Genomic DNA, 72,089 nt, shown 5'->3' with positions numbered 1-72,089 from the left:
AGCTTATCTAGACTAACACTGTACTGGATTTTTTGGAGAAAGCCTAAGTACCACAGGTCAGTATTCAATTTTCAAATTTTGTACCAGTTATGGAGATATACAGGTTTATCTGTTAATGGTAGGGCTCAATCTCAGTGTAAGCTTAGGCTCTGGAGTAGTGAGTGTACTTAACACAGCTCTAAGGGGGTTATGAAGCACCCATTGTCCTTCTGATATCATTTATTTATTTTGCTCTATTGTTTTAATCATTCAAGTCATATTTTTTTCTTGGCAGTTTTTTCCTAGCTCTAGGTTTGAATGCAAAGATTCTCTTCTCAACAATAAGGAATAATATATCAAAAACATCACTTTAAGGGTCAAACATAGTTCTCCTGTCTTTCAACACTCTTACCCAAACTAAACTTTCTAATTAATAGCAACATCAATTGGTTCATTTACAATTCTTAGGACATTGTGCTCAATGATTCCAACATGTTTTTGACTTTATGCTGAGAATCACTAAAATAAGTCAGTTCCACATCAGTAGTACTGACAATCATCTTCCTAAATTAGGTGGCTACAATTATTTTCATAATCTCAGGAGATACCCAAAAGAATAGAAACATGTTGGAGAAAATGGTAGATATGAGGCTAATATTGAATTCAATAAACTTTAGGAGCAAAATTTACCATTTAAAATGTTTACTTTATAGTTATATTGCTCAGAGGTTATTTAGTCCAACATCCCTAAAGATAAATGAGATTCTAAACTATAAAATTCAGTTTGTAAAAGCCAAACCAATCAATTATTGGCAGAGCATCACTGTACTGAAGTCAGTTTAAATCAAAGTTTACTTATAAACAAAGCACTGCTTTGAGACTCTATTACTTAACTTCAAACATACAATTTAACATACTTTGTTTGAAAACTAATGTAGACAAGAACAAAATGATGGCACATGTAAAAATAATTTCTGGAAAGCATGTCAGAATTTGAAGTACTTGTGATCTTCTATGGCTAAAATTTATGAAACAAGGAAAATTTGAATACGTCCTTGTAACCAACTATACTTTTTAACAAATTTATTTTGTAGGAAAATTTTACAATTGCTTTTCAACAGAAAAATACAATTTCTTTCCTGCCACCATTTATTTTACTGTATCAATAGAAATGGAGCAAGTTTCTGTATCTACTTTTTTCCATGAAACCAACATTTGAAAATACCTACCATCATGTTTCTATTTACCTTATGTAAACAAATTTTTCAAAAGCTCCTTGTACAATATTTCATCCAGTATTAATATGAATTTATAGTTGATGGCGCTAAACTCCATGGTAAAAAAATAAATATATGTTTTGCTATTTTATCTGTATGTCCAGAATTCAGTAACTATTAAGCAATAAAATGCTTAATAAATGAATGAATTAATTTACCCAGTAAACACTAAATGGAGATGTATTTCCTAGTATGTTACAATGCTAGTCAAAGCACCACCAATCCTAGACCCACTCATTCTTTACTTCAGATTTTTTCCCTAGTAGCTTCAACAATAAAAAGACAATTGGGCTGTAGAGAAGCAGATATAGCCAGGCAAGATGGTCTTTCAAATTTGGGTGGCATGTGAATTTGGAAATTGAACTTGATTGTGAAGAATAGGTTGTAGCTTAGATGAGGAACAACATGATTCCTATTGATATTTTGATTTTGTCTCTCACTTCAAGCACTGGATTTCATGAGGTAGTAAAATGCTATTTATTCAATGAATAGCAAATCTGATGCATTGTATCATGCAGTAGGTAAGGAAAAATCATTGCAAGCGGATGTGGAAAGTAAAAGATATTTTGGTTTCCTATTGCTGCTCTGATTGCCACAGACTTAGGGGCTTTGAAGCAACTTTCACTGAAAATGTTCATATAAACTGTTTCCAGACATACTTGAAGGAGATGGCATTTATATGGGTGAGACAGACTAGAAGATCCATGCAAAGCCGCATATGCAGTGTTTCCTGTTATCTATTACCAACGTTAAATTATAAAAGTTAGGACATCTGGTGGAAAACGTTCTTTTGTGGAACTGATCTAAATGATTACCATAACATGTTATTTTAATGATTTTGTTAGTTGTTAAAATATGCCCTTTGAAACAATAAGTATGATGTCATTCCTTTTTTTGGCCACATGTCAATACGGAAAGTTGCTATCCTAACCACTTAGCTATCAGCATGCAGAGAAAGTATGATTTCCCTATTTAAAAAATGTGTTTACCTTTATTTAAATTCATGTGATTTAATGGAATATTTGTATAGCATAATATATACAAATCTGTATGTGCATTGTGGGGACATCTGGAAATGAGAATGCAGTGATTCTTATCCCAAGGGATTAATTTTACAAATAACCAGCATATCCACTAATAATAGTCAATTCTTTCTTTCTGCTAAAAAAATAGTAAAAATAAAAACCTGTAGTTACTATCAGGACTACTTTAGCTAGCACATAGCTTGCTGTAGGGCTAATGTTATTTGTCTCATTTTTAGAGCAATGATTCATGTTAACCAAATTTAAATTAAGAATTACCTACTCTATTCAAATATCTAATCACACCAATTTCAGGAGATTCCTGAAGGGTGTTTTCTGGAATCAATGGGAAAATGTCTATTATAAAATTAGAATTATGCTGTATTTTATATGGAAAGTTTATTCTAACAGATTAGTACCTGCTATGAAGTATTATATCTTTAGGATTCTAATATCATTAACTCATTCTGAAGTATTTCTTATCCTAGTAAATGTTGAGTAATAAAGTTTCATATTCTTTTAAGTATGTAAAATGTGTTCCTTTAAGCATTTAAAATTTGCCTTTATTTCCTGCATTTAAATCAGGCTTAACACCAATTATTAAAATACTATAAGTATTTAATAAAATACTGCAAGTATTTATTGTTATTTCTGTGTAGAAGTATATAAACTTGCTTCAAAAGAAAATAGTGATATTTAAAATAAAATTCCCATTTAAAACATCGAAACAGACAATCAGTTCTTCTGCATGCTGCTGTTGTCTCTCTGGAGGCTGCAGGCTTAAATGACACTGATTATACCTGTTACACAAATACATTATTCATGAAATTGGTGGTAGAGCATCTTCAAACAGCCTGTCATTTTCCATTACATTCCATCAAAGAACCATATGCTGCTCTTGTAGCGTATTAATATTGAAGCATACATAACACACGTGGAAAGGCATATAGAGGCATCATAGGCTTTCTGATGAGCTTTTAAAATACATATGTAACCTTTTAAACAACTTAAACTACTTTGGCTAACAAACTTTCAAAAAGGAGGTGATGGGTAGCCATCATCTATTGGACTTAAGGTGTAATGTGAAAGCTTTCTTGACCTTTCTCCTTATTTATCAAATAGGGTTAAAAAAGTAATTGTGCATATGAGATGCAGAGAGTGTACATATCCTATCAGTGTCAAAACAATGATATTCAATGAGTACTAATTGCACGAGATAGCTATCTGGTCTGCAGACAGGTAAGAACAGAGGCATAAAGAAATTCAAGGCGGTGAATGGTGCTTCACAATTATAAAAACCTGAGCACATTTATTTTGGAGCATTCGTCATTTTACAAATTATATTTCTTTTCCACAATTTAGGATGTTGGTTGATAGACCTCACAGTTATTAATGTAAGGAATCTTTCCAGCTCTAAGAAGACTGACACGTTTTTAAACCTAACACCATTTAGCCACACTGGAGACTTTCTTCTGGCTTGTCAAAGCCATGTGCCATAGGGTGATAATATTTAGTTCTATGTTCTTATTACTCTGAAATATGATACTACATTTTTATCAGTGGGAAACACAGTCAGAATGGGTTTTGATTATTATAATAGAAGACTTCTTTCTCCTCACCCCTCTTTTGATGATCAGTCAACAATGGCTGCAAAGAATTCATATGCTGCTGACCCTCTAACTAAGCACATTAAAGATTCACTGCTTTTAAGATTAAGGAAAATAGTCAATGCCTTTAGACGTGCAATATCCTTTATTACTTATCTCAATGCTGCATTTTGGGATTTTTTTCTTATCATTACTTTTGGAAGCAGGAATGACTATAATCTCACCATGTGGAAAACAAAATCTAAAAATAAACGAATTCCTTTAGAGTGACAACGTGGGAAGAAGATTTGTCTAATAATCTGGAGCTCAGTGAGTCTGTTATGAGTTAATAGGTTAATATCAGAGGATAAGTATTTGATGTTGGTGAGAACACTTGGATTTTGAGCTTAAGACCAGCCTGACTTCTAATGGGAAAGTATTTCTGAAATAAGTAAATTTGAAAATTAGAAGACAATAATCAAATTGCATCTATATGCAAATCTATCTGTATGAACCACTGATATTTACCGGGATAGAGGTTTATCCTGAGGCTGCCATAGGAGGCAATGGATTCTGTTTCTCGATATTGCAGTCGGTCCCAAAGAATCATTATATATTGAACGGTGTGTTTTCTTTTTCATGATGATTTGAAAGCTATTAAACTCACACAAAGTGCCAAAAGGTAAGAAGGTCATAACTAGAGGGCAGACTGTATATATATAAAATGCATTATAAATACATATATAAAACATATTATGTATATGTTTAATACATGTAATTGAATATATATATTTATTCACAAAGCATATCCTTTTCTGAAAATAGACAAAGCAGTAATAGGCCTCAACTTACTTTAAAAGGCAAGTATAAAACCTTTATCCCATGAGTATATATGCATAGAAATATATATAACATACTTGCCTTACAAGTTTTAGAGATTTGCAATTACTGTGCTTGCAATTGCTGTTTACTGATCAATCTTGTCACTTCAACTTCAAAAATTGTTCTTAGCAAGTCCAACTTAGTATCTGAGATTAACTGGCCTATATTTTATAGGTAAGTCTATGTATCAATTGGATATTTAGAAAGATAGTAATCAGTGTTAAGTTTTCTTCCATTTCTGGACTTAGAATTGAGTCATCAAATCTATGAACACCATAACAAGTAACATTTAACATCATTTTATAGTGTAATTAATTAGTACTTGATATTATGATTAGTATGCTTTCAAGCTAACAATAAAATTTCTCAAAATACAAAGTCCAAAAATTTCATAAGCAATTTAACAAAGTTTGCATTGCACAAAAGATGATTGCAATTAAAACACTTTTCAGTCATCTTTCACTTAAGTTTCAGTTTTTACTTCTGATCTCTACATTTGGTCACAGCCCTTGATAGTTTTTCCTCTCAAAGGCTGATTGGTACATTGTTCATACGTCTGTTTTATATAAGGCAGCCTGCTTCTGATATGTGTCAAAATAGTTATTTGTTCCTGGAATTTGAATCTTGGTAGCTTTTCTTCTGGTTATGATGGCTCCCATGAATTTTGATGGCCAGTGGCAACCTACCAGCCTCTCTGCCTTTTTGACCCAGTGTATACTCAACAGTTATGTCCTGAGAAGGAGCATCAAAGTTGCCTAGGTCACAGTCTTAGGGTGTCTTTTCAGGATACTAGTTTCATGATGAACATTTTTATATTCCCATATACTTGTGTCTGCAGTAACTTGTGTTTCTTTTCCTGCTTTCTGTTACTGCCATTAATTAATTGATCTCCATTAATTTACCTTATCATTGACTTTTGAATATTAAGATAAGCTTGCATTCTTAGTATAAGTTCTACTTGGTCATGGCATATTGTTTTGTATTGTATTTTTTTAAAAATGATATTTACTTTTGGGTGTTTTCCTCTCAAATTTGATAAGATTTACCAGAAAAACCATCTGGTTTTTCAATTTGTGTCAGACTTCAATAAATGTTGGGTTATTTACATTCATTTCATATACTCTCAGGCTCTTTATGAAAAGATAGCAAACATAAAATTCCCCGTAACAATTTTAAGATCTCTACTTGAGTGGAATGTTGTCTACTCAGAGTTGTACAGCTACTTTCAGCCTCTAATTTCATAGAACTTAACGCTTACAGGAAATGAGTGTGGGCTACTCATTCAGCCCTCCCTCCTTGTAACATCCCTTCTCCCACCCCCCAGCCCAGCTAACTATTAATTTGGTTGTTGGAGGCTCTGTTTCCTAAAGTAGGACAAAGATGCACCTCACAATTTTGCTTAATTTTTTTTGATGTTTTTGTGGAGAGACAGTTTGAAGCTGCCCCAAACTGCCATTTTCCCTTAATTATTTCTTGACTTTAATTTCGATTACTCTCTCAAATTTCAGGGCTCAATGGCATTTAAAGTTATTTGACATTTGAATGCATCCTTATAGTAAATATTTGAGCAATGTACAGATATCTTCAATAAGTTAATGAAACTAAGCTTCTGTGAGATTGAGACTTGCTTGCAGAGACAGAACAGTTAATAATACCTCCTTTGTACCATGTGGTACAGTAGGAGATGTACATTGCTTCTTACACTTGAGGTGGATTTTAAAGTCAGAATTTCCATTATATAGTTTTAGTTCAGATTCCTCCCTGCTAAATTATATTTGCATAGTATTTGAGTTTTTAAATTATTTTCATGTGTAAGGATACTCTACAGTTGAGAACTAGTGTATACACGTATAAGATTACTAGGTCTAGATCACAAGGGTAAGACAAGAACTTGATGTTGTCTCACTTCTAAGCAAACACAGCTTTTACTCTACCACCATGACTTGAGACATACATGCAAGCATATAAACACACCCATCATTTACACTATTAACACGCTATCCAAAAGGTCTCCCCTTTATAACAAGATAATTTGTCCAAAAGATGCACATAATTTAGCAATAGATGACTAATTTTCACTGATTATTTTTTCAGAGAATTAGCCTAGGTCACCTGAATATTGAATTACTTTTAACAAGATGTAACAGTGTACAACCTCAGATATACTTGTTTCATTGTCTTTGCAGGGTATTCGATTCTAAGCCACAAAGCTTGATTTTGAGTTTGGTTTTGAAGTAGTAATACCTCAGCTAATAAAAGTGTCAGCTTCATGGTGGATAAAGTAGTGATGTACATGAAATGTAATAGTAGAAAGATGTTTCTTGGGCTTTTCATTATAAATATTATATAAATGTTGACCTCTACCCAGCCCCTTGGAGATTTAGGTGTCTGTTTGAATATCCCAGACAGATTTTGTCATGTCACTATATTCTCATATGTGCCTTTTGAAATTGTGCTCTTAAAAATGACACCATTTATGGAACCCATAAAGAATATGATTTCTCTGGAGTTTTAGGTGATTCTCGTGAAATATTGAAAAGCGTGCCATAATAAATATAAAAGTATTAGAACTTTCCTCCAGGCAGTTAGATGAGAGGCTTAAGTATTTACATATCCTATCAGCTGGCCCTTTAAGTAATTCCTAAAATATGTTATAAAAAGAAATCTATGAAAATTTTAATAATTAAATTGCATTCCAATAACTGTTTTCTATGTCAAGTTAAAATATTATAACATTAGGAAAAATATAGTATTTGATGAAGTTAAGCATTGAGTTATAGATTTGAAACAAGTCTCTGTCTTCCCTCCCCTCCATGCAAAAGGTACTATATTCCCTTTTACTCTAATATCATATTAAGGTCATAAATGTCATAAGTAGTAGAAAAGGGAGGGGTATAGAAATATTTCAAAACAAAAAGCTATTTGGGAATTCATTCCAGTTCAAAAAAGTGATACCGTTTCAAATGGTGTCACCCTTTTGGGGATATCAAGTGATAAGTAGCAGAAGCAACAACAGAGTAACCCATTCTTTGTGTAGCATTTTGGATATATTTCTTGGCATTTAGCATTCCATTTTTTCCCCTTTATTTCCTTAGCCTAATTCCCTAGTTTTCCAGTAAGTCCTATGAGGCACCCAGTCACAGGTTTATACATTCATTCTCTAGATTAGACTACATTTAAGACGACCTGACTAGTCAGAAGCCTGTTAAAAGTGAGGTTCAAGTAAACAGGAAAAATTTGGAGGCAGATCCTTGATCTAACTGGGGCTAGACAAGTACAAACCAGTTAACTACTGTAATATTGCACACAGGCCTAGCATGCAACAGTATGATGGCTAACTATGTTATTCCTTGTCACCACCTAGAATAAATTTTCAGTTGAAGGGAAAACTTTGAGGTCTGTCAAGAAAATACATGGTTGCAGGATGAGGTGGTTGAAAAGTCAAAGTAAGGAGGACATATTTAAATCCCTAAATCCATAACATAATAAACAGTCTGAACCATAAGGGATTCCTGTGACTGTTCTAAAAGAAACTTCATAACATTTGCAGAGCCATAATACTTTATGCAAACACCTGTATCATTTTGTTCCCTAAGGAAGCTGAAATGTAATTTGCAGCTTCATCAGATCTCCTCCGTGAAAATTTGGATATTTATCAGATAAGAGACCGAGAATTACAAGAGAAGTTTCAGGGACTTGGTATATTCCTAATTCCAAAGCCCTAATGATGTTTTATTGGCCACAAAAGGAGTCCTTTCTTCCTTGAAGGCCAACTCTGTTCTTGCCTTGAATGAATATGTGGTAATTAACCATGCAAATAGGTTCCTTGTAATGGAAAACTAGCTGCCATCCAGATAGCCATAGCCTACAGTCCTCTAGATTCTAGTTCTACAGATTCCTACAGATTTAGATCAAGTATCCTGAAGAGCCTTGTAGAACTCTTTCAGAGCTGCAGGGATTTGCTAATTTAAACTGCCAACAATCTAAAGAGCGGGGACTGAAAAAGAATTGAATGCTATTGAGATTGAATTATTCATCTGGTTTACTAGCTAGGTTAGATAACAAGTTGAAATGTCTAGCTCAAGATACTAGGACCAGTTTTATTATATTTTCCTAAAGTGATTATGCGTATGTGAGTCACATAACAATGCTAATAGAGTATCAAGAATTCTTTGATATACAATAAAGCAAATGATATCTTAATTTATGAGGGCAGAGTTCTGATTTAGATTTATCAAGAGCTACCCCTATGAGTATCCATGGATGCCAGCTATAGCTCAGGACCTCTGCTCAAATACACACATTGCAGGAACATAAATCTCTTTAAAATTAGTTGTTCAGCTGTTTTATTTTGGCCCAATACTAGGTGGTAATGTCATAATTTAATGGATACCCAATATTTCCATTGTAGTAAGAAGTGTTCCTTTATCACAGGCCAGATGGCAGTTTTTAGTTCTTTGCCATAGAGCAAATCAAGAAAATTCAGTGTCAGCATGGTGTCTGTTCATGACAATCAAGAAAAAATTCAAATGATAGTATACTGATGAAAGAATGGGTGGTATGTAGAAGATTTACTGACATGCCTCCTTTTAACATCATACACGGTAAATGATAGCAAAGTTCTGAGACCATACTGAAGCAGAATATACAAAAACTCATTGGTTAAAAAGACAATGACCAGTGTAAATAATTATATGCAAAAGGACAAAGAAACAGAAGAGAGAAAACAAAAGCCAGCAAATCCTCCAGCTAGCTTTAAAAACAAAAGTTAAAATTTGTGATGTGTCTATGATGCATAATTTTTCTACATGAAGTTTTCCCTATGTTTGCTATTAATAATTGCATGTGGATTTGTAATTAATTGTATCATTTAATACATGGGTTACAGAGACACATACTGGTGAAGAATGGATCTACTGGGAACCATTGACCGAAACCACCTTTCTTGGCCAGCCAGGCATGATAATAACTGCTTGCTTGAGTTCTTTCTCAACAGGAGGTCCCAATAAGGAACATGGAACTAACAAGCTACAAGGCAGGATAATTTGGGAGGGTCCAAAAGGAGGGAGAAGACACAAGCCCATGATATGTTCTGCCAACCTCCCAGAAACCTTCACACTGGATTCCATGTTATCTGGGAGATGCGCATTCAACATGAAAGGGCCCTGAATCAGATCGAATATGGGCACAAGAAAGATGATTGGGCACAGACAACCTGAAAACTCATCCCATTACCATTATGGTGAGCTGCAAGGCAGAGCAGTTCTCCTTGGGTCCCTTACCTTCTGCTCTCTGCCTGGGTGCCCCTTTCCAATAAAGTCTTTTTTTTTTTTCATGAAAATTTTATTCCCAAGATCCCTGAAAGTTAATTCTGTTTAGCATGTTCTCAAACTTCAGTCTTTTCAGACAGTGTAGCATTTACAAAAGGCTAAACATAGATATCAATGGAATAAAATACTATTCAGAATTAGGCACACATATATATGATCAGTTAGGTTTTAACAAAGGTTCCAGGCAATTCAATGGGTAAAAAGAACAGTCTTTTCAGTAAATGGTCCTGGAGCAATTGATCATCCATATGTAAAGGAAGAAAAAATAACCCACACACTTCAAACTTTACCTCAGACCACACAGAACAAAATAACTCAAAACATATCACAGACCTAAATAGGAAAGCTAATGCTATAAAACAGCACAGAAGAAAATTTAGGGGCTCGAGTTAGGCAAACATTTCTTAAGACAAAAATAGCAGGACTTAACCCTTTAAAATCTTTTTAAAATAATAAATGCAGTAAGTCTTTTGCTTTGTCAGCATGTATCTCCTTAGAAAATTCATTTCTGAGTGTCAGACAAGATCCCACTCAAGTGTTGAAAGGGGAAATTTTCAGCAGTTCAAGGAAAAGTTGAAAGAGGCAAAGCTTTTTTTTTTTTTATGTTTGAAGACAGATACGGAGATTAGTGTATGTTGATATTTGTAGCTACAGTTATGTATTGATTGGACAGTTTCGAATACTTAATATTGGAAATTTCTTATTACGTTTAAGGCCCTGTACCATGGTAAGCCTGAGCAAATGTTCCCATCTAGTGAGTTTAAAAGACATCTAGTCCTTGATGCTTGGGAATTTGTCACTGAAGATGTCTATTGGTATGAACCACTGTATTCCAGACACTAGACACATATGTAGCATATTCATGGGAAGTTACTAGAAGTCAAGGTGAATTAGCTAACAAAACATGAAATTCAGACCCAAAATATAAACATGAAATACCAAATTAACTTTACAGCAAGACAAGTATCTGCCTTGCATTAACAACACTTAGAAGCTGAACTTCACAAGTTGAACACACACCTCAGATAGAATAAAAAATGTCATAAACAAAAAAATCACCATCACCAAAACCAAACCATATCAAAAAACCAGACACACAAAAAACACATTTTACTATAAATAAAACAGATTCTATGGCTTGTTTTAAAAGAAAAACTCTGCTGTCAAATCCATTTCAAGTTTAAACAATTCAGTCTTGTTATCAGAGAGGTCAACTCAAAGAACTCATTCTGCCAGTTTTTAGACACCACCATGTCGATCACATGAAAGAATAAAAAATTTGCTTACCTCCATCCAGCAGGGACGGGATGTGGAGAGCAGTCCCTAGACTGTAGATTGGCTTACCTTTTGTGGTTCACTCTTACACGGTCATTCTCCCATGAAGCAACAAGGATTTTGTTCTGTATTCCAAGTACAAACGACCTGAAAAACCAGATTGAAAATAGTTTATTCATTTTTACTTGCAATTACAAAGTTTTTCCATTGAAACTAAATCCTGAAAAATGAGAACAAATTGTAGACCCAGTTTTGGGTCCTGTCTTATGGCATTCTTGTACTTTCCTCACCTAGCAAGTGCCTGCCTCATAACATAAACTCAATAATGCATGATATTCTGAAGTGAGGGTGACTTTGTACAACCTATAGAATACGTAAATCTGAGATACTCTGTATAGACATAGGATGTTTCTTTAAGCGTTGCTACCTTTTAAGCTGAAATATTTAAGATGTAAAATGCTGTTGTTTAAAAGTTCTATCATTTTATTCTATTGCTCATCTTGTAAGGGGTAACAAAAATGTTATTCAAATGACAGAAAATATTGTGTTTAGCCAAGTGCAATAGGTGTTTTTTATGTCTTAGGGGAAAAGGGATGTCATATCTGTATTCTAATGAAAATATTAATCAAAATTTCCCAGCTAAGGATTTGGTCAGAAAGTGGGTACTTTGTCACTTTAGTAAAAGAACAAGTCTATTCCATACACCATATAAAAGGGCTTACAAATTCAAATATATGTGAAGATGTATAAATTTCATATTCCTGTAGAAAATGTGGCAAGAATAGGTGATACAATATTTATGTCAATGGTATTTTTCCAGGAAAAAATATACTCTTTATTAAATGTTTTAAAATATAACTTCTTTATAGTTAATATCTCCATAGCCTTGCAAATTATTTTAATAATCAACTAATCAGTCACAAATGAAAACTGACAAATATTCAGTTAAATATGTATCAAAAGTATTAAGACATATTTACCTCATTTTTTTTAATCTCAAGAAAAACATTGTAAATAGTACCTGCAAGTCAGTGTACTTATGCTTTTCAAAAAAGTTGGCTGTTTGTATTTTAATCTCTAATTTAAAAAAGCATTCCAAATTATGTTAGGAGAAAAACATTTCCAAGCACAAAGTATATTGTACTATTTAGCAATTTATGCTATTATATACTCACATATTAATACTACTTGAGAGAATTTTAAGTTAGTATTTTGATCAAAATAGTAGAAAAAGCTGTCATCCTGTAGGTTGTTAGCACAATCAATTGCTAGAGAAAACTATTCTAGTACATCTTTTTCTTCTCTCTTGACTCTAATTTTACATTTTTTCTTTCCTAGATTTGGGTGGTTAACATCTTACTTGCTTGCTCTCATTTTTTATATATTAAGAAAAAAAAGCTGAGCTAACAGCACAGTCAAGGAAGAGAACTGACATCTTTATTTTATTTTATATTGAGGCCCTAAGTCATCCAACTGTGAAGGTCTCTTGTTATCACATGAGACAGTTTGTGTCAGGATTTAATTTGGTGTTTCTATTACTTCCCAATGAGAAAATCTCATCTGAAAAATCGAGAGATTTATTTGTTCACTTGCAGAATGGTATTTAACACTCATAGTCTGCCTTCTGGAATAGAATAATCTGCCTTTCCCATTGCATGAAAGGGGGACTTTCAGAACAGAGAAGCTGGAATGCTAACTCAGAACACAAGCATCTGATATAGAAAACCAGACAGACCACATCTAAAGGCTTTACCATATAACATATGAGCTCAACTCTTCGGCAAGTTTAAAATATGGCAGATAGTGCTTAAAGATTGCAGGTTAAGTTTATAGCTAGGACAAAGAACACTTGATATGGAGATTGGTTTTTATCTATTGGGCCATTCCTTTTGAAAGAATTTCAGGACTTCCTTGGTGATCCCGTAGTTAAGAGTGCACCTGTCCATGCAAAGGACATGAGTTTAACCTCTGGTCCAGGAAGATATCATATGCCACAGGGTGACTAAGCCCATGCACCACAGCTACTGAGCCCACAGTCTAGAGTTCAAGAGCGGCAGCCCTAGATCCTGTGCTCAGCAACAAGAGAAGCCACCGCGGTGAGAAGCCTCAGACAGCAACTAGAGAAAACCCGCATGCAGCAATAAAGACAGCTGTAAATAAATATATAGAACATCTTTAAAACAGAGACACCGTTTGTCTTGGCTTCAACTCAGCCCAAGATTTAAAAAGAGAAAGAAAACATTTCAATTAATAAACAAATGATTCTAAGAGGGAGAAACAAATACTCAGCTTTTATTAAAATGTGGTTTTTAGGATTATTTGCCCGTGTTTCCATCTAAACATTTTTTCTATATTTTAGCAAAGTTGGAAATAAATGCTTAGTTTTCTTTTCACTTTATATAGAAAAGGGTACACTTTGGATAATATAAAGAATGATTCTATTAAAAGCTATGTTTGCACCTACTCATAGCACAGTTGTAATAAAGGGATATGGAAACAAGATTAGAATACTTAGATTCATTGCAAGGGTCATGAGAGATAACAGCAAAGGCTTCGTACTGTCTTGATTAATATGCAGAATACAGGCTAGTGCTTGTCAAAGCTGCCCTCAAAGATAAATGCATTGCATCTGAATCAGTGATACACAGACTAATTGATCACACAGCCCTAAGTGACCATCTTATACAGGAAGATTAATGAATCATTGAGGCCCTGAGAATTAGCTACTGAACAAAATACATGATTCAATTCAGCTTCTCACTACAAATATGGCCTGGGTATTACAACTGGGCATTGAGAGCAACAGGATGCTAGAAACAGGTTCTCCATAGCAACCTGTACAGAACTTTCACCTTTGTTGATGTGGAATCAGATACCTCATAGAAAGATTGCAAGTTGGACAAACTAGACTCAAACTTACTACAAGAAAAGCATATTCCATATCATAATGGTCACTTAGAGGCTTATAATGGAGAAGGAAATGGCAATCCACTCCAGCACTCTTGCCTGGAGAGTCCCATGGACGGAGAAGCCTAGTAGGTTACAGTCCACGGGGTCACAGAGTCGGACACAACTGAGCAACTTCACCTCACCTCAGAGGCTTATAAACCCTGTATGAATATAACTATAGTTTGAAATATGTATAGACAGATCACAAACTGATAGAATCCTGGAAGGTGTTGATAAAACACCTGACTCATGTTACAGTTATAAGGAGTATTTTTAGTGGCTAAATTGTGTCCGACTCCATGGCCTGTAGCCCACCAGGCTCCTCTATACATGAGATTTAGCAAGAATACTAGAGTGGATTGTCATTTCTTTCTCCAGGGGATCGTCAAAGACCAGGGATTGAACCCGTGTCTCCTGCCCTGGCAGGAGGATTCTTTATCACTAAGCCAAGAGTACTGATGACCTAAATATTGAACATGAGGTCTTCCTAAGGCTACCAGAAAGTGTTTTAATTTTTTTATATTTTGAGACTGAAGAATATCAGGAAAAGTTAGATAAAAAACTTATTGTGTCAAGTAAATGACCAAATATTTATTCAAGGCCATATAAAAATGTATAGGAGGGCAAAAGCATTTCTTAGCTGGAAATAATTCTATAGTATAAAGCTGTTCAATCATTATTTTATTTGGTTTTATTTAAATTACAGAATAACTAAGTTAAAATAATGGATAATACCAGATAGCTTAAGATTCCATAGGCTACATGGTAGAGATGAACGTGTGTGTGTGTATGTGTGTACACTTTGCCATCTAGCTTTCATAAAGCTAAGAACAAGTATAAACATACATCCATACTCTTTGTGAGATACAACATATTTAATAGAATATGAGTGACTGAACTGAACTGAAACTTCGTTTATAACTGCCTAGAATCCTAGGTACTTGGTGAAGTCCTGTAGGTACATCTACAGACTGAGGGCATGATCAAATGCAATGTTATTAAGAATGTTATTAAAAATTTAAGAATGTTATTAAAAATTAATCTATATTGACATGATCTTCAGGGAAATGTAAATCAAAACCACAACAGACCATCACCTCACACCTGTTAGAATGTTTACATTCAATAAAACTAGAAACAAGACCTGGCGAGGGTCTGGAGAAAAGGGAACACTTGCGTACTGTTGTGGGGACTGCAAATTGGTGCAGCCACTATGGGAAACAATATGGGAAATCTATTCTCCTAATAATAGGACTGCCTTATAATCAGTAATCCACTTCTGGATATATTTATTCAAAGAACATAACTATACTAACTGGAAGATATACACACCCGCATTTTCACTGCAGCATTATTTACAATAGCTAAGACACGGAAGCAACCTGGTATCCACTGGTGGAAGAATGGATAAAGAAAATGTGGCATATATGTATAAATTGGATATTATTCAGCCATAAAAAAGGAAATCTTTGCAACAGTGCAGGTGGACCTTGAGGATACTGTGCTAATTCAGATGGAGAGAAATGCTGTAAGAGCTTGCCTTTATGCAGAATCATAAATAAGCAACAAACACATACAGAGAATAGACAGGGGTTGCCAGAGGCTAGGGAAAGGAGATGGGCCAAAGGGGTGAAGGTGATCAAAAGTTATAAACCTCCAGTTACAAGATAACCAAGTACAAGTCCAGGGGATGGTAGTGCACAGTGTAGTGACTATAGCTAATACTGCATTTTATATTTGAAATTTGCTGAACATACTTTAAATTTTATTCATTATAATTGGTTTATAATGTTAATTTCTGCTCTACAGAAAAGTGATTCGGTATATATATATATATACACACACACACATTATTTTCTTTTCCATTGAGACTTATCACATAATATTGAGTATTGTTCCCGGTGCTATACAGTAGAATCTGTTTTTCCATTCTATATATAATAATTTACATTTGTTAGCCCCAAACTCCCAATCCATCTCCCACCCTTCTCTGACTTATTCTGAGATTTAGCTTTGCATAATGAAAATCCATATTAAACTACTTTATCAATTGAGAGTGGTCTTTCTTCAAATAATTTATGCACAAAGAATAACCCATATCACTGTCCTTATGACTCCCCATACCCTTGCTGTTAAACAGCCACAAGACTGTTCTCTATGTGAGTCCCTTTCTCTTTTGAGAATAAGTTCATCTTTGTCACTTTAGATTCCGCATACAAGTGATATCATATAGTTTTATCTTACTGACTTCCTTCACTTATAATAGTAATCTCTAGGTCCATCATGTTGCTGTTAATTATTTCATTTATGACTGAGTAGTATTTCATTGTATACATGTATATCTTTATCTATTCATTTGTTGATGAACACTTAGTTTATTTCCATGTCTTGACAACTGTGAATAGTGCTGCTTTGAATCTAGGGGTGTGTGTACCTGTTTGAATTAGCTTTGTCCATATTTAAGTGGGATTCCTGGATCATATGGTAGTTCTATTTTTAATTTCTTTGGAGGAACTACCATACTGTTTCCATAGTGGTTGAACCGATTGACTTCCCCACCTATAATGTAGAAGAATTCCCTTTTCTCCACACCTGTTAAGAGTAGATTTTAAAAGCCTTCATCACACACACACACAATCTGGTACAGAAATGGATGTTTAGTGGACTTCATGCTGTGATCATTTCAAAATATATACAAATCAAATCTTGCTATTCACGTGAAACCAGTTTGGGATATAATTGACATAATACTGTCAAAAGTCTTCAAAGATTATTGGGAATTCAAATTACTAGCATTTTCCTAATTACTAGGGGCTTCCCAGATGGCACAGTGGTGAAGACTCTGCCTGCTGATGAAGGAGACTATTTGGGTTTGATTCCTGAGTTAGGAGGATTCTCAGGAGGAAGAAATGGCAACCCACCCCAGTATACCTGAGTGGAAAATTCCATGGACAAAGGAGCCTGACAGGCTACAGTCCATGGGGCTGCAGAGTCAGACATGACTGAGCACACACACACAACTAATTACCAGTGTTTTAAAATAAGAAATGCTGCTATTTCTTTTGTACCTAAAGCTATCACTGCTACTCTATTGATATTATCACAATAACAGCAGGGGTGTGGGGAGTCATAAGGACAGTGATATGGGTTATTCTTTGTGCATAAATTATTTGAAAAAAGACCACTCTCAATTGATAAAGTAGTTTAATATGGATTTTCATTATGTAAAGCTATATCTCAGAATAAACACTGGAATCAGAAGTATGGCTGCAGGACTTAACCTAAGATGACAAGTTTAAATTCCAAAACATAGTTTTAGTAGAAGTATATCACAAATGTTGCATGGGACATACTTAAAGTATTACTTGTTATTTAATTGAAATTCAATTTACCTGATATCTTGTGCTTTATTAAACAAGCCTGAAAAATTTTAACCATAATAAAAATACGAGATGAACTCTTTATTGTAGATACAGCAGCATCACTGCAAATATATTTTAGATTTTTTTTCTTCTTCCCTCTGAGTTGTTGTAAGATAGACTGGGACCTGGGACCCTTGACTGCAGTGCTTCCATCTGGACAAATGCTCACTTAAGGGACCAGCTCACACCCTCTTCCTCAGAGAGGGAGCAAAAGTCCCATTACTTGTTTTCGCTCCCTCATGCTGCAGGCAAGATAATAAAGCCTTGTCTAAATTCCTCCTCTGGCCTCTCAATTTCTATTGATTAAAGAGTCCAAGAACCCCAGATGGCAATAGTTACACAGAAATATGTGGACTCTTCAACTTAAAGAGACATATACAGAATTAAAACTAACCTGAAAGGGTTGCAGGATTGTAGGAATAGAAAGGAATCCTGCTAAAGCCGAGTTCCTCTACGGAGATTATGATTAACTTCTATCCCAAATAGTCTTCCCTTTCTTGTTGGAAACCTGCTTGCCTCAAGACTGAGGAGTATTAAAGAAAACAGGATTGAAACTGAGAAGAACCTTGTGGGGTCCTCCAAGATTCAAAAGCCTTCCCAGACCCCCATTTGTTTGTAGGAAAAAGGCTTCAGCTTACTCTGTCTTCCTTGAGTTCTACTGGGCAGTTTCAAACAATGACTCATTGGGTAAATGAGAATGTGGAAACAAAGACGCCGGCAAACAGTGCAGTGATAAAGCAGAGTCCTCCCTCCTCGAGATGCAAAGCAATTTATCTTAGAGTTTTTCTACAGGAAATAAGGCCCTCACCAATGTGGAGGTGAGGAACTGCATGCTGAACGCAGCTCCTGAAGCATTGCCCTGTTACCTCCCCACAAGCCAAGGAGAAGAAAAATCGCATACCCCCCAGACCTCATCCCAGATTTTGCCTTTAAAAACTGAAACCCACTGGGGAACTCACAAGCTGCCAGCTCCTCTTGCTTGACCCTTGCAATAAACCTGCTTCTGTTTAAAATTTGAAGTTTGTTTTCTTGGCCTCACCATGCTTTAGGCCTAAGAACTTCACAATACTAACAGCTGTAGAGTATGAGATGAAAGGGGACAACCTCCACTGGGAAAGCACCACTCCCAAGCCTTCAGTAACATAACCTGTGTATCACAGTCTCTTGTTACTACAAGAAAGAATGTAGTTCTTTTGCCTGTTCTCAGGAGCTAGTAGTTTGGAGTGGCCTGGAGAAATTGCTGCAAGACATCAGGAGGAGACCACAGAGCAGCTAGGGCCCGGCCTCTGGAATAAGAGGGGCCTGTAACATGCTATCCAAGAATATCAGAGCTTCAAAGAGGTACCTCAGAGAAAATGTAAGAAATTTAGGAAGAAACTTTAGAAGGCAAGTACTAAGAAGCTTCTCAATTTTAAAGATATGTTGGAGAAGGGAGAATTAATTAAACAGTCTATCATCTCTGTATTAGTTTGCTCTCGCCATTGTAACACATTATCATAAAATCAGAGGCTTGAAACAACACGAATTTTCTTACAGTTATAGAAACCAGAAGTCCAAACAGGTCTCGTGCTGAAACCATGGTGTTGGTGGGAATAGCTTCGCTCATGGAAGTCCCAGGGTAGAAACTGTTTACTTGCTTCCCTGGTTTCTAGAAACTGTGCATTCTTTATTAAAGAACCTCTTCACTTTCAAAAGCCAATGGCCACGGCAGGGCGAACTCCACTTCATGACGCTTCCCTCTCTCCTCTCCAGCAGCCCTCTTCCTCTTATAGACTCATTGGTTCCACCTGAACTTCCAATTAACTCTCTCCTTAGGAGAATGATTACATGGGGCTCACCTGGGTAGTCCATACTGTAGCTTTCTCTCTCATTCCTTTACAAGGAACCCTGTTCTACTTGGAAAATACAAGATAACCTTCCCATTTCAAGATTCATAATCACATCTGCAAAGTGTTTCCCACTTAAAAGAATGTATTCAAGGTTTCTGACGATTGGAAACTCAACATCTTTGAGAAGCTGTGGTTCTACCTACCATGTTTTCATCTGTAAAGATTTAAATCAAATAGCCCACACTAAACTCAGGCCAAAATCAAGTATTGAAAGAAAAATATATAGTATGTATGAGGAACTCTGAATTTCCCAAGTGGCTCAGTGGGTAAAGAATCTCCCAGCAATGCAGGAGTTGCAGGGAATGAGGGTTGGATCCCTGGGCTGGGAAGATCTCCTAGGGAAGGAAATGGCAACTCACTCCAGTATTTTTGCCTGGAGAATCCCATGGACAGAGGAGCCTGGCAGGCTACAGTTCATGGAGTCGCAAAGAGTTGGACACACTGAAGCAGCTGGGCACATGAGGAACTCTTCTAGTTTATAGATATTCAACTAATTTGAACATCACATTTCTTTAGATAAAGAAACTGAGGTTTCTAGAGGTTAGGAAACTTACTCAAAGTAACTCAGCTAGTAAGTCATAACTCACTACCCTCATGAATACCAGTTGAATGCTAAATTCTTCTGCCTCCAAATAATGTCAACATTGCACATGAACTACAGGTTTATCAGTGATAAGTTTATTCCCTAAACTAATTTTATGATAATAAAACTACCCTTATAAATGTGCTATTATACAACTAGCCATTCATCTCGAACAAGTAATGCACAAAAGATGTATCTCAGATTGCCTAGCATTCAATTAAAAGCAATGCCAAGAAACCTCAGTTTACCTGGGAACATATTTGATAATCATTAGTATGAATGATTTTGTGTGCTGACTGATTTCCTGGAGCAATTTCTAGGATTCGAGGTGGCTGCATGACTTATTTATTTGCTAATTTACTAAAGCATAGTTGATGTACAATATAGCTTAAGTGATAGGTATACAGTGCAGTGATTCACAACATTGCATGACTTTTGAGGGGTAGTTAACCGTGCCTTTTCCTTAGTTACACTGCCAGTCAAATACCTGGCAAAGATGATATTGCATCATGGGGTACCCAAAGATTTCACTGATAAAGTTCTCATTAGAATTTTCTTATTTGTACTGAATATGTGAATGTCCTCCTCTAAGGCAATCAACAATTTTTAAAGACATTGAAACAAGGCTTTCCCCTCATTTGTTCAACTAACTGAAGTTTCTAGAGATTTTGCTATAGAAATAGTAAGATAATTCATTAATTGCAGAGTAGTTACTAGCTACAAGACTTGAAACCATACCTTTTACAATTGTTAACTGTAACAGAGCATGAGATGGCTGGATGGCATCCCTGACTCAATGGACGTGAATCTGAGTGAACTCCAGGAGTTGGTGATGGACAGGGAGGCCTGGTGTGCTGCGATTCATGGGGTCGCAGAGTCAGACACGACTGAGCATCTGAACTGAACTGAATTGAAGACCTTAAGACTGTCACTTAGTGTCTTCATGCTCAATATTCTTATTTGTAAAATGATGCTAATGGGTGTATCTTTTAGCAATAAACCTATCTTCTAGTAATCATTACAATGAATTATATTTACAGATTGTTTACTCTTTTGCAATCATACATTTAAGCAGCTTACTAGTCCATTTATACATCATAGAAATGCTTGTAAATAAATGCTATTACTATTTTCATTTTAAGCATGAAGAAGCTGAAGCATTTTAGAAATACAGCTTTCTAATATCACTAGGCAATAAGTGATAAAGCCAAAATTCTAGCCAAGGAAATATGACTGAAAAATAGTAAAAAATCAATTTTGAGTTAGTGGTATCATTAGAATCACTCAAAAACTCTGTGCAAAAGTTTTGTAGTGTTCTGTTTTAATGTGTCCTGAGGTGCATGTTTGAAAACTACTATCTGCTATTTTTTTTTTACTTTTTAAAAATTTATTCATACTATGTGCTATTTGAAAGTCAGAGTAGGTTGTGAAATACAAGAGAAAGAGAATAGTAATAAAAGAGATCAGTTTTATTTGGCAATCATTATGTAAATTAATATATAATATAAATGAAAAATTGTAAATCCAAAAATCAATTATCAAACTTCCAATTTAAATATGTTCCAAAATGTAAATAATCTGAGAGCTTAGTGATGCATAAAATTCTAGAATATTTTACTGTATTATCTTTTTTGATTTGCTGAAAGCAGACAAGAGTGAAAATAAAATAAAACAAAGACTTTCAGAAGTAGGAACTTGAATCATCTATATGCTCTGATTTTTCTTTGTATGCAAAATATAAGAAAGTTTGTAAGCTGAGGTTTAACCAAACAGGAGAGATGTACGAAGTAATAGAGGATAATTAAACTTAGTAATTAAGCAACTTAATAGCTTAGGTCTTTTTATTTCATCATATATGCTTTTGATTCACTAAGTATCTGCCTGGAATACAGGATTCCTGGGTTCAGTCCCTGGGTCAGGAAGATCCCCTGGAGAAGGGAATGGCAACCCACTCCAGTATTCTTGTCTGGAGAATCCCGTGGACAGAGGAGCCTATGGGCTATAGTCCATTGGGCTGCAAAGGGTTGGACATGACTGAGCAACTAACATATACATTTTAAAGTAAAGCAATGATGAATATATGAAATATATTTAATGCCTGAAAAAGCAAAACTGAGTAGAAAGGGTGTTATTTTTTTTTTACCTGAGTAAAACTGAACCCTTACAGTGACAATAATATTGATTATATGAACCTTTATCAAATACCATTAAGTGTTAGGCTTTGGGCTGATTGTTTTATTGTGTTTAGTCATTTTATCTTCATGCAGTTCTATCACATAAATGGTGCTGTGAAAACCTGTTTCCTTATGTGGAAACTGAGATGTGTATAGGTTGTTCTTGCCCAAGATCACAAAATTAGAGAGTGGCAAAACCAGAATTTGTACCATAGCAATCTGGTTGCTTAATCACCACTCCTAACAATCCTGGTAGTATTCACAATTTATGCCACTCATTATGCTGCAATTTCTTCCCATTTCAACAGCAAAATAGAAATAATAATTTGAGAACCATTTCTCAACTCTTACTTTCCTGATTAACTGAGCACTGCTGGACCTAGCCAGATGCAGAGTCTCTGCCTGGATTCCACTATCATTGGCTCACTTGGGTTGGTGTGTTGATTCCTTTGTAGGCAACCTAGTAGAACTCTTGGCCGTTATAATGTATACTTCCTATTAGCTCTAAGTTACAGTGCTTACAACTTTTAACACTTTTGCAAATATCAGGATTTTTTAATTAAAAAACTAATGCCCAAGTATTTTGGCACTGTTGGACTAAGAGCAGACAAAATTGCTCGTACACTGAACTGGCTCTGCAAGCTTGCAAATCCTTTTGTATGAGAAATTATGACCTTTCTGGGGAATGACCTCAGTTTCCTGACCTATTCCATGGCTGCAGATTTTTTTGTTCTGAGATCAACATTTAAGAGCGTGATGTAATGCATTAGCATGCTTGAAAAATGATAGCACATTGCTCCTGTTGTCTTTCAGCAGGAACTTTGTACCTCCCATCCTTCTCTTCTCAATATTCAAGATGGAAGAGGGTATCTTCTACCAACAATATGAGAGTTCTTCAGTATATCCAATATCCTTAAGAGCATGTGTCTGACCTTCAAACATTAAAAGTATTTTCCCTTCATTTTTAAAATAAAAAAAAGTTTGTTTGGTGTCATATTTACTTAAATGTGGACATCATTTATTTGTCTTCATTACATATGTATTTTCACACTATAGAAACATTTCAACTGCAACAGACATTTTTTGCAGATAGCCAGTTATAGATATGTACTACTTTCTAGCTCCTCACAATTTTTCGCTTATCAATTTCCACAATTCTCACCTGGAAAGCACAGAAGGAAGCCAACTGTAAGACCTGTAGTCCCCAAGGGAACCATAGGCCCTGGGTCCACCTCAATCATGACAATGGGAAGTAACAAAAAAGGATGACTCCCCAAGAAAGCAACGCAGAATCTGCCAGTGTAGAGCTTACACTGCAGTCAGAGAAGGAGATGCTCTCAATCCCTATTGTGACTTGGTAACAGCCGCGTTCCAATGGTTCCTATTTTTTTTCCCCAATCTCCTTTTGTTCTGATACGATACAAGTTTTTACTTCAGATATACTATTTTTCTTCACTGTTGCGTCCTGGGCATTTTACAGTCAGATAACTTACCTTTGGAAAGACCCTGATACTGGGAAAGATTGAAGGCAGGAGGAGGAGAAGGGAATGACAGTTGGTGAGATGGTTGGTTGGCATTACTGACTTGATGGACATGAGTTTGAGCAAGCTCTGGGAGTTGGTGATCAACAGGGAAACTTGGCGTGCTGCAGGCCATGTGGGTGCAAAGAGCTGGATAAGAGTGAGCAACTGAACTGAACTTAGTGTATGAAGGATTCTATCAAATGATGTACATGTGTGTATGCTGATTTGTGTCTGACTCTTTGGGACGCCATGGACTGTCAGACTCCTCTGTCCATGGAATTTTCCAGGCAAGAAGACTGGAGCAGGTTGCCATTCCCTTCTCCTGGGGATCTTCCCCACCCAAGCATTGAACCCCAGGTCTCCTCTATTGCAGGCAGATTCTTTACCATCTGAACCACCAAGATTGTGTAGAAGTTTTCCAAATACTTTCTCCCAGTTCCTGTCTTGTTTTTTTTGTTCTCCAAACAGTGTCTTTTGAAGAATGACTGGTTCTAATTTCGATGGCATTTGATTTTTCAATATTTTATTAATAGTTTGTGAATTTTATATCTTTAGAAATCTGGGTCAGATCCAAAATCACTAAAATTTTCTTATTTAGTTCTAGAAGTGTTATAAATTTAGCTATATATTCAGGTACATAATCAATCATTCTGCAGATGTTGTAAGGTAGGGTTTGCGGTTTGTTTGCACATAGTTATCCTATTTCAACAGTTATTAAAATATTATTTCCCTTGAATCACTTTTGCATGTCTTTCAAATCTCAATTATCTATATGTTTCTAAGTCTGTTTCTAGATTCTCCATTCTGTTCCATTTAGCTATACATCTATCTTTATTGCCATAGTACACTACTGGTTGTGTAATAGAGCATAATTATTCTAACTTTATTTCCCTTTTTCAAAGTTATTTTATTAATATCTATTCTATTTTCTTTGCATTTCCATATAAATTTTAGAATGGCTTTGTCTGTTTCTGCATGCTATTTAGAGTCTGGCTCTCTTACCAGCAAGGTCAGTGGATAAGCTGGCGGGAGCTCATGCTGTTGATCCATTCATAGCCTTTACCTTGATACCATGACAGATGCATTCATAAGCTTGTTGTGTCTGCAGAGACTGACTGACATCAACTAGTTGAGTCTCTCTGCCTCCTTGGTTGTTTGGTATGTCTGCTGGTTTGGTGGCTCTTTTGTCTACAAAGTTGTCTGGATGCTATCTGGTGAGTGCTAACTTGGAAGAAAAGTCATGACCAACATAGACAGCATATTAAAAAGCAGAGACATTACTTTGCCAACAAAAGTCCATCTAGTCATGTCTATGGTTTTCCCAATAGTCATGTATGGATGTGAGAGTTGGACTATAAAGAAAGCTGAGCACTGAAGAATTGATGCTTTCGAACTCTGGTGTTGGAGAAGACTTGTGAGAGTTCCTTGGACTGCAAGGAGAACCAACCAGTCCATCCTAAAGGAAATCAGTACTGAATATTCATTGAAAGGACTGATGTTGAAGCTGAAACTCTAACACTTTGGCCACCAGATGCAAAGAACTGATTCATTTGAAAAGACCCTGATGCTGAGAAAGATTGAAGGCAGGATGAGAGGGGGATGACAGAGAATGAGATGGTTGGAAGGCATCACCGACTTGATGGACAAGAGTTTGAGTAAACTCCAGGAATTGGAGATGGTCAGGGAGGCCTGGCTTGGTGCAGTCCATGGGGTCACAAAGAGTCAGGCACGACTGAGTGACTGAACTGAACTTGCGATAAAAAGTTTCCCTTTATATGTCCACTCCCATTAAGTCTGCCCACATGAGTCCTTCCAAAACCTCCTTGTCCTCAGTCTCCAAGTTTCCCAGGCACTGTGTCTCCTTCTTAGGGCTGGAAGGTTGAGATGAGAATTTTTTTTCTTTACTTTGTGGATAATTTCTAGGAATGTTCATGACTATTGTAACTCTACTGATGCCACAGATCTTTGAAACATCATACATACAGTTTATTGGCTGTGATCTGAGCTGTTTGTGTCCTACCAGTTCTCAGGCAGACTTGTCATATCTTGCTCATCCAGTATGATTAAAATGATGGTACAAGGATAGCATTACTGTGATATTCAGAAGGATGTCCAGATGTTACACGTCACTGAGGATTGTAATTATGATACATAATAGGAAAAGCAACACAACCCTAGACTAAGACCACAAACGTATACTATTATCTATACTAGGTAAAGGCAAGTTCCTTCTGGAAAATGAAACTGCTTGCCAGGGTGTTACAGTCTGTTTCTTGGGGTGTGCGTGTGTGTCATCTGACTCTTTGCAACCCCAGGGACTGTAGCCTTCCAGGCTCTCTGTCCTTGGGGTTTCGCAGGCAAGAATACTGGGGTGGGTTGCCATTTTCTTCTCCAGGGGATCTTCCTGACCCAAGGATCAAACCCACATTTCCTGTATTGGCAGGCAGATTCTTTACCACTTGAGCCAGTGGAAATGATGTTTCATGGGGTAATATTTCTATATCAATAAACTCTTCCTTATTCAACTTTCTGTTTGAACATCTCTTCTTCTAATACCAAACCCTGAGGTCTAGTCCTTAACATATTCTCCTGACTTCTGTTAATACATGTTGTCTAACTCCTGGAGATTATTCCAGATATGCTTCCTTTTTTCCCTTTGCAAATTCAGCTCATTTCCAACAGTACACATTGTAGTTCAATCGTAGTTACTGAATTTATGATTAGGATATGATGGAAGACTACTTTGTAATACAGAGAAATGTTTTCTTACAAGCCAGAGATACTTGAATCATCTTCAAGCAAAGGAGAAAGAATAAACTTTATCAGAAAGGAGTGGGCTGCTTTTGCACTCCACAAAGATTCAAGATATTTGTGAATTCAAGATTTTCAAGTATACTGAAGTGGATGCCTCAATGTAGGTCACAGAGTCCCCATCCTTCTCAATTACAGCCTTGACTTTGAAATGGCAGGTTTGCCAAAACAGAATTCAGTATTCTCTGGAGCTTTGATATCTATTATTTGTCCTGAGCCTGATCCTCATCTTTTTCTTTCCTCCACCTTCAGGGGATGAATGTCTCTTGTATGATCCTAAGGAAGCTGTCTAGCTTTGCTTTGAATTGATTATTAATATAACTGGGCCTTTCAATGTTTTTCCTAATGAAGCAATGGTCTCAATACCAGCCATTTGATTAAAATTTCTATTCCTTTAAACATCTCCAAAGATTGATGTATTAAACCACCAATAATAAGACTCCAAAGTGTTCTAGGCTGCTTCATCATCAATGAATTTTTATAAACACCCATCCAAGAGCTATTAGTACCCCACTTAGCACTATAAGAGATGGGTCCTTATTGTCACCAACCAGAAGGTGATGCTTCAAAAATCCCATTGTGGAGTCTGTTCCAAGAACCACTCTTAATAGAGTATAACTGGGTGAATTCTATGGAAAACACTCTCTGAATCAGATATTTGCATGATGGTGGTTTCTGGGGATGATTTTCAGGAACCAAAACAATAAGGATGAGGCTAGATTGGTCCAGAAGATAAAGAATTAAATTGTGCTCTAATAACAACAGCTGTGAACTGTGGTGTTGGAGAAGACTCTTGAGAGTCCCTTGTATGGCAAGGAGATCCAACCAATCCATCCTACAGGAATGTTCCTATGTCCTGAATGTTCATTGGAAGGAGTGATGTTGAAGCTGAAACTCCAATACTTTGGCCACCTTATGCTAATAACCGACTCATTTTAAAAGACCTGTATGCTGGGAAAGGTTGAAGGAAGGAGGAGAAGGGGATGTTAGAGGATGAGATGGTTGGATGGCATCACCAACTCAATGAACATGAATTTGAGTAAACTCTGAGAGTTGGTGATGGATATTGAGGCCTGGCATGCTGCCATCCATGGGGTTGCAAAGAGTTGGACATGACTGAGTGACTGAATGTAACTGAACAACAGTAGCCTCAGCTAATCTGTTGTGAAATTTTTATCCTGGAAGACCCTTCAGATATATTCTGAACAGAGGCAAGGGAACTAGTCAGTCTCATTACACATCAAATAGAGGATAAGTGTGGAAAGCCCTGGCTTGGAGAGTGGGTAAAACTCTGAGCAAAATAGCTCATTTAAAAGGAAAACAGTTCCTGGGTATGTACTCAGCACGAAACCATTATAAGACAACGTCGCTGGCAACTTAGAGAAAAGTTCTGGGGAGATATCTGGAAAGTATCTGGAAAGAGATATCTGACCAAGAGCACCATAGCATCCAATCCATCATGTTTGCAAAAATGATATAGCCGATCAATGGCATCAATGAAACCACCTCATGATGTATATAGGTATTTGCTTGAGCTGTGCATCTTAGTGGGAGTTTCAGAACAAGGGAATATGTTTATGCTTTTCATTACATCCTGTTTGTTTTTTAATTTTCTTATAAGCAAGCAAGTATTCTTTATGTAATCAGAATGCCATATATACTTACTTTTATTATTAAAATATATTTTTAATTAAAGTAAGAATGAAGTACTTAGGCCCTATTGTGGTCTAAATCTTGGTATGTTGTTATGGGTTTTTTTAACCACTCTATTGAGGTATGATTGTCATATAACAAGCTGTATATATTTAATGTATACAACTAGATGTTTAGGGATAAACATATGCCTCTGAAACTATCACCACCATCAAGGCCATAAATATATTCATCACCTCCCAAAAGCTCCTCTGGCCCTCTTTTTATTAATAGATGTTTGCTTACTTGTTCATTTGTTTTGTAGAAAGAACACATAGTATAATAGCTACCTGCTTAGCAAATTTTAGGTATATAATACAGTATTGTTAGCTATAAGAATGGAAAGGTAATTATTAACAGGTACAAAGTTTCAGTTGTGTAAGATAAATTCTGGAGATTTACTATAAAGCATAGCACCTATGGGTTTTTAGTTTCTAAATCAAAGAACAAAATTAGTGAGTTTATGTATACTCAGCAAGTCTTTTTAAGTAAAATCTTTCAACTTTGATTTACTTATTTCCTATTTTCTTATTTCCATTTCAGATCGTTATTAATAATTATCTGTAATCATTCTCATTTCTTTATGACATGTATATTAAACCTCTCATTTCATATATTTTATAAACACAATTCAATGGCCAGAGTTGCTCTTTCCCTGTTTATATTCCTCGTTTCTATTTTATATCTCCTGTAACCAGAGTACACTTCAGTGTTATTTCAATTTCTAGGTGAAATTTGTATTATCTTTTGGTGATATTTTTCAAGAAATTGTTTGTAGGTCAATCTCCTCATGTTCTCTATGGATTCTGTCATTTTTCTCAATAAGATCTTTAACACTCTCTTTCTCCTCAAACTGCAGCTTGCAGTGAGACTAACAGGCTTTTGAATTTGCTTGTTAGATTTTCTTTGATGTGTTTCTGAAGATTGTAGAGAACACAATCAACCCCTGGTGTGTTCATATATGTTTTGATGTCTTTTCAAATCCAATTTTTGTTTCTAAAGTAGAGAAGTTCACAATCGTATTTCTAACAGTTTCTGTCCTTTTGAACTAACATTTTTCAGCCTTTCACCTCAATCATGGTTATAGCATTAAATTCTTCATTCTCATACATTTTAACATTGAAAACAGATGATTGTACTTAGATATGCTTGGCAGAGAATTCAGTATATGCTGGAACATACAGTGATTCTTTGAAATTCCATGATTTGATTGGAATTTATAATCATGTTAGTAGGGGATATTCTGGAGAGAATCAAAATAAAGAGGAGAGCAGGAGTAATAAGCAGATGCACAGATTATGGTTTGTCTTTCTTGCAACATTTTAGAGTGAGCGAGTATTTCTGAATAATTACTGCAACAGAAACTTTTCTGAGTAAGTAAGTTACTGATTGGTAGATTTTATTTTGGTGATATAACTGACCATTATTACTAACACAATTTCCCTAAATCATAGCCCTAACTCTAACACCCAGGTGTTCTAATAGTCAAGAGACAGAACTTTCTCCCTTCTTCTTTCAAATATTGTTCTGTCATCAGAATTGATGCTTTTGAACTGTGGTGCTGGAGGAAAATGCTGAGAATCCTTTGGACAGCAAGATCAAACAGTTAATCCTAAAGGAAATCATCCCAGATTACAGAAGTACTGCTGCTGAAGTTGAAGCTTCAATACTTCAGCAACCTGATGTCAAAAGCCAACTCATTGAAAAAGACTCTGATGCTGGGAAAGAACGAAAGCAAAGTGTGAAGGGGGACCCAGAGGATGAGATGGTTAGATAGCATTACTTGACTCAATGGACATGAATTTGAGCAAACTCCCGGTGATAATGGAAGACAGGGGGAGCCTGGCAGGCTACAGTCCATAGGGTCACAAAAAGTTGGGCATGACTTAGCAACTGAACAACAATAATAAAGTGTTAATTAGTGAGAGACAAGCTGTATGAACAATGGGTATATGTTGCAGAGAAAGTCAAGCTGGTTACAAATTGCAAAATTTGGTACAATTACCTCAGTAATGGTTATCTGTGTGTTGTGTGCTAAATTGCTTCAGTCATGTCCGACTCTTTGCAACCCCACGGACTGTGGCCTGCCAGGCTCCTCTTTCCATGGGATTCTCCAGGCAAGAATAGTGGAGTGGGTTGCCATGCCATCCTCTAGGGGATCTTCCCAACCCAGGGATTGAACCCAGGTCTCTTATGTCTCTTTCGTTGGCAGGTGGATTCTTTACCACTAGCGCCACCTGGGAAGCCCAATAGTTATCTAGTGAATGTCAAATGAATAAATGATAATTTTAAAATTGATTCTTATTTGCCCTAATGCAAGTCCTGTTGGACCTCAGTACAATTTGACTAATTATAGCTATTGAAAACTCATTTATTATTAATAAAAGTAAAAAGAATCCAAGACTAATATTTGATATTTCAGACTCACTTTCTCCACACATGACTTTGACAATCCAAGCCAATCTCCACCTTCTTCCCCATCAGTGCTTTTTCAGCCTGAGCTAATACCAGGAAAATCTACCAATTCTAGAGTCAAGAGGAGCCTTATTTTCTAGAAGTCTTTATTCAAACATTCCAGCTTCAAGAAGGCTTGGCCTAAATGATGCTTTTCTTAATTTCTGTGAACATATACACAGTTTTATTACATTCAAATCTTATATTTTCATATTTATTTGGTTTTCTCTGTAAGTAGATTGATATGAAGGTATTTCTAGAAATGACATGTCTTTATCATTTATTCTTGGTATCTGACATATAATAGATAATCAAGAAGTGTCAATTACCTAAAACAAATAGCATTTTGAATTTTTTTCAAGATGGCAAATTAGAAAGGCTTTCTGTTTTTTCCTTCAAAATTAACACGGGAGAGACTGTGACTAAAAAACTGAAACTATAAAGCAGAAATCCAAGAAACTAAAACAGCAATAATAAACCATGAAAAACTCCTGAGATGCAGAGGCAGAATGAAAAAGAAGAGATGGCAAATAATCAGGGTGTTTCAGAAGAATATATACATGATTTTTGCAAAAACGTGCATGCTCAGTTGTGTTCAACTTTTTGTGAGCCATGGACTGTAGCCCACCAGGTTCCTCTGTCCATGGGAGTCTCCAAGGAAGAATACTGGAGGAGGTTGCCATTTACCCCTCCAGGGGATCTTCCCAATCCAGGATTGAACCCATATCTCCCATGCTCCTACATTGGCACACAGATTCTTTACTACTGAGTCACCCGGGAAGCCCTTTGGTATAGAAGTCATAAGCATAAATGAATTCTACTACATGAAGTGCCTGAATTTCTGTTCATCACAAGACTCCAAAAGGAAAGTACAAGTGCAAATCAGAGAGAATAATGTATTTCTGCAACAGATATAACAGACTAGGGACTTTTATCCAGAATATGTAGAGAATATTTCAAATTCAATAGGAAAACTACAAGTAACCTCACTCTCAGAATAGGCATACTCTTGAACACAACTTCACTGAAGGAAATATGAGATGCTCATTAAATATATAAAAAAATGCTCAATTTAACTAAAATTCAGAGAAAGTATAAATGTAAGTGTAAACTTCTTAGATACCACCAGGATGGCGACACAGAAACGTCTGATAATACCAAAGTGTTGCAAAGAAAGTAGAGCACCTGGAACTCTTACAATTACTTGTTGGAATGTAAACTGTTTCCATCAATTTGGAAAAAACTGGAAGTACCTACCAACACAGATCCCATATCTAACATATACACAGAAGTTCCTGGATGTGTTCTCAGCAGAGCTGTGCACACCTGTATGCCAATATGATGTTGATAACAGCACTATTTAGAACAATGACAACAAAATAATTGAAGTCAACCTAAATGGTTATTAATAGCATAGCGCACAAATAAACTGTGATATAGTCACAGATTAGAATACTATACAGTAAGGAAAATACACAAACTGTTGCTACACTCCATGCCAGTGATAAGCCTTCCAAACACAATGGTAAGAGAAAGAAGCCAGATATAAAGAAATGCATGCTACTAGAATTCAGAGATCCAAATGGAAAATACAGTCTCAGCAAGGTACCAATTACTCCCAGGTTCTCAGACCTTTTCTACCAAATAAATGGGAGAAACTCAGTTGGTGGGCACCCAAGAAAAGTTAGAAACATAGAAGAGAGAAACTTAGGTAGAAACTTAGAAGAATTAAAGTTTATAACCAGAAGTATATGAGCAAAGTTACTTCACAGAGCTTTTAAAATGCATTTTATATACTTTATAAATGAATAAATGATATTAAGGAAAAAAGAATGCAATCTGTTGTATCATTGTCTACTAACCATTTTGAAAATTGCATTAATCACATGCAAGATCTTTCTTCTCCACCTAAAATTTATATTCCTATGTATTCAAGAATGTTTAGTTATCACTTAGCTCCTTATGCAATATCACGATCCCTTTTTGCATTATACACTTGTCAAATTTAAATGGTGGTTGAAATTTAAATGTTATATTTAAGAACATTCACATCTATTCAAGTTTATTATGCCATTTAAAACTAAGCTATAGTACATTCTCTTCTAAGAAGCATTTTCAGTAAATTACAGGTCAAAGTAATTTATTTTTTTGCTCAACTAATAACCATTGCTGTCTCTGATACTTAATCAACAATTAATCTCCTAATTGCTAAACAAAGCCATCACACTACCTATAGTTCTTTCATTTATTGTTAAATAGTTCACGTGCTTTCACTGTTTTATATGCAAATAAAATATGCTTTTTAGAAATATTATGTTTACATTTATAAATATCTTAAAGTGTACATTGAATTTCACAAATATAGCATTGAAAGTACATAATGATTTTTCCTCTGCAAATATACCATAAAATTAAGTCCAATGAAATGTAAAATTTTGCAATTTTTCCAAAAAATTCTCTGTTAACATTAGGTGTTATTTATTACTATTCAGTGTTTAATGGTTGGCAAGTGTTTCTAAATGTTGTTGCCAATGAGTTAATGATTTTCTATTCTAGAAAAGCTTATATATTATAGTAAAGTGGAGCTCATTCTGTAAAGTCATAGACAATTTAATATTTTAGTAATGATGAATGGATATGAATATATTCATACAGTAACATTATGTAATTCATCAATATTTATAATGTGTCTTAAAATGTGAAGCATGTGTTGAGTAATTTCATAATGTAAGTAGTGGGATTATCATGGACATGTCCTTCCCGCATCCAGCAAATCTTTAGTTGTCTAGTTCAAATTTAGTCAATTTAGCTATTAAACACAAATACACCCTAACTGTTAAAAAAACATGACTGTTATTTTAAAAATTCTTAGCCATAAGAAATAGACAAATGGTATTAAAGTCTTGTGATGGCTCAGTTTCCCAGAAGTTTTAGAAGCAAAGGCTATAATTTCCACCATTACAGTAAGCCATTTATTCTAAAAACAGGAAGGGAATATCTATCATTTGGATATTTTAAAGCAGTCTCCCATAATACTTTCCTGATAAATGAACTGTTGCACTGCCGGACTATCATGAAGTAACTGAAAATACGGATGCTTATAATGAAAGCCATCTCTGCTAGGGAATGCCTCTCCCATATTGTGAAAAGGTTTTTCTGTTTTTGGATCCACAGTTCCCCTTAATTATAATATCAGAGGTTGTTTAGGGATTCTTTTATCCCTGAAGTTATTGGTAAAATTTATCAGAACATTTGCTCATATATTTATATTTTTTGAGTATTTATCTTCCATAGTGAATTAGTTCCAAGCATTCAAGATAATACATTTTGTCCGATTCTTACATGTGTTCTTAATGCAATGTCATGAAAGTGATAAGTAGCTCTGAAAAATCCATCCTCAGGCAGAATGTTACTCAGCAACTTTAACCTCATCTCTTGACTGATGTGATAATTTAGCAAATGAAATAAAGCAGCTAATTTTAGAAAAGGAGCACTACAGGGCTAATGTACCCTTTTCAACAAGATAGATGTAGCGTTTTAGGAGATTACATGTGGCCCCATTAAACGCTGCTTTACTTTCGTGTTTTCTGCGGTGAATTAACAGGTGGTTTCTGATGTGCTCAGGAACGATTTGTCCAGTCAGAAAGATTAGAAAAGACAACAGTGGGAGGGATAAATTGGGAGACTGGGATGGACGTACACACACACTGTTCAGTTCAGTAGCTCAGTCGTGTCCAACTCTGCGACCCCATGAATCGCAGCACGCCAGGCCTCCCTGTTCATCACCAGCTCCCGGAGTTCACTCAGACTCACGTCCATCGAGTCAGTGATGCCATCCAGCCATCTCATCCTCTGTCGTCCCCTTCTCCTCCTGCCCCCAATCCCTCCCAGCATCAGACTCTTTTCCAATGAGTCAACTCTTCGCATGAGGTGGCCAAAGTACTGGAGTTTCAGCTGCAGCATCATTCCCTCCAAAGAAATCCCAGGGCTGATCTCCTTTAGAATGGACTGGTTGGATCTCCTTGCAGTCCAAGGGACTCTGCAGAGTCTTCTCCAGCACCACAGTTCAAAAGCATCAATTCTTCGGCGCTCAGCTTTCTTCACAGTCCAACTCTCACATCCATACATGGCCACAGGAAAATCCATAGCCTTGAGTAGACGGACCTTTGTTGGCAAAGTAATGTCTGTGGTTTTCAATATGCTATCTAGGTTGGTCGTAACTTTTCTTCCAAGGAGTAAGCGTCTTTTAATTTCATGGCTGTAGTCACCATCTTCAGTGATTTTGGACACACACACTGCTGTATATAAAATAGATCATTAGTAAAGTCTTACTGTATCCCACAGGGATCTCTACTCAGTATTATGTAATGTGCTCCCTCAGTCGCTCAGTAGTGTCTGACTCTTTGCAGCCCCGTGGACTGTATCCTGCCAAGTTTCTCTGCCCATGGAATTTCCCAGGCAAGAAGACTAGGGTAGGTGTCATTTCCTTCTCCAGGGGATCTTCCCTACCCAGGGATCAAACCCTCCTCTTTGGCATCTCTTGCATTTTCATTACCACTAGCGCCACCTAGGAAGCCCAGTCTGTAATGACCTATATGGAAAAATAATATAAAAATGGTATGAATAAATGTATATGTATAACCGATTTACTTTGCTGTACAGTAGAAACTAATTCAACAAAGAGCATGTCTAACTGGCACAAATACTATAGCCATATATCATTTATAGGTCTTTTGCTTATATGATACAATGACAAACAATATATTTTTGTGTTATTATATTTAAACAGAATGACTTGCCCTAAAAGAAGTCCTTGGTCTACCTTTTATCTGAAGTTGTGCTTTCAGAAATTCAAGGATTTAGAGAATTACTCTGTTTAATTAAAATTTTTCATTCAAGATAAACAGTACATTGCATTTAGCAATTTACATAAAAATATAAAGATGGCTTTATTTGCATATGTGAAGCAAATAGAGGTGTCATTTTTTGAGAGTGGTTCAAAATATTTATATATATATATGTACATATATTTTTTTTGCCAAAGATAAGTAAGACCAGACAAATATTTTTCATACATTAAAGAAGTCCAGCCCTACATTATTCTTTTCTATTTTGTTGAATCATGGAAACTCCTTTTGCGAGTCTAGAAATAAAAAGGATAATTCATTACTTTGTTGTTGTTGTTTTGCAGTCACTAAGTTATGTCCGACCTTTTACGACTCCATGGACACCAGGCTCCTCTGTCCTCCACTATCTCCTGGAGTTTTCTCAAATTCATGTACTTTGGGACAGTGATGCTATCTAACCATCTCATCCTCTATTGCCTGCTTCTTTTGCCTTCAATCTTTCCCAGGATCAGGTCTATAACACTATTAAATATAACACTAGACAAGTGGATGAAATCTGAAGCTTATAAATAAAGCACAGATTCGAGCTCCAAAAATATTTTTAAAATAGGTAGCTTTTGTTTCCTACATGATCTGCTAATGCAAAACATAAATTAATATGAGATCACTAAATACATACTGATCTCAGAATGGTAAATCAGAAGGAAATTGCCTTTAAAGTATATATCAGCAGGGAATTTAGCAATAAAAGCCTGTTCTTACTTTAATCCACGTTTTTCTTTCAATGACAATCGATCTTACTAAACTGAGGCACCAAGAAAAGTATTAGGAGACCGGATAGATGTGGCAGGAAGAAAAAGAGATGGAGAGTGTAGAATACTGAAGATAAGTTTGGTTTTCTTTTCTTCAGTATTTAACTCAAAATGGCTTGTAACCAATCCCCAACTTTTCTTTCACTGAAGGAAGTTAATATTGAAATATAGAAGATGACAATTCAATTGTTAGAGAGCCCGATGAGAGTACACAGTTTTCTTTGCTAAATACTTCTATATTAGCAACATCATACTAATCCTAAAAGTAGTTCCTTATTTAGCTACACTTAGTCACTAATTTTATTATAGCTTAGTTACTAAGTTTATTAGAGTTTAAGTTTATTACTAAGTTTATTAGACTCTAAGTCTATCAGAGTTTATTTCGATGTTTTAAATATAATTAACTAGTTATGTTTTGGTGCTAAAGAAATTGACTTTCTTACTTTAAACTTTTTCAAGCCTCAGGTTTTGATTGAATTTAGTAGATACCTAAGTGTTTATGATTCAATTAGTGTGAAATCATAGGAAAAAGACAGGAGGAAAGGTCTTAGTCAATGATGTGCTAAAACTTAACATTCATTTTCAGTTAAAGTAAAAGATACATAATCAAAATTCAAGCTTTTGTATAAAGTGCATATATGCTAATTCTGGAGAAGGAAATGGCAACCCACTCCAGTGTTCTTGTCTAGAAAATCCCAGGGATAGAGGAGCCTGGTGGGCTGCTGTCTATGGGGTTGCACAGAGTCAGACACAACTGAAGCGACTTAGCAGCAGCAGAAGGATGCTAAGTCTCTTTAGTCATGTTCAACTCTTTGCAAACTCAAGGACTGTAGCCCACCAGGTTCCTCTGTCCATGGGATTTCTGAGGCAAGAATACTGGAGTGGGTTGCGATTTCCTTCTAAATAAAGACAAAATATCAAATATCTGTTTTATTTAATATGCTGTTTTGCAAGTTGATCATTATAAGCATGGGAATTGCCTAAACATGGTAATGATAATCTGTACTGAATTTTTTATTATTGACAAAAGTTCAGTTCAGTTCAGTCACTCAGTCCTGTCCAACACTTTGCGACCCCATGAATTGCAGCATGGCAGGCTTCCCTGTCCATCACCAACTCCCGGAGTTCATTCAGACTCACGTCCATCGAGTCAGTGATGCCATCCAGCCATCTCATCCTCTGTTGTCCCCTTCTCCTCCTGCCCCCAATCCCTCCCAGCATCAGAGTCTTTCCCAATGAGTCAACTCTTCGCATGAGGTGGCCAAAGTACTGGAGTTTCAGCTTTAGCATCATTCCCTCCAAAGAAATCCGAGGGCTGATCTCCTTCAGAATGGACTGGTTGGATCTCCTTGCAGTCCAAGTGACTCTCAAGAGTCTTCTCCAACACCACAGTTAAAAAACATCAATTCTTTGGCGCTCAGCAATCTTCACAGTCCAACTCTCACATCCATACATGGCCACTGGAATAACAATAGCCTTGACTAGACGGACCTTTGTTGGCAAAGTAATGTCTCTGGTTTTCAATATGCTATCTAGGTTGGTCATAACTTTTCTTCCAAGGAGTAAGCGTCTTTTAATTTCATGGCTGCAGTCACCATCTGCAGTATTTTGGAGCCCCCCAAAAATAAAGTCTGACACTGTTTCCACTGTTTCCCCATCTATTTCCCATGAAGTGATAGGACCAGATGCAATGATCTTCATTTTCTGAATGTTGAGCTTTAAGCCAACTTTTCCACTCTCCACTTTCAATTTCATCAAGAGGCTTTTTAGTTCCTCTTCACTTTCTGCCTTAAGGATGGTGTCATCTGCATATCTGAGGTTATTGATATTTCTCCCAGCAATCTTGATTAAAGCTTGTGCTTCTTCCAGTCCAGTGTTTCTCATGATGTCCTCTGCATAGAAGTTAAATAAGCAGGGTGACAATATACATCCTTGATGTACTCCTTTTCCTATTTGGAACCAGTCTGTTGTTCCATGTCCAGTTCTAACTGTTGCTTCCTGACCTGCATATAGGTTTCTCAAGAGGCAGGTCAGGTGGTCTGGTATTCCCATCTCTTTCAGAATTGTCCACAGTTGATTGTGATCCACCCGGTCAAAGGCTTTGGCATAGTCAATAAAGCAGAAATAGATGTTTTTCTGGAACTCTCTTGCTTTTTCCATGATCCAGCGGATGTTGGCAATTTGATCTCTGGTTACTCTGCCTTTTCTAAAACCAACATGAACCTCTGGAGGTTCATGGTTCACGTATTGCTGAAGCCTGGCTTGGAGAATTTTGAGCATTACTTTACTAGCATGTGAGATGAGTGCAATTGTGCGGTAGTTTGTGCATTCTTTGACATTGCCTTTCTTTGGGATTGGAATGAAAACTGACCTTTTCCAGGCCTGAGGCCACGACTGAGTTTTCCAAATTTGCTGGCATATTGAGAGCAGCACTTTCACAGCATCATCTTTCAGGATTTGAAATAGCTCAACTGGAATTCCATCACCTCCACTAGCTTTGTCCGTAGTGATGCTTTCTAAGGCCCACTTGACTTCACATTACAGGATGTCTGGCTCTAGGTGAGTGATCACACCATTGTGATTATCTAAGTCGTGAAGATCTTTTTTGTACAGTTCTTCCATGTATTCTTGCCACCTCTTCTTAATATCTTCTGCTTCTGTTAGGTCCATACCATTTCTGTCCTTTATCGAGCCCATCTTTGTATGAAATGTTCCCTTGGTGTCTCTAATTTTCTTGAAGAGATCTCTAGTCTTTCCCATTCTGTTGTTGTCTTGTATTTCTTTGCACTGATCACTGAGGAAGGCTTTCTTATCTCTTCTTGCTCTTCTTTGGAACTCTGCAAAAATTAGAACTAATAAATTTCGATAAATTTGGATTATTTTTAATACTAATTAATAAAATAATTACATGAGTCTACAAAGAAATAAGTCTGTCATAGTGTGATAGAATGAAAAATATTTAACCTTTTAAAAATGCACCCACTTAACATTCAAAATGAAAAGGCTAAAAACAGCAAAACTTAGCCTCTAGTTTCTCCAACATTTCGTTTGCTTTCAGGGTCACAAAGTTGGTGAGAAAACATATTTGGACTATGTGTTCCTAACACACATCCACCCTCAGGCAATTGTCATCATTATCATTTTCAAGACGGGTGAAAGACAGATCGAGGTTTAAGTCAGGATATAAAAATCAGTGAATGTTTTTGTTCAAAAAATAAATAAAAGTAGTATATTTTGATGATTATTGTTAAAAGATAATTTGAAAATGACTATCACAAAGTTCTAAAAGTGAATACCTGCTGATGATTTTAACTGAAGTGTACCAGCATGATGTTATAACCACTTCAAAGGAGAATCCAAAGAAAAGGCTTTTTATAGATTAGGAACATTGGAAAGAATGTGCTAATGGAAGCAAAATTACCTTCTTCAGTTTGGGGTTGAAGGAGGACGGAGTCACTTAAACCTCTACTTGGGAGGATAGAATTTGTCTGTTTATAGACTATTTGCCTTGCATTTCTAAAAGTTTGTATAATTTCTAAAATTGCAGAATAACTCCCAGTTAGTCTGAATCAGACAGACTTCAGGAGTGTTCTCTAGACAATGCATAGTTTTCCACCAAAGCACAATTTTTTTCCTACACTCTTATCAATAGATTTTGGATATTTTAATATATATTTTAAGGAAAATTGTGTTGATTCAGAAATAGAAACAATTACGCTGTTTCTGCTACTTAATGTCTTTATAATTAAAGAAAAAATGTTACTGAAGTATAGTCTACATACAATATTATACAAGTTACAGGTGTATAATATAGTGATCCGAATTTTTAAAAGTTACTTTCCATTTATACTTATAAAATATTAGCTATATTCTCTGTGTTGTACAATATAGCATTATAACTTATTTTATACTTAATAGTCTAAACCTCTTACTCTCTTACCCCTATATTTCCCCTCTTTCTTTGCCTCTCCCCACTGGTAACCACTACCTTGTTTTCTATATCTGTGAATCTGCTACTTTTTTGGTATACTCACTACTTTGTTGTATCTTTTAGACTCCAAGTGTAAGTGATATTACACAGCATTTGTCTTTCTTGGTCTGACTTATTTCACTTAGTATTATACCCTCCAAGACCCTCCATGTTCCTGCAAATGGCACTATTTTCTTCTTTTTTTATGGTTGAGTTGTATTCCATTGTATATATGTACCACTTTTTCTTTATCCATTCATCTGTGGACCTAGAGAACACTCTTGTGGTTATCAAGGGGTAGGTGGGCTGGGGGAGGGATGGATTGAGAGTTGGTAGAGGAACCAGAGATCAAATTGCCAACATCTGTTGGATCATAGATAAAGAAAGAGAGTTCCAGAAAAATATCTACTTCTGCTTTATTGACTATGCCAAAGCCTTTTACTATGTGGATCACAACTGTGGAAAATTCTGAAAGAGATGGGAACACCAGACCACCTGACCTGCCTCCTGAGAAATCTGTATGCAGGTCAAGAAGCAACAGTTAGAACCAGACATGGTTCCAAATTGGGAAAGGACTAGGTCAAGGCTGGATATTGTCACCCTGCTTATTTAACTTGTATGCAGAGTACATCATGAAAAATGCTGGGCTGGATGAAGCATAAGCTGGAATCAAGATTTCTGAGAGAAATATCAATAACCTTGGATATACAGATGGCATCATCCTTATGGGAGAAAGTGAAGAAGAACTAAAGAGCATCCTGATGAAAATGAAAGAGGAGAGTGAAAAAGTTGGCTTAAAACTCAACATTCAAAAAATGAAGATCATGGCATCCGGTTCCATCACTTCATGGCAAATAGATGGGGAAACAATGCAAACAGTGACAGACTTTATCTTCTTCTGCTCCAAAATCACCGCCGAAAGTGACTGCAACCATGAAATGAAAAAATGCTTACTCCTTGGAAGAAAAGCTATGACAAACCTAGACAGCTTATTAAAAAGCTTAGACATTACTTTACTGACAAAAGTCTGTCTAGTCAAAGCTATAGTTTTTCCAGTGGTCATGTATATATGTGAGAAAGCTCAGCTTTCTTTATTGACAAAGAATTGATGTTTTTGAACCATGGTGTTGGAGAATAGTCTTGAGTGACCCTTGGACTGCAAGGAGATCAAATCAGTCCATCCTAAAGGAAATAAGTCCTGATATTCATTGGAAGGACTGATGCTGAAGCTGAAACTCCAATACTTTGACCACCTGATGCGAAGAACTGACTCATTGGAAAACACCCAGATGCTGGGAAAGATTGAAGGCGGGAGGAGAAGGACACGACAGAAGATGAGATGGTTGGATTGGCATCACCGACTCGATGGACTTGAGTTTGAGCAAGCTCTAGAAGTGGATGATGGACCGGGACTCCTGGTGTGCTTCAGTCCATGGGGTCACAAAGAGTCAGACATGACTGAGTGACTGAATTGAACTGAACTGGTTACACATAGAATGGATGGATAACAAGGTACTACAGTATAGCACAGGGAACTAAATTCAATGTCCTGAGATAAATCATAATGGAAAAGAATATAAAGAAACTGAGTTACTGTTTTGTACAGCAGAAATTAACACAGTATATATTAACTATATTCAATCTATAAAAGAAAAAAAATGAATCTACTGAGCAAAACTAGAGTTGGAGTCAAATTTCTTTTAAAAAATATGAGAATTTATTTTACATATTAAAAATATAATTGTCCATGTATATATTCAAGAAAAGACATTCAAGTGTTTGGATTCTTTAAATATGTATATTTTGTGTGATTTGTAAGCACAGTGTTGGAGACAGCAGTTTAGTAAGAAATGTAGTTAAAATGGTTTATTTGCAGTTGCAAACATATATAGAATGAATAAACAGCCCAGTTCTACAGTATAGCACAGTGAACTGTATTCAATATCCTCTGATAAGCCATATGGAAAATAGCATTAAAAAGTATATATACACAAGCATAACTGAATCATTTTGCTGCACAGCAGAATGAAAACACAACATTGTAAATCAACTATACTTCAACAAAACATTTTTTTTTTTGCTAAAAAAAAGAAAAAAAAAAGATTTATTTGTTTAGTTTGGGGGGTTTATCAGTGTATTTGTAGACTGCTGTGTTGTGTTTTGTGTGGTTAAATGGAGGGTTTTGCCAGCAATGTCCTTGATTAGATAAAAGGGAAGAAATAGATGAAAGATTTATTAAATATATGTTGCATTATTGGTTACATCTGGTCCCAGGACTTTTGTATAAAGAACGCCATAACCTAAAAACTCTGCAGATAGACAGAAGTATTCTAGTACCCTCACATATTAATTTTGACTTCCTGCCTTCATAATTTATTTCTGATGTTTCCTTTTTACTTTTTAGAATAAAACTTTTAATGTCTACCTTCCTATTTTCAGTTTGTTGTTGTTCCCTCCAAAAATGAGACAGTATGATGAAAAGAGTTTGGAATGATCTGAGATAAGAACATTACTAAGGACGTGTCACAGAATATGGGATAAAAGATTAAAGGGAATTTTCTTAGCATGTATCACAAAACACAAAAGTGTGTTTTTATTCATCTTATTCTATCATTCTAGCCTCATAAAGCAGCATAGCAAAACAGGACCTCCCATCTTCTGCTGAGAATTAGATGATACTGTGACCACTAAATTATAGAATTTCTATGCAAAATAGCTTAACTCACGCATAAAAGATCTTCCTTTTAAATTAAAACACAGATACAAATTCACGTAAAATAAGGCAAATATTTGAAATCCCACAGAGCAATTCATCTAGTTAGATTATTAGAAACTTTCAGCAGGGATTGTCATTAAGTTTCTTATTTTAAGGGTTTTCTGTTCAATGTATACAAACTATGTGTACACTAATAGACTGACTTATACATTTTCAAGGTCACTGCCAGCATCAGTAGCACTTTTACCATGAATTTTATGGGCCATTCTGCTTATGGTTCATTTGTTGCAATTCAAACTGATTTTCAACATTTACTGTGACTGAAGGGGAAAGAACATACAGAGATGAATTTTCCCAAAATCTTTCAATTAAACAAACTTCCTTTAGAGGGAGCACACTTATTAATTATCACAGAACAGAGATCTTCAAAAATAATGACTTTGCAAAGTAACTTGGTTTTCAGAAGTTCCTGTCAGATTGCTTTTCTGGAAATTGGCCCTCATTTTATTTCCTTTTTGGGACAATACTTTGATCCATCAGAAAACCAAAGCTCACTCATAAAAAATATTTATCATAATTTTATAATCTGATCATAAGGAAATGAAAGCAAGCAACATAGAAACAGCTGGACTTTTTAAAATGCAGAGTATAGTAGTGTGTGCTCAGTCCTGTCTGACTGTTTTGTGACCCCAGGGACCATAGCCAGTCAGGCTCCTCTGTGCATAGGATTTCCCGGGCAAGAATCCTGGAGTGGGTTTCCATGACCTCTTTCAGGGAATCTTCCCGACCAAGGGATGGAACTTGCATCTCTTAACATTTACCTCCATTGGTGGGCAGATTCTTTATCACTAGCGCCACCTGGGAAGCCATATTCTATGTATCAAGTGTTGGTCACTCAGTGGTGCCTGACTCTTTGAGACGCCATGGACTGTAGCCCACCAGGCTCCTTTGTCCATGGGATTCTCTAGGGAAGAATACAGGAGTGGGTTACCATTTCCTTCTCCATTTCTCCAGGGGATCTTCCCGACCCAGAGATCGAACCTGGGTCTCTTGCACTACAGGCAGCTTCTTTACCGACTGAACTACAGGGGAAGCCCCTATTCTATGTATATTCACTTCTAAATTTAAAAGTCCCAATTTAAGAGCATTCTAAAATATGAGCTATATGTAATAATGTATTTATCACCTCTAATTAGCTTTTTCACAGTAATTTCATAATTCATCAGTTATGCCTGGGACATCTCATCATAAGTTCAACAGAACCGCTCAGTTGTCAGATGTGGCACAAATTTGTACTTAGGTAGAAGCAGCTTTACTTGAAAATTATTGCAATTGTCGTAGTGAACACACTTTGTGAACACATTTTGACCATAAGAATATAAGAACCTGCAGAAAAGGCTTATTGGATGAGTACATAGTATGACCACAGCTGAGCAGGAAATGTTCTACTTTGCAGTCAGCTGATATTGACAGGACCAGAAGGCTTATCTCACTGCAAGGGCTTGTGGGGAGGATAGAATCCTGATTAAATTTTGATCAATCATATTAGCAGGCATTAGTCTAGATTGGAGGAAGACAAAAAATGTTTGACAAGTCATTCATGAAACAAAGACTGGGAATTTGTAGGATCTGTCTATTGCCTTGTTGTAGGAAACAAGGAGGCCATCGGCAAATCTTAATTATGTCCTGTGGGTAAGGATGGTTCTTTGCAGTGTTTCCAGGAAATTAGAATGATGGATGATTTTTCTCACCCCTTCCTGTTTTTTTCTTTTTTTTTTTTTACAAGACCATAGGGTATAGATAAAGTTCAACATAGTAACATTGTGCTTCTTAAACATATTATATTACAGCTGGCCTTTCATATCTGTGGGTTCCATCCATATTTTCCAGAAAGTGTCAAAAAGCAGAACTTGAATTTGTTGCACACCAGCAACTATTCACATAGAATTTACATTGTATGTAGGTATTATAAGTAATTTAGAGATGATTTAAAGTAAAGCAGAGGATTGTGTAGGTTCTGTGTAATTACTAAGCCATTTTATATAAGAGACTTGAACATCTATGGGTTTTGGTGTTCACAGGGTTCTGAATCAAACCCCCACAGATGCTGAGGGGTGACTACACAAATATTTGCCTTTGTTTATTTAAAGATTTAAAGAAGTCCCTGATGGCTCAGATGTTAAAAGCATCTACCTACAATGTGGGAGATCCGGGTTTGATCCCTGGATTGGGAAGATCCCCTGGAGAAGGAAATGGCAACTCACTCCAGTACTCTTGCCTGGAAAATTCCATGGATGAAGGAGCCTGGTAGGCTAGGTAGGCTACAGTCCATGGGGTTGCACAGAGTCAGATACAACTGAGCAACTTCACTTTCACTTTTCATTTAAGGATTTTTTTTTTGAAAGAACAGTGGAATATATTTTTTCACAAATTAAACACTGCAGGGCTTTTAGGTTTCTCCCGCTCCCCCTCTCCCCCACCAGTCTTACTCTCACTCTCATTTTTTATTTACTTTTCTCTTATGTTTGATATCCTTGTTGCCAATGTTACATTTTCTATTCTTAGTTTTCCAATGAGACCAAGCAGAGAAAGTCTTAATTTTTGCGAAGTGTTACCCTTCTATCTCAAAACTTTATGTCCACAACTTTCTCTAATGCTAGACATAATAAGGTGGCCCAGAGGTCAAGAATCATCTGCCAATGCAGGAGACTTGGGTTTGATCCCAGGCTCACTGAGATCCCCTGGAGAGGGAAGCGGCAACCCACTGCAGTATTCTTGCCTGGGAAATCCCACGTACAGAAGAGCCTGGTGGACTACAGTCCATTGGGCTGCAAAAGAGTCAGACATGACTTAGTGACTAAACAGCAACCACAAAAATAATTTTTTTATCTAATCCAAGGAAAGTCTAGTAATATCAACTTTGTACTGGGACTTGTATTTTCCAGTGTGAGACCTGAAAGCCAAGTAAAGAGGAAGTCATTCTGAGATAGAGAATGCTAAAATGATATTTTATTCCAGTATTTGGTAAATGTTTCTGCACTTGTTAGGTATGTAATGGACACTATTTTGGGGGGAGTGACAGTATTGATAGCAACACTGTGAGGATAATGTGATAATCACAGGACATATTATAGCTTAATTGAGTCAGGTTTTGGTTGCTGAAGGATGGATGTAGAAAAAAAATGTGGAGTTATACTTAATGCAATTTTATGGATATTGGATTCATTTCTTGCCAAGAAAATGCCTTCCTTTCCTGCTAAATTCTGTAAATGATAGTCACAGTTGGAGGAAACTACAAATACTTCAGGGAAATATAACACCTTGAGTTAATGATAAGCAAATAAAGCATTATAGACACATGAACAAACATATAGAGACAACTTGAGTTGCAATGTACTTTCGACTACAACATTAAATAGGAAAAAATGGTTTGATTTTTGGAATCAGAATTTGTTCCATCATTTACTAGCTGTGTGTGTGCACTAACTTGTGTTCAACTCTTTGCCACCCCATGGACTTGAGCCTGCCAGTCTCCTCTGTCCATGGAATTTTCCAGACAAAAATACCTGAGTAGGTTGCCATTTGCTCCTCCAGGGGATCTTCCTGACCCAGCGACCAAACCTGCATCTCCAGCATCTCCTGCATCAGCAAGTGGATTCTTTACCACCTGGAAAGCCTGAGTTGCTCTGTAAGTCTGGATAATTTGCATAACATTTAATACACATTTTCCTAATTTCAAAATGAATATATCACACTCTTCACAAGGTTATTTGAGTTTATAAAAGGGTATCAATATATGTTAATATATGCCTTTCCATATTTTTCTCATTTTCAACTTGACAGGCTGGCATTTGATCACTAATAATCATTAGAATAGATGGGAAGCATGTTAGATGCTTCCAGGCTTCTGATAATTAAATCAAGATTTACATGTTTTTTTAATTGGGAGAAATAGAAACCATAATAATTTCTCTGAATAGTCCAACCTTACACCACTCTTGCTTTTGAACTGCGGTGTTGGAGAAGACTCTTGAGAGTCCCATGGACTGCAAGGAGATCCAACCTGTCCATTATAAAGGATATTGGAAAGAATGATGCTAAAGCTGAAACTTCAGTACTTTGGCCACCTCATGCAAAGAGTTGACGCATTGGAAAAGACTCTGATGCTGGGAGGGATTGGGAGAAGGAGGAAAAGGGGACGACAGAGGATGAGATGGCTGGATGGCATCACTGACTCGATGGACGTGGGTTTGGGTGAACTCCAGGAGTTGGTGATGGACAGGGAGGCCTGGTGTGCTACAATTCATGGGGTTGCAAAGAGTCAGACACAACTGAGCAACTGAACTGAATTGAACTGACACCACTCTTTTAGTATGACTTGAAATTCCCTAATAGAGATTTTTTGGGAAAATTAACTTCAATAATTTTAGATTACAAGATAAGAGAAAGAGAATTAATACTAGAAAATCTTGCATGAACTAAATATCCTCTGAAATTGGATATTGTTTACATTTTTTCTGTAGGCAAGTGAAAGTGAAAGTTGCACAGTCGTGTCCAACTCTTTGTGTCCCCATGGACTATACAGTCCGTGGAATTCTCTAGGCCAGAATACTGGAGTAGGTTTCCATGTCCTTCTCCAGGGGATCTTCCCAACCGAGGGATCAAACCAAGGTCTCCTGCGTTGCAGGCGGATTCTATACTAGCCGAGTCACAAGGGAAGTCTGTAGGCAAGAGTCACTGAGAAACAGGCTGAGGATTAGAAATATGATGACTTGAGGTTTTTGAGTCGTTAGGATATCATTTGGGGAGAAGGCAATAGCACCTCACCCAAGTACTCGTGCCTGGAAAATCCCATGGACGGAGGAGCCTGGTAAGCTGCAGTCCATGGGATCACGAAGAGTTGGACATGACTGAGTGACTTCACTTTCACGTATGGGAGAAGGAAATGGCAACCTACTCCAGTGTTTTTGCCCGGAGAATCCCAGAGACAGTGGAGCCTGGTGGGCTGCCACCTATGGGGTCACACAGTCGGACACGACTGAACCGACCTAGCAGCAGCAGCAGCAGGATATCATTTCTCTCCTCCCAAATGATTTTCTCTAAATGTTATTATTTCCAAATTCCCTTCGCCCCATGCTTTCTACTATTGTTTCCTTACATGTGTATTTTGCAACTGTGGAGAAACACATTTATCTTACTTACAAATTAATTCATTCCTGATGAATATGCTGTCATCAGCTCCTTCATCCTATCAATATATTGAGAATGCCTACTCACTGAAGTAGTAAAGAAGTGATCACCTAATGGGTTAAAGAAGAGTTAAATTAACTACTAATGTTAAATAAGTTTAAATCAACTATTAATAGTGAATAAAGATGGAAACCTGCCAGAAACTTGTTCTTGGACTGTCCAGCCTTCAGAACAGTGAGAACATAAATTTCTGTTGTCAAAATCACCCAGACCGTGGTATTTGTCTTTCTACTCTGATGCTGGGAGGGATTTGGGGCAGGAGGAGAAGGGGACAACCCAGGATGAGATGGCTGAATGGCATCACGGACTCGATGGACGTGAGTCTGGGTGAACTCCAGAGATGGTGATGGACAGGGAGACCTGGCGTGCTGCGATTCATGGGGTTACAAAGAGTCGGCCGCGACTGAGCGACTGAACTGAACTGAACTGAACTGAAAGGCAGACCAAACTGATTAAGAAAATTGCTAACAAGTTAGTTCAAAACTTGGTCATTAAAAAAATAAAAATCACATTATTTGCTGTGGGATTTGGAGGTCAATAATTTGGGCAGGAGTACCAGTCACAAGTCCTCTGTACTCTCATCCTCTGAAGGCATGACTGGCCTAGCCTCTAATCAGGCTCACTCCCGAGGCTGGCGATGGATGTGGTTACAGGCTGAGACTTCAGCTATGTTTCCTACTAGATTAGAGTGACTACAGGGGGTCTCTGAAGCTCTGCACTTAAGGATATTTGCAATTTATATCCTGGCTATCTTTTCCCAGACCCTGATGCAGGGAAAGATTGAGGGCAGGAGAAAAAAAGCAACAGAGGATGAAATGGTTGGTTGGCATCACCAACTCAATGGACTTGAATTTGAGCAAACTCTGGGAGATAGTGAAGAACAGGGAAGCCTGGCATGCTGTAGTCCATGGGGTTTGCACAGTCAGATATGACTTAGCTACTGAACAACACCACCTTTTCCCAGAGTCAATTTTCGAAAGAACTGGGTAGAATCTTCAAAGCTTTCCTGATCAGCCTCAGAAGTCACCCAGCATTCCTTGGCTTCATTCCATTGTTCAAAACAGTCAAAAGCCAATCAGGACTCAAAGGGAAGAAATATAGACCCCACCACATCTCAGAGAGAGAGTTGGTAAAAGTTTATAATTTATGGTCCTAACACACACACACACACACACACACACACGCGCGCACCAGAGAGTAACTAAGCCCATGAGCCAAAACCATTGAGGCCTGAGTGTCTAGAGCCTGTGCTCTGCAGCAACAGAAGCCACAGCAAGAAGTCCGAGCACTGCAGCTAGAGAAAGCCCACATACAGCAGTGAAGACCCACTGCAGTCAAAACAAATAAGTAAACAAAAAATTTTATAAAATGTCTTATGTAAGTAAAGTTAATTCTGGAGGGTGCAGTTGGAGAAAACAGCAGCTATCTAAAAGACTAATATAAGCAAGGTGAAAAGACAGCCTTCTGAATGGGAGAAAATAATAGCAAATGAAGCAACTGACAAACAACTAATCTCAAAAATATACAAGCAACTTATGCAACTCAATTCCAGAAAAATAAATGACCCAATCAAAATGGGCCAAAGAACTAAATAGACATTTCTCCAAAGAAGACATACGGATGGCTAACAAACACATGAGAAGATGCTCAACATCACTCATTATCAGAGAAATGCAAATCAAAACCACAATGAGATACCACTTCACACCAGTCAGAATAGCTGTGATCCAAAAATCTGCAAGCAATAAATGCTGGAGAGGGAGTGGAGAAAAGGGAACCCTCCTACACTGTTGGTAGGAATACAAACTAGTACAACCACTTTGGAGAACAGTGTGGAGATTCCTTAAAAAATTGCAAATAGAACTTTCATATGACCCAGCAATCCCACTGCTGGGCATACACACCAAGGAAACCCGAATTGAAAGAGACACGTGTACCCCAATGTTCATCTCAGCACTGTTTATAATAGCCAGGACATGGAAACAACTTAGATGTCCATCAGCAGATGAATGGATGGCAAAGCTGTGGTACATATACACAATGGAGTATTACTCAGCCGTTGAAAAGAATACATTTGAATCAGTTCTGTTGAGATGGATGAAACTGGAGCCGATTATACAGAGTGAAGTAAGCCAGAAAGAAAAACACCAATACAGTATACTAACACATATATATGGAATTTAGAAAGATGGCAATGATGACCCTGTATGCAAGACAGCAAAAAAGACATAGATGTGTATAGCAGACTTTTGGACTCAGAGGGAGAGGGAGAGGGTGGGATGATTTGGGAGAATGGCATTGAAACATGTATACTATCATGTAAGAATCGAATCACCAGTCTATGTCCGATGCAGGATACAACATGCTTGGGGCTGGTGCACGGGGATGACCTAGAGGGATGTTGTGGGGAGGGAGGTGGGAGGGGGGTTCATGTTTGGGATCACATGTACACCTGTGGTGGATTCATGTCAATGTATGGCAAAACCAATACAGTATTGTAAAGTAAAATAAAGTAAAAATAAAAAAAAAGACTAAGTGAATAAAAATTGGACACAAGTTAGATAAAAATGATTGGTTAAAATGTTGTCTAATAAGCTTTATATTCCATCCACTTCATGTCCTTTCCTACCATCTTATATGAATTAAACCACTTATATGAACATAACCAATGAGGAGTTCATTCTAAAGGAGATCAGCCCTGGGTGTTCTTTGGAAGGAATGATGCTAAAGCTGAAACTCCAGTACTTTGGCCACCTCATGTGAAGAGTTGACTCATTGGAAAAGAGTCTGATGCTGGGAGGGATTGGGGGCAGGAGGAGAAGGGGACGACAGAGGATGAGATGGCTGGATGGCATCACAGAATCGATGGATGTGAGTTTGAGTGAACTCTGGGAGTTGGTGATGGACAGGGAGGCCTGGCGTGCTGCGATTCATGGGGTGACAAAGAGTAGGACATGACTGAGTGGCTACACTGAACTGAACTGAACTGAATGAGGAGTTTGGAGCACGTCACCCCAGGATATGACATATTGACTATTTTGAATTAAAGCCACTTGAGAAACAAGATGCAAGAAGGGCTCTCTGACCGCCCCCCACCATTTTATTCCTGAAAGCAGGATAAAATGTTCTATAAGAAAGATGTCCTCCATATGCTAGAAGGAAGCAAAGTAATATCCTTATTATCAAGGACAAGCAGGTAGAGACTGAGAGAATTCTATACCTATACAAACAGAGCTTATTACAGGAATCCTTATCATTTAGCTTTGCCACAAAACTTAGTTATTTTACCTTAATAGTCTATCTCTGTTCAACATTCTATAAAAACATGTAGTTTCTCCCATTTCTTTGAGTCTTTTTTCCTTATGAGAGCTCCCATGTCGCAGAAGACTTAGTATAAATTTGCATGATTTTCTCCTGCTGACCTGTTTTATGTCAGCTTAATTTTTAGACCCAGTCAAAAAACCCTAAAAGGGTGGAGATAGAAATGTGCTTCCCCTACACTATCAAATTAAATTTCTCCAATTAATATATTTTGTTACATGTTTCTTATATACAAATATTAATATCTGGAGAAAAATGTTACAGGACACAGGCAAGAGTTTTAACAGTCAGAAAAATAGAAGATATTTAGAAAACATTTTGAATGCAGCTAAATTAATTTTATGGACCCTTCTAATAATGCACTCTAATTTTTCTGTTATAAGCCTTCCAAAATATATTATTTTTAATATGTAATTTCATTAAGATATGAAATAAACAGAGTTTATCTCTTCAATAAGTCTCTTAAAATCTGGCATTACCCTCCTGAGAACTTTTTGAACAAAATCTGATAAATATGAAGTCAAAGTCAGATATTAATAGCTGTATGTAATTATATTTTCATGTGTACACAATTTTATTTTATACCTAAGAGATTTTAGTAATGAACACAAAGGTATCCAGGTGACAATACAAGAATCAATAAACGAATTTACTTCACTTCTATTAAAACAACAATTTAAAGGATGTGCTAATGGTGAAAAATCAAGTGAGTTCTTAAATTAATTAACCTCAAACATAATTCTTATTCTAAAGTTATACTGCCTGTCACTTGGCAGTTATTAAGGCAAAGCAATTAATGTAATAGTTTAAAAAAAATGAAATGAGATATTCTTTTCTTTAATTCGTTATATTGTTTGGCTTCTCAACCACTACACTGATGATTTTTAGTATATCAGAGAAAGAACAGTTATGGCTATAATAATAAATTTATTGCTCGGTGTTTAACTGTCAATTTTGACCCTTTCTTATTTAATATTGTGATTAAGGTCTGATCAGTGAAAGTTTGCCAGAGAGGAAAAGGCTCTAATAGTTTATTTGTACATGTCAAGAAGAAGAAAAAATATATAGTATATTAACACATATATATGGAATCTAGAAAAATGGTACTGATGAGCCTATTTGCAGGTGTAGGTGCAGATTTAGAGAATGGAGTTTGGACACAGCGGGGGAAGGAGAGCGGGATGAATTGAGAGGGTAGCATTGACATATATGCACTACCACGTGTGAAGCAGTGGGAACCTGCAGGGCAGCTCAGGGGAGCTCAGCTCAGTGCATTCTGGTACCTAGAGGGGTGGGTGGGGGCAGGTGGGAGGGAGGCTGTAGGGGGAGGGGATATATATATATATATATACAGCTGAATTGCACAGCAGAAACTTAATACAGCATTGTAAATCAGTAGATAAAGTTAAATCAATCTATATAAAAAAGGAAGTAATCCCAGTAAACACAGGTGAGAGGTTTTTACTGCACCAACCCACCATACCAGACCCTGACTCTTTGTTTCTTACCAACAATATTCCAGTGTTATTTAGGGAAGTCTCTAAGTCTGTCCCCAGCAGTAAATCACCATCAACTCTTAGCCAGTCATGACAACTGCTCATTTCCCCAGCTTTTTGAGGGAGGTTGGCAGTAACACAAGCCAGTGCAGTCCAGGGATGTGTAAGGAGCTATTTGTCAAGAACTTCCAAGGAAAAATTGGTTGTGTCCAGGTAAAAGAATAGTTGCTCTATCTCATAATATCTCAGCTTCCTTCTTTGGAAAGTGGTTGTGTGTGGAAACTTTCATAATGAGACAATGTGCTTAAGGCAAAATAGTCAGTGCCTATATTAAGGCAGACCAGAAAAATGGGGGACAATGCAAGCAAGGACCAAGCCATAGAGTTATTAGGTGAGAAAAAGAAATCTTTGTTGGTGTCACTGTTGTGCGGTTTCCACTAACAGCAGCTTAAGACTTTCCTAATGGAGCCCTCAAGGGGAAGGTCCAAAAATACAAAATTCGATGTTATGAAGAAAGCAAGAGGCACCTTCTGTATTCCACACTCTGGCTTATTCACTGGCAGGCAGTAGGAAAAAACTATTATTTAACAAAAGCAAACACTGAGAGGATTAGGTTCCCAATTTTTCCCATGTTAGTGTTAATTATTCTCTTCTAGACACATGGGCAAGAATGTTGTCAAAGTCTGTATTAAGGTTGGTTTCTCCTTACTTGAGGCAATTGCTTGAATTGCTCAGGGCAGAGGCTATTAAGCTAAGGGCGAGAGGCATGGCAGAGCTCAGAACCCAGTGAGCTGGGTTTAAAAAAAAAAAAAAAAGTCAGTCTTGTAGACTGTAAACTTTCAAATTAATCAGAAGCAAATATCGGGGAATCTCAATAAATGATTGCAACAATGTTGATTGAAAATCTTTAAGTCTGAACAGCTAACAAATATGAATTTCCACCTCCCTTAAACAACTGTTCAGCTACCCACTCCAGTGTTCTAGCCTAGAGAATTCCATGGACTGTACAGTCCAAGGGGTTGCAAAGAGTCAGTCATGACTGAGTGACTTTCATGTTACTAAACAACTCGTAGCTTCCAAATCTGCACCATTAGGCAATGGAAACTGAAAAGGCGACATCCTATTCAATTCCAATTCACACATGAACATAGAGGATGATGGAGTAATAACCTCTTCTCCCAGAAAGTGAGTCCCTGACATAGAAAACCAAAGTCAGATTCTCAGAAATGAAGGTCTAGTTCATTTCGTGAGGCAAGCAATCCAGACCAGCTGAAGTAGAGGGTGGAAAACAAAACAAAACAAAACACAATGAACATTAATTAGCTTGAGCACTAGCTGTTGGAGCAAGAGCTATAGCTTAGTTTGCTGTAAGCTCTTTTTAAAAAAACATTTTAAACTTTTATCTTGGAGTATAGCTGATTAACAATTATGTTACAGTTTCAAGTGCACAGCAGAGCAACTCAGCCATACATACACATGTATCCATTCTCCTCCAACTCCCATCCCATCAAGGCTGCCATATAACATTGAACAGATTTCCCTATGTTATACAGTTCAGTCCTTATTGATGAACCATTTTAAATATAGCAGTGTGTACACGGAAGCTTTTTTACAGTGTTTTTAGAATTTTTTTTTTTTTAAAGAGCTACATCTTTTGAATGTTTTGGGCTTTATGAGTCTCTATCACAGATTCTTCTTCCTTCCCTACCTCCTCCCAGACTCAAATCCTTAAATATGTGAAAACTATTACTTAGAGACACACAGAAACAGTCCTGTGGTCTGGGTTTGGCCAGAGGCCAAAGTTGTTTGCTAAAACTTGATTTAGATTGCAATCAGCAACAACCTTGAAGATTTGGATCTTTTTCAGAGGAAAAAGGTCAAGGAATGCTATTTCAGGGTGAAGTTCTAATATCTTAGGAGTATATAAGTGTATCTGTCTTTATGCAAATAGTCAGCTGAACCAAATTCAGTTTATGCATGAATCCTTTCCTCCTGGCCAGAATGGGCTTTTAAAGGATAACACCCATCTGGGGTTGTGGGGCTGGATGCTAGTTTTCCTGTATATGTTGCTATAGATGAGGATGTTGCTACTAGCAGTAATTTTAAGGTCCTGCATCACTCATTATCAACCACTCTCATCCAGGCACAGGTGCAGTACCCTCTTCTCAGTCCCCACGGAGAAGCTTCTTGCAGTGTCTCTGTAAAGTCTGACAAGAACGGGTAGTTAGCTTATCTTGCTGCTGTGGCCAGTTCTGGAACAAATCCTCTAATAAGTTTCTCTCTTTCCCTGCCTCACTTCCCTGTCTGCTCACTCTGGCTTCCCTGGGATTAAATCCTCCCCAGGAAATTATCATCACATAAACAATGGCCTTAGATTTTGTTTGTGAGAATATCCAGATGAAAACCATAGTCAAAAGTCCCCCGAACTGAGTCCCAGTCATATTGCAGAGAGGCACGTATAGATTTAGCGGAGAAATCAATCCCACTGTACAGCGGAAGTCTGCAGGGGAGAGGAAGGAGAAGAGATCAGATGCCAATATTCTCAGTTCCTGCATTTTCCCTTCTAGATGATTCTTATATTGCAAGGAAGGAAAAAAACATACACTGTTGGAGAGGAAAGCCGGCAACAAAGGAGGATGACAGCACCACTTAAAATTTCCAATTTAGGAAGAAAACTGCCCAGCACATTCTCCTGGTTTAGGATGTGGAAAGCAAAGCGTGATATGTTTAGAGAAACAGAGAAGTCCTAAGACTGACCCCTTTCCCTCACTTTCTCCACTGCTTTGTGTGTGTGTGTGTGTGTGTGTGTGTGTGTGTGTGTATGTGTGTGTGTGTGTGTGTGTGTTTGTGTAATCAGTTGCTCAGTCCTGTCTGACTCTCTGCGACCCCAAGGACTGTAGCCTACCAGGCTCCTCTGTCCATGGGACTTCCCAAACAAGAATACTGAAGTGGGTTGCTATTTCCTTCTCCAGTGTATCTTCCTGACCCAGGGATCAAACCTGCATCTCCTCTGTCTTTTGCATTGGCAGGCAGATTATACTAGCCAACTGATTATAAACAAACCAGCTCTTTCTCTATGTTCATTACAGGAGCCTGGGTGTGATATTGAGCAGGACTCTGTGGGGTTCCTGGGCACAAAAGCCTTTCTGTGTTCCCCATTACATTGATTACAGGAAATAGGCTTCATTCAGCCTCCATGACCTTCCCTGAGTTCCAATGGGCTGATTCAAACAGTTGCTAATTAGGGAAGGGGTGGGGGGATGCACAAAGCAGGAATAGGCAAGAAACAATAGGACAGCCGTGGGCAGGGTCCTGTTTCCAGCTCAAGGGACATACATAACAATATCTTTGAGCTGTTTAGTACATACTGAAACCCCTGCAAGGTGGGAGAAGTTAACAGTATGCTGCCCACAAGCACACAGACCCCAGAAGGGTTGGAATCAGAAGACAGAGTATGCTGACTCCCAATTATCTCACCAATAACGTATCAGAAAAATGTCCATGAGCTGATCACAGCTTCATTGAACCATTACTACAAAACTCCTCACTATCCTCTCTAGGTTGGGACACACCATTTTGAGGGCTTAGCCCACTGTTGCCCTCTTTGCCTGCCAAAGCAATAAAGCTATCTTTTTCTACTTCACCTGAAACTACTGTCTCCAAGATATAATTCAATGGTGGGGTACAGAACCAAATTTGGGTTCAAAAGAATAGCATTTATGGTCAACCTATAGGCCAACAGAGCAAGGCTATGTGGAATTCCGGATAAGTAGTCAGGCAGCCTTAAGAGAGCCAGCAGCAGAAAGGAGTTTATGTTCACAAGAAGTGACCACTGCTTCTTAACACAATATTTATTTTTTAATCCATGCTTCAATTCCAACTGTGTGATATATATGTATGCTGACAGCAAACATATTTTTCTACTATACGGGACTTAAAACAGTTCCCCAGTATTGGAAAAATGTCAATATTTCATATTCTATAATAAATATTATCAGTAAAGAAATTTGTCACAGTAACTGAAATGTGTTTCTACTTCTTTCAATTAAGAAATCATTTCAATTAAAGTTTCAGAACACACTTTACTTCTAATTCTCTTAGTGCATTTTTGTATGCAAAACATTTTCTTCATTTTTTTAGGCTTTCAACATCATTATGTTGTATTTAAGCAAACTGTATTGAGTTTTCAGAGAAGCAGGTGACAGAACAAAAACCTCCCCCGTCAGTGAGAGACTAGTATACATTCCTGACTTACTCTGAACATTAGATAGCTTTAAAACAAGTTAAGAATGAATAAAGGATGGTCTAAGAGGCAGAATAATTTTTGTAAAGTGCAGCCAAGAATGTCTCTTTCTATAATAGCTATCGAATTTACAAACACAATTAAGGAGCGCTACTCGCTCATGCATCAATTGGACTTGAAGTCTTTACTGAAAACTCCCATTAGCGTCAAAACAAGAAATAAGAGCAAGTTTTACTAACATTGTTAGATTTTTCTACTGTAAGGAGGATGGTAGTAAAATTCTGTTGAATGTATCAATGTGGTATTTTTTAACCAAATATTATAGATACAGCATGTTTACAATATTCATTCACGCTGATGTTCACTTTTGCCTAAGAACACACCCCACCAAAGGGGAAAATGCATATGCTACGCAATGTAGGGAAAAAAGGCCCAAATATAATTAGCATTCATTTTTATTTAGTTACTTATTTCCATTCTATTTTCAAATCCATAATATCAACTTAAAGAAATTTCATGTATTTTTATTAAAGCATTGATAAAACCTAAAGAGGAATTTCACTTTCCAATATTTGAATATATATGAGGGAAAGGGAGAGGACCAGAAGATAGATAAGAATGTCATAATGTCTAAATATTCAAAGCTAACTGGGGGAAATGAAAACCCTGAAATATATGAAAGAATAAATGACATAATACATAATACATGATACATGATGAGAGGAATGCCTTTTATTTTCCACAAGTGCATATTGTAATTCAAAGTGAGAGCTAAAAGATGTCAAATACCTTCCCTGAAAATCTCACTTAAATTTTTTTTAAATCAACACTTTTATTTTGTGTTAAATGGATTCATGTTTTCTTGTAAAAAAGACAAAAATTTCCTAGGTGGTGCCTGCTAATGCACGAGACACAGGTTCGTCCCTGAAACCGGTGAGGAAGATACTCTGGTGAAGGAAATGACAACCCACTCCAGTACTCTTGCCTGGAAAATCTCATGGACAGAGGAGCCTGGTTGGTGCAGTCCATGGGGGTCGCAAAGAGTCATACAAGTCTGAGCTACTGAGCACACACACACAGTGCCTTGAGGAAGCTTCAGTGTATTCATGCTATTGATTCAGTTAGCATAACTGAAAATTTCAGAGATTAAAAAAAATAATTTTCTGATTTGACTGCTTTTCTAATTTTGCAAAATTTCTTTAGAAAAGTTTATCCCATTGAAAGAGTTAGTTTTATATTATTAATTCTTCATTTTTATAATGTTTGCCAACTTTCTGATGCATGAATTTTATACCACTTTATGATTGGATTAAGAACAGCAATGAATTCAAAGAATCATATAAAATGAGCCTCAACATTGTACAGTAAGGAGATAAAAAGGCATGGTGTTTTAAGATACATCTAGCCCATTTCAAATAATTTGAAGAAAATATTTCTTCTGACCTCTACATTGGAGATGAGCTGTGTTATGTCTCTAGCAATATACCTCATTTATACAGCTGACAGGTTTATAAGTTACAGTAATGATGAATACACAGTCTTTGTATGCATTTACATAACTCTTATCTCTCCTTTCAATTTTCCAAAATATGCATGTGCCCAGAAACACAACAAAATATGTGCTCAAGCCCTATGTTTGGACTTGCTGGATCAAGAAGCTTCCACGAGCTCTCGCCTAACACATCCAGCCTAGTTTCTCTGCTGGCTTTTCAGGACCCAAAAGAACCTCGCTCTCCCCTTTTTTAAGAGCCTTCGTGAAACAAATGGTAGCTGCAGCGCTCCATCAACCTTACCTTTCCCCCACCGTCTCAGTTTGGAATTGATTTCCTCATGCGCATGCACACCTCTGTTCTTGGACATGACCTTGTGTAGTAGAATGAACCATATGTAACTGTCAATACTCTATCATGGTATAATATTAAACTGAGCCACATAAAATCTCCATGAGGCTCAATTTAATATTAATAGTATCTGGTCATAATGGGAACTTGCGGTAAACCAGTAATTTTAAAATTTGAGAATAGAAATTAGGAAGTATTTCCTTTTTTAGCTGTGCAGTAGTCACTGATGTACATTAACACTTGAAGATGAAGAGGTAACACTTCTAGGGTTTTAGCACTTAAGTTGTTCAGTCTATATATTATATATGTTAAAAATCAATGTTTTATTTCTGGCATTTTAATAGCATCAGAATCCTTTCTTTATGCAAAACTTTATGAGGAAAGTCAGTGTATACAAAAATAAGAGCGGGATTTTTCTTGTGGAAGAAGGTGAAACAGGAAACTTATTCTCTCAGCTTTCCCATTACAGCCCAGCTCAGGGCCACTTGGGTAACTCTATATTTACTCTAGAATACAAGATGCAAAACTCATTTCACCGAAGTATTAAGAACAAATTTTAGCATCTGTGGGATACTGGCGAGTTGAAAACCAGAAATGAGCATTATCTTTCAAGATCTTCATTTGTGTGATGTACTGGAATGCCAAGTCAGTGCACACTGAGCCTGCCAAGTTTGTATGATGACATTACATGGGGCAGAAGTCTCACATCCTGAAATGTAATTGGTATTTCCCTCTCTGAATGCATCAGTGTACATGAGCTGTATACATGCTCCTGCCTCAGGCAGTTCTGGCAGCTATGGCAAAAATACCACAGACTCAGTGGATTAACAGCGAACATTTATTTCTCACAGCTCTGGAGGCTGGGAGGTCCCAGATCAAGGCACCAGCTGACCCAGTGTATGGTTAAAGCTTAGCTCACAGATGGCCATCTTCTTGCTCTGGTTTGAAGTGGTGGAAAGCAGAGAGAGGAAGCATGCTCTCTGTGTCTTTTCTCGTAAGGGCACTAATACCATTCATATGGGTTCCATCTCATCATGCCATCACCTCCCAAAGGCCCCACCTCCAAATATCATCACAGATTTTAGGATTTCAACCTAGGAATTATGACGAGACACACACATTTAGAGCACAACAGCCCCTTATGAGTCTTTATAATCATTTTTAAATCATTTGATAAAGTCAATCTATATTTTTCATCCCCCCAGATTAATATGTTGAAAGGCAATGAGCATATGTAGAACAACATCACAAAATAACATCACAAAATAGCAATATTAAAGGCATTATTCTTAAATCGTTTATATCAGGTGCCAATATTAGCACTGGGAATATTGGTACCACTAGTCTAATGGAAACAAAGGCGAGAGATAACATCTATTGAGCTTCTAGTCCAAGAAAAGGCATTCGATTCTACACAATTAGCACAATTAATTATCCAACAATTCTATAAAACTATTTATGATCTAAATTATATAAAAATAATTTTATTATCAAAATCATAAGCTAACTTTGCCAAAAGTGAAACAGTAAATAAGAGAATACAGATGTAATCTGCATTAAATGGAACCAAATCCATTTCCATACAACTCCAGGACTGAGAAGGGTTTACTGTTGAATTATAACTTTTCTATCTATTAACCTTGAGATGTTGCACAGGTCACAGCCAAATTTGTACTCTCAGTGGTGTTCAAAGATTTATTCCTTCCATTAGGTATACACTCTGCAGTGAACTTAGGCTAATATTTTTTCAATAGAGAAATGACAAATATACAGTATTTTGTATTAGTTTAAGAAAATATTCTTCAATCATTAAAAAGAAATCTTCTCTTAACATATATTTCCTTTTTCCTTTTAGCTATATAATCATATATTCATTTAAGTAATGAGGACCTGGGGTTGCTTATTTCCTGGCAGAAGGGAAAAAAAAAACCCACTTTATTACCTATTGGGAAAACCTTATCCAGAAGTCACTAAAACAATTAGAAACCATAAATATACAAAGAGAAATAAAGTGAAGAAGATATAACTATTACACTTTTATAGACTCTAAGATTTTAGAATGAACATAGGGAAGATAGTAAGGTGTTTTTCCCCCAAGTTGTATAAAATGCAGTATTTTATTAACAACATTGTAGTAACACTCTTTTATTCTGATATTTTTCTTATAATTTATCACTGCCAGGAAAATGTTAAAAAATTCTCATTTTGTTTCAAATGATGTTACTGTTGAAGATAAATTATTTATAATATTATTTTGTCTTGCAAAAACAGAAGCTCATCTTTAAATTCATTATTACAATGAAATCAACAATACTTTTCCTAAAAGATTTGCTTTCGATTTCTAGAGATGTCATTTTTCATGAAAGCTAACTCATTTATGGAAATACATGTATTTGCGTGTAGGTGTAAGTGGGTGTTATGTGTAATATATGCAAACCTAACTTATAACCCTTAAATTGATTTTAAAATGAATTTAATTCCTAATTTGATAATTGTCATCTTCAAACCATCTGCCTCTATCTGTACACGGAGAACCAAATTGTAAAAATTTTAAGAGATTATAGAAATCAATCATCAGGTACTAAAGACAGCAAGAAACAATACTACCTCATACAATTTCAAAATAACAGTAATATCAGATATTTAAAATACACATACAAATGAAAGAAACTAATAAAAATCGTTCTGTTTCTACTACTCAATGTATTTTACATGCATATCTAGTTTATTTTGAAATTTTAACTTGAAACACTGTTTTTTAAAAAGTAGGTATGAAGTAGAAGTGTTCCTTGTTCAGTTGTGTCTGCTCTTTGCAACCCCATGGACTGTAGCCCACCAGGTTGCTCTGTCCATGGAATTCTTCAGCCAGGATTACTGGAGTGGGTTACCATGTCCCTCTGCAGGGGATCTTCTTGATTCAAGGATCAAGCCCGGATCAAACCAGGCAGATTTTTTCCTGTCTGAGCCAACAGAGAAGCTCATAAAGTAGATATATTTGGGTACTTTTGCCAAAAATTTCCTCTTGGATTATTTTTTGAGATATGCCACCTTTATATTTTGAATTTACATGGAATTTAAAATAATTTCTGTCTATATCACTGAGTTGTCAGTTTTCCAAGTGCAGATAGTTACTCATATACTTTGAACTCATATTAATATGCCTGGCAGAAGTTTGTGCATAGCAAACTATAAAAAGAATGACAAAATATGAAAAGATACTCTGAATATTATAAATTAATTTAAAATATAAGTTACAAACAACATTGCTCATAATATGTATCAGTAATTGACCCTTCCTCCCCTTTATATAATGATTGCTATCTTTTAGACTCAAACTAAATCAAACACTAGCCTGAGTGTACCTTTAGGAAAAGAAAACATTATTTCTGAGGATGAATGTAAAAGATAAATAAATGCTGACATTAAGCCCAGGATTAATCTAAGTCATAATTAGATCAGGATGAATCATTGATTTAAATGTGAAAGATAAATTTAAAACTTCTGAAGAAAACAGAAGATAAAAATCCTGCAACAATGGAAGATAAGTATTCTTAAGACGGACTTAAAGAAAATTAATTGTAAATAAAAATATTTAGAACTTTTTTGATGTTATCAAAATTTAAATGTTTTGGTCTACAAAAGTATTATTAAAAATGAATTTGCAAGGAATAATCTATAGAGAATATTTTTAATACGTATATGTGATAAAGGTCTGACATATAGAATTCACACAATTCCTCTTCAATTAAAAACAGCTAAATACTTTACAAAAGAAGATATATGACTGACCAATAAACCTTCCTATCCCCCAAAATGTTGCTCAAGGTCATTAATTATCAGAAAACAGCAGAGGTATCAGTATATATCTATCAGAATGGTTAAAATTACATTACTGAAAATACCAGATTTTGGAAAGAATTGAGCAACAGAAATTCTCTTACATTGCTGCCTACAGTGTAAAACTTACCATTGATTTGCCACAATTAATATTTAACTTTTGGGATAACTCTATTGGTGTACAAAAGCCCTTTTTATCATATATAGTCACCTTCATTTGTGCTCCTAATTTCTCAGAATCTTTTAAATTCACCAAACTAAAAAGTCCAGGGATTATATAGGTCAATATATTTGCAGAAATGAGACATTTCATGCCCCATTCATATGGAAAGACATAGAAAATGAGCTGGAAATATTGTTTGAGGACAGATTGATAGTGAAAGGAATATTAAAGGAAGGGAAGAAATGGAGCCAACATTTACTATGTGCTTACTATATGCTAGAAATCATGAAGCACTTTCCATTTAATATCCCCTGCTATATTCCACAGATAATTTAAAGTTGTTTAAAAGAGAACAAGCAATAAAATAAATGTGTGAACAAAATAATAAAATGGCAGAGTAACAACATATGGAATTAAAATAGAAAGTCGATGAGAGAGTGTTATATCAAGATGCTGGAAATTATTCTTACCAAGTGATGCTTCAAATTAAAACAAAATGTCGCCCCAGTGAATTACAATATTGTCATTATCCCAAAGGAGAAAAATAATCATTTCTTTGAAGAATCATAGATTTTCTTGGATCTCAGACATAAAGTATTTCCCTCTATGTCAGGGTAAACAATATCTTAAACATTAAATGGAATAAAGAATCATAAGGTCATATACTGAATAATCACTGAGTGCTATTAGAGGGCAAATCTCAGTATATAACTGAGAGTGATGTAAAATTGACTAATTCATACATATAATAGTCTTCCAGGGGATTTGATGTAGCAGAAAAGAAACAGATTTAGGGCTGCAGGTGACAAAAAATATGAGGCACAAGCATTTAAACATGCATTCAGTCATTCATTTCTTTAATATCTATTAACTGTCAAGCACTGTAAAATGAACTAAAGAGACAGAAATAAACACAGCATAACGTGACACAGTGGTAAAGAACACGCCTGCCGATGCAGAAGGCATGGGTTCAATTCCCGGATCTGGAAGATATGCTGGAGAAAGAAATGGCAACCCACTCCAGAATTCTTGCCTAGAGAATTCCAGGGATGGAGGAGCCAAAGTAGAGTCCATGGGGTCAGAAAAGAGTTGGACATAGCTTAGCAACTAAACAACAGTAGAGTCAGATCCTCCCTTTACTGAGTGTCTGAGCTGGTTGTGGGTAATAGGTAACAATAGTGAGTGGATTTGAGTTAATGAAACAAGATCCACTCTTCTAGAAAAGAAAAATGAATTAGGAATGAGTAGGAATTGGATACGACTGAGTGACTTCATTTTCACTTTTCATTTTCATGCATTGGAGAAGGAAATGGCAACCCACTCCAGTGTTCTTGCCTGGAGAATCCCAGGGATGGAGGAGCCTGGTAGGTTGCCATCTATGGGGTCGCACAAAATTGGGTACAACTGAAGCGACTTAGCAGCATCAGCAGCAGCAGCAGGCATCATGTCAACTCGATGGACATGAGTTTGAGAAAGGTCCGGGAGTTGGTGATAAACAAGGAAGTCTGGCATGCTGCAGCCCATGGGGTTGCAGAGAGCCTGACACAACTGAGCAACTGAACTGAACTGAGGCATTGTGTCAATGTCCCAGTCCAAGAGCTTCAATTTAGCTAAGACACCATTGTTGCCAAGTTTCTAAGTTGTGTCCAATTCTAAGATCCATGTCATTTTCAAATTCTCTAAGTTTCATGGTAAGTTATCTCAGGGGGTTTCTCTGAGTGTCTATTGTTAGAGGAACATGGATACATCTGCACCATTCAAGTTCTCTCCACCTCCAACACTGGTATCATCAGAGAACTGTCAGCATCTGTATGAGTTTTTGTGAATGGTTACACTTTCTGACATCGAAATATCATGTTTATCTCCCTAATCTGTCTATTCCAAAAATGTCCAAGACCAAATTTAACATGTCTCTCTGTCTGTGCATATGTGTGCACCATTGCAAAGTCACATCTGACTCTTCTGGGACCCCATGGACTGTAGCCAGGATCCTCTGAGCATTGAATTCTCCAATCAAGAATACTAAAGTGGATTGCCATTTCCTCCTCCAGGGGATCATCCCAACCCAGGGATGGAACCTGTGTCTCATGCATTGCAGGCAAATTCTTTACTACTGAGCCACCTGGGAAGTCTGTATAAACCCAGCTATAGTGATGCCAGCATCTTAGTGGCATGGCTGGTGTGGAGTTTATCACATCATTATAGAAGCTGGGGGCTTCAGCCTTAGACTTCAGTACAGTCTTTGCTGGTCGGTAACATCAAAGGAGAAGAAGGTGACAAAGGATGAGATAGTTAAATAGCATCACCCACTCAATGACCATGAGTTTGACTAAACTCAGGGAGATTTTGAAGGACAGGGGAGCCTGGTATGCTGCAGTCCATGGGGTCGCAAAGAGTTGGACATCACTTAGGTACTGGAAACCCCCACACACACAACATCAAATGACTACACCAACCTGAAGCGTGACAGCACCCCAGGTCTAGCTATCACAGAGTTCAGACCTAGATATTAACAAGTGTCTCAAACCAAGTTCACTCTATGGCTTGAATTTGATATATATATATATATATATATATATATTATATAATATATATATATTATATATATGTAAAGTTTCTTAGGAATACTTATAAAATTTTATGAATAGTTCTGCAAAGGAATGTTCTACCTGAAGCCTATAAGCCTCATGCCAGTTATAGTGGGTTTAGGGAGAATTCATACTGTTGGGGCAGGTAGGATAAAGCTAAGACATACAAGTTGAATCAGTGCCAAATCACACATCCCCTATTACTTCTACGTATACATTCTGGGAATGTTATTATTTGCAGCAGTAGTTCTGTTAAGAGGAAAAAGGAAGAAATGAGATTAACCTGACGTTTAGTAAAAGGAGGAGTTGACCAGTAATATTATACTGATAGATAAGTTTAAAAACACATATAAATATTCCCCTCTGCACAGTACTGATCACTTTGTTCCTGAATACATGTACTTATCCCAGAGCCAGTGGCCATTTAGCTACTCCTTCTTCGAAAATAATTCTAGAAAACTATAGAAACAAAGGAAATAAATATGTAGATAGCTAATTGATTAGATGGTAAGTATATAGATGCTATAAATAGATGATAGAGATAATTATAGGTAAGTAGATAGATAAAGATAGAAGAATTTATTAAAAAAATTCTTATCATAAACTTCAGATTTTTTTTGGGGTGTATATTTAATTAACTGTATCTATTTTTAAACATATTTTAATATATAAATATATTTTAAAAATATATTTTAAATATATCTTTAAAAAACTTTTAAGATAAAGTTAAGTCTGTAAATATACAGCTACCCTAATAAAACGAGTATCTTTTGTTTGTTTTCATTTTTTTAGCTCTAGTTAATAGAAGTGATGCTAACTGAGAAGTACAGCTTTGAAAAGGAGGAAATTGATGAGCTCAGAACTCAGAAGCCACTTTCTATTTTTCTTTCTTTGACATTTATTAGGTAACAAGACCCAGAAATGCATGAGCACTTTAAATGTGATATATCAAATAATAGAAAATTAATCTCTCTTTTTTTATCCTGGCATCCTCTGTTCTCTTTTGCCTTCTCTAGATTTTATTTAGAGGGAAAATAAGGTTCATTTATTCCCACTGATAATAAAGTAACCCAGATTGGAAAAGTTATTTTTCTTATATTCATTGGAAATGAGATCTTAGGTTGACTGCATTTACATTTATTGTCTGGTAGAGAATCTGATTTAAAAGATTAGGAAGTGCTTTATGAATCATGCATTATGAATATATGCTAGAAACAATGCTGCCAGGAGGTAATTTAATTCACCTTGGTGATGACATATGATGAGGAGGCTCATACAATTTGACCACATATTAGGTGAATCAGAGATAAATAAAATAACCATAAGATAACCAAAGATAAAACTTTTCTCTTATCAAGAAAACCTATGTCACATTTTAATTTTTTTTCATAAACATGGTTTATTCTAAGGCAGAGAGCATGTGCCTTTTTTGATTAATACAATAATTGGTCAATAAATATTAATCAAATGTCAAGCAAATCAGGATCACTAAAAATTATGTTTGTTCCTTTTGAGGAGGGCTGAAGTAAATACTCATGTGGGTTTTGGTAAGATGTCCTTTTGTTTAATTTAGCAGACTGTTTTCAGGAGAGTTCAGTGAGCATCACACAAGAGCAATAAAACCACGTATAGAGAAAGCATTATGCCTAGCTGCAATTCAGCAACTATGGTATCCCTGAAGGATCGATTTTAAGGTCTTGTTATATTTAAATGCCTGTATAAAATGATCTTGGTTGCAGTAACTGCGAGCTCATTTACATTTTAATGTGGACAGTACCATTTTGGATGCCACTGGGTCCTTTTTAGAGAAGTTCAAGGACACTTCTCAGGAGTCATTTGACATATTTTAAGATAGGTAGGTAGTGAAAGTAGCTCCACATAAACTGAAAGCACGTGGTTTACATCTTAAAATGTAAATGTAAAGAAATCCGTAGATCTAACTGTAATATCTAAATATCTGTGTATGAGGCAACAGAGTGTGAGCGTGAATACAGATTGAAGTGCTGTTAATAGATAAAAACAGAAAGTGTCCTTATTTATGTTCAGTGCTTTCTTGTTTTATTTAGTGAGAAACATTTTATGATTTTTTAAAAGGTGACAAAATAAACAAGGAAACATAAAAGATAGATATGCCATAGAACAGTCTCTATCTTGAACACAAACTCTCAAGAATGCGTATAGGACTTTTCTGGTGGTCCAGTGCTTAAGAATTCGTCTTGCAATGCAGAGGACATGGGTTCCAGTGCTCTAACACCCAGGAGCTACAACTACTGAAGCCCACATGCCTAGAGACTGTACTCGGCAACAGGAGAAGCCATCGAAAAAGTCCACGTACCACATTGCAATGAAGAGCAGACCCTGGTCGCTCCAAATAGAGAAAGCCAGTGTGCAGCAACAAAGACCCACTACAGTCAAAAATAATATAAAATAAATCATCTTAAAAAAAGAATGAGTTTGGTATGTTGATGAATCCTCTCTATTGGATGATTTATGGAATTTAGTGAAAGATAGTGTGTAATTATTATTTTCCTTTTTTGAAATTGTCTCTGGTATGCTATACCTGCAAGAGTCAAACAGAAAATATTTATTGTTCAATATATATAAAGTGGGTTTTATATTCAATGACTTACAAGGAATAAATTATACCTACTAATCTATAAGCTGTGTCTCTGATCAGTTCAGTTCAGTCACTCAGTCGTGTCCAACTCTTTGCAACCCCATGAATCGCAGCATGCCAGGCCTCCCTGTTCATCACCATCTCACGAAGTTCACTCAGACTCACATCCATTGAGTCCGTGATGCCATCCAGCCATCTCATCCTCTGTCGTCCCCTTCTCCTCCTGCCCCCAATCCCTCCCAGCATCAGAGTCTTTTCCAATGAGTCAACTCTTCACATGAGGTGGCCAAAGTACTGGAGTTTCAGCTTCAGCATGATTCCTTCCAAAGAAATCCCAGGGCTGATATCCTTTAGAATGGACTGGTTGGATCTCCTTGCAGTCCAAGGGACTCTCAAGAGTCTTCTCCAACACCACAGTTTAAAAGCATCAATTCTTTGGCACTCAGCTTTCTTCACAGTCCAACTCTCACATCCATACATGACCGCAGGAAAAACCATAGCCTTGACTAGACGGATCTTAGTCAGTAAAGTAATGTCTCTGCTTTTGAATATACTATCTATGTTGGTCATGACTTTTCTTCCAAGGAGTAAGCGTCTTTTAATTTCATGGCTGCAGTCACCATCTGCAGTGATTTTGGAGCCCCCAAAATTAAAGTCTCACACTGTTTCCACTGTTTCTCCATCTATTTCCCATGAAGTGATGGGACCAGATGCCATGATCTTCGTTTTCTGAATGTTGAGCTTTAAGCCAACTATTTCACTCTCCTTTTTCAGTTTCATCAAGAGGCTTTTTAGCTCCTCCACTTTCTGCCATAAGGGTGGTGTCATCTGCATATCTGAGGTTACTGATATTTCTCCCAGCAATCTTGATTCCAGTTTGTGTTTCTTCCAGTCCAGCGTTTCTCATGATGTACTCTGCATAGAAGTTAAATAGTCAGGGTGACAATATACAGCCTTGATGTACTCCTTTTCCTATTTGGAACTAGTCTGTTGTTCCATGTCCAGTTCTAACTGTTGCTTCCTGACCTGCATACAGATTTCTCAAGAGGCAGGTCAGGTGGTCTGATATTCCCATCTCTTTCAGAATTGTCCACAGTTTACTGTGATCCACACAGTCAAAGGCTTTGGCATGCTCAATAAAGCAGAAATAAATGTGTTTCTGGAACTCTCTTGCTTTTCCCATGATCCAGCAGATGTTGGCAATTTGATCTCTGGTTCTTCTGCCTTTTGTAAAACCAGCTTGAACATCAGGGAGTTCACAGTTCACGTATTGCTGAAGCCTGGCTTGGAGAATTTTGAGCATTACTTTACTAGCATGTGAGATGAGTGCAATTGTGCGGTAGTTGAGCATTCTTTGGCATTGCCTTTCTTTGGAATTGGAATGAAAACTGACATTTTCAAGTCCTGTGGCCAGTGCTGAGTTTTCCAAATTTGCTGGCATATTGAGTGCAGCACTTTCACAGCATCATCTTTCAGGATTTGAAACAGCTCAACTGGAATTCCATCACTTCCACTAGCTTTGTTCATAGTGATGCTTTCTAAGGCCTACTTGACTTCACTTTCCAAGATGTCTGCCTCTAGATTAGTAATCACATCATCATGATTCTCTGGGTCATGAAGATCTTTTTTGTACAGTTCTTTCATGTATTCTTGCCACCTCCTCTTAATACCTTCTGCTTCTGTTAGGTCCATACCATTTCTGTCCTTTATCGAGCCCCTCTTTGCATGAAATGTTCCCTTGGTATCTTGAATTTTCTTGAAGAGATCTCTAGTCTTTCCCATTCTGTTGTTTTCCTCTATTTCTTTGCATTGATCGCTGAAGAAGTCTTTCTTATCTCTTCTTACTATTCTTTAGAACTCTGCATTCAGATGCTTATATCTTTCCTTTTCTCCTTTGCTTTTCGACTCTCTTCTTTTCACAGCTATTTGTAAGGTCTCCCCAGACAGCCATTTTGCTTTTTTGCTTTTCTTTTCCATGGGGATGGTCTTGATCCCTGTCTCCTGTACAATGTCAGGAACCTCATTCCATAGTTCATCAGGCACTCTATCTATCAGATCTAGGCCCTTAAATCTATTTCTCACTTCCACTGTATAATCATAAGGGATTTGACTTAGGTTATACCTGAATGGTCTAGCAGTTTTCCCTACTTTCTTCAATTTAAGTCTGAATTTGGTAATAAGGAGTTCATGATCTGAGCCACAGTCAGCTCCTGGTCTTGTTTTTGTTGACTGTATAGAGCTTCTCCATCTTTGGCTGCATAGAATATAATCAATCTGATTTCGGTGTTGACCATCTGGTGATGTCCATGTGTAGAGTCTTCGCTTGTGTTGTTGGAAGAGGGTGTTTGCTATGACCAGTGCATTTTCTTGGCAAAATTCTATTAGTTTTTGCCCTGCTTCATTCTGCATTCCAAGGCCAAATTTGCCTGTTACTCCAGGTGTTTCTTGAACTTTTGCATTCCAGTCCCTTATAATGAAAAGGATATCTTTGTTGGGTGTTATTTCTAAAAGGTCTTGTAGGTCTTCATAAAACCGTTCAACTTCAGCTTCTTCAGCATTACTGGTTGGGGCATAGACTCAGATTCCTGTGATATTGAATGGTTTGCCTTGGAGATGAACAGAGATCATTCTGTCGTTTTTGAGATTGCATCCAAGTACTGCATTTCGGACTCTTTTGTTGACCATGATGGCTACTCCATTTCTTCTGAGGTATTCCTGCCCGCAGTAGTAGATATAATGGTCATCTGAGTTAAATTCACCCATTCCAGTCCATTTTAGTTCGCTGATTCCTAGAATGTCGACGTTCACCCTTGTCATCTCTTGTTTGACCACTTCCAATTTGCTTTGATTCATGGACCTGACATTCCAGGTTCCTATGCAATATTGCTCTTTACAGCATTGCATCTTGCTTCTATCACCAGTCACATCCACAGCTGAGTATTGTTTTTGCTTTGACTCCATCCCTTCATTCCTTCTGGAGTTATTTCTCCACTGATCTCCAGTAGTATAATGGACACCTACTGACCTGAGGAGTTCCTCTTTCAGTATCCTATCATTTTGCCTTTTCATACTGTTCCTGGGGTTCTCAAGGCAAAAATACTGAAGTGGCTTGCCATTCCCTTCTCCAGTGGACCACATTCTGTCAGACCTCTCCACCATGACCTGCTCCTCTTGGGTTGCCCTGCGGGCATGGCTTAGTTTCATGGAGTTAGACAAGGCTGTGGTCCTAGTGTGATTAGATTGACTAGTTTTCTGTGAGTATGGTTTCAATGTGTCTTCCCTCTGATGTCCTCTTGTGACACCTACCATCTTACTTGGGTTTCTCTTACCTCGGGCGTGGGTTATCTCTTCACGGCTGCTCCAGCAAAGCACAGCCTCTGCTCCTTACCTTGGAGGAGGGGTATCTCCTTACCGCTGCTATTCCTGACCTTCAACCTGGGATAGCTCCTCTAGGCCCTCCTGCGCCTGCGCAGCCACCACTCCTAGGGATGCTCCTCCCTGCCACAGGCCCTGGCCTAGGCGTGGTTGGCTCCTCCCAGC

Source organism: Ovis canadensis, chromosome 23 (assembly GCF_042477335.2).
Source record: "Ovis canadensis isolate MfBH-ARS-UI-01 breed Bighorn chromosome 23, ARS-UI_OviCan_v2, whole genome shotgun sequence".
Taxonomy (NCBI): domain Eukaryota; kingdom Metazoa; phylum Chordata; class Mammalia; order Artiodactyla; family Bovidae; genus Ovis; species Ovis canadensis.
The sequence above is the reverse complement of the archived record's forward strand: the minus strand, read 5'-3'. Positions refer to the sequence as shown.